This window comes from Perca fluviatilis, chromosome 17, assembly GCF_010015445.1.
Source record: "Perca fluviatilis chromosome 17, GENO_Pfluv_1.0, whole genome shotgun sequence".
NCBI lineage: Eukaryota > Metazoa > Chordata > Actinopteri > Perciformes > Percidae > Perca > Perca fluviatilis.
The window spans coordinates 8,020,543-8,092,631 of record NC_053128.1 but is presented as its reverse complement, the minus strand read 5'-3'; the positions used below and the strand labels follow the sequence as shown (position 1 = coordinate 8,092,631).

At 41.1% G+C, this 72,089-nt stretch overlaps 1 protein-coding gene across 1 annotated transcript; it reads left to right on the top strand.

Moving 5' to 3' along the window:
• The first annotated feature begins 19,289 nt into the window (after positions 1-19,289).
• Positions 19,290-32,185, top strand: LOC120545849. Its single transcript, XM_039780470.1, has 11 exons — positions 19,290-19,580; positions 20,304-20,449; positions 23,482-23,546; positions 23,977-24,144; positions 24,219-24,323; positions 27,498-27,709; positions 28,583-28,728; positions 31,165-31,229; positions 31,660-31,827; positions 31,902-32,006; positions 32,102-32,185. The coding sequence occupies exons 1-11, from the start codon at positions 19,461-19,463 to the stop codon at positions 32,113-32,115; spliced, it is 1,314 nt and encodes a 437-aa protein (XP_039636404.1). The 5' UTR covers positions 19,290-19,460; the 3' UTR covers positions 32,116-32,185.
• The last annotated feature ends 39,904 nt before the right edge of the window (positions 32,186-72,089 follow it).

Below are 72,089 nucleotides of genomic sequence, written 5' to 3'. Positions count from 1 at the left end.
TTTTCCGGAGTTACGACCCGGAAGTTGGAAAAAGAACGCCACCGAGGTCGTATTTACGACTCGTCAAGTCGTCTGAACTCAGAGGACCCCGAGCTCACTTTCAAAGATGGCTACGTCGTGCATCACACGTAGTAAACATTGTGGTTATCTACAATTTTAAGCACTTTTGTCTTTGTTGTAACCAAATGAAGAAGTCGTACACATAGCGCTGTATACTGCTACCTATAGGCATGTCGCTACAGTCTTATTAGGAGTTAAATACCGCAATTTGTTATTTTGTAGCTTGTGTAACGCTGATAAATTGGCTAGAGACGCTCGGTTGCTATATGACAACAATGGCTTTAAGCAGAGTCTTGAGCAGAAAGCAGAGCAGTAGCCTAACGTTAACGTTAATCAAAACGTAATTTTCATGTATCCAACTGTGAAATATATGTGTGTAATATGTCAATAACTGGGTGAATAGAATCCTAAATGTTACTAAAAATGTTACAAAAATCCATCTTTTCTCCGACTCGTAGTATTGTGTGACAAAAAGAACGCAACAACCCGCGGTTATTCGTTTTTCGACACGGATGTGACGTCACGCTCGAGCTACTAGTCGCGATTACAAGACAAAAAGAACGCACCATAACCCGATAATCGGCCATTGGACAGTCTGGCAAGGTCTGTGACTCGAGTCTGTTCGGTGTGTTCCGTGCCGTCGTCCGTCGGAGGGGCCGTCGGCCTTGAGTTTGGTCGATGTGACATGTTGAATCGGAAGGCGGGCACTGCCGGCAGACGGACTCAAATGACCCATCTGATTGGTAGAGTGCTAACCCGGAGACGTGGAGCGGGACGAGCATGACTAGAGTCTCTCAAAATCGGACGTAAATCTTTTAAACTGACCTTTGTTGATCTGAAATGAAGACAGATTCAGCAACTGCACGGCCTATTTCTCGCTTAAAAGTTTTCAGAAACACGTTTCGGCTAACTATTTTAGTACAATATGGAGATCGTATTCTGAACAAGCCGCCAACGTGACGCGTTCGTCCAATCAGCTGCTGGTTTTCATTTTGGGGCGACAATACCGATGAGCGCCGCCTGCTGTTATGGAGATGTATTAAGTCTCGTTGCTTTGGTGTGTTCCGAGGCACTTTTTGGACCAACCCCGGGAAACTGATCAGTCCAACTGCCTTTTCTGCCGAGGGTCAGCCGTCTGGTTGGTGTGTCAGGGGCTTTACGCTCACAACTACTCAACACAAAATGATACAATAATGGTCAAAATGGATGCAACAGTGGCTCACATTTCCTGTTTGTTTATTTTTTTCCTTGATGGGGGCCAGGCTCCAAAACACTGGGTCCTGCATTTCCCACAATACATCTGGAAATCATCTTTGTGTCAAACTCAAACTGTTTTAGGGCTTTATGTTGACAAAACTGTAAGTGAGGTGACTTTAAGACATGCAGTAATAGAGTCAAAGATATTTGACTTTTTTTTTTAAGTAAAAGCATGTCAATAAACTCTATCTGACCCTTGATGTGATTATCATGTTCCAGTGTGGCCTTTAAGCCTGCACTAAACCCTTCCCCACCGGAATTTGTTTTTATTCTTTTAAACTTTAAGCTCTATATTATCATCATTAAACTTTATTTGTAGAGCACTTTAGAACAACCACAGTGGACCAAAGTGCTATACAGAAGAATAAATGAAAAACATAAAATACCCAGCTCACACGAAAGTACTAAAAACATGAGGAAAAAAATAACAACCATACAATAAAAACTATCACAAATAAAATCAAGTAAATGTCAACGTCGTACAAGGTGTCAAAGTTTTTGGCACTGTCAGGAGCACTTGATCAGCTGACCTGAGAGAACTGGTGGGTGTATAAGGGTGCATCAGCTCAGAGGCTACATTTACATTGCTACGTTTTGGTCTAAAAACGTATATCTTTTGCTACGTTTACACCTCGCATTCCCCCTGCTCTGGCGTTTCAGAGCTTTTAAACCGGAGATGTTTGAAATCACTTCTGAGCCCGTTTCGGTTTGGAATCTGCGGAGTTGCGTTGCAGTCTCAACGGCCGCAAACGGAGACCTTTGGCAAAACCGACACTTACGCCAAATGTTTCGCTGCTTGATTGGGTCATGACGTCTCGGTCTCTGAGACTAAGCTACTAACATTTCCACGTCAACTACCAGCAACAGGCAAAATATGCATGCTGCCTCCTGTTAATGCCCATTATACAAGAATGTTGATGAGATCTATACGGTTTGGGCGTGTTAGTTTAAACAGAGATTAGGTCTTCTACTGGAGCTAAAAACACACTCCACTGCAAAGTAACCTAAACGTAGCAATGTCACTGTAGCCAGAGATGTAGGGTGATGCCAGTAGTGGAATGTAACTAAGTAAATATACTCAAGTACCATACTTAAGTACTTGAGTCACTTTCTAATTCTACTCCGCTACATTTCAGAGGTGCGCAGTCACGGAAGGCTTGTATCGCGTGGATGCGTTGACAGTGTTGTTGTCATTACTTAGAATTCCTCAGGGGGGCGGCAGAAACTACACACTAAAGCTTTAAGGAAAGGGTCTGAATACTTCTTCCACATCTGGGGTGGGACAAGACCAGTGAAGGAATTTTAAAGTGAAGCCTAAAATGTACAGGCAGCCATTGGAGTGAGGGTAAATGGGTTTACATGTGCCAGCGTTTTGTACCATCTGGAGACGGGCGACAGAGGACCCACACACAGTGCATTACAGTAATCCAGCCTTGTGGTAACAAAGGCGTGGATTACTGTCTCAAAGTGCTGTCTCAGAAGAATTGACTTTATTTTGGCCAGCTTCCTTAATTGGGAAAAGCCTGATTTAATGACCTGGTCTGACTGTCGAGCTTAAGATCAGAGTCCATTTTAAACCATAGGTTTGTGATGGTTGGGCCAAGGAACCCAAGTCTACAGGGAGGTCCAAGTGGGGCCACCAAAAAACACTTTCTTTCTTTCTATCTTTCTTTCTTTCTTTCTTTCTTTCTTTCATTAAAACTTAAAAAGTTAAAGAGCCCCTATTATGCTTCCCTCCCCCCTCCCCCGGTCTTTTAGTGTGTTATATCGTTTTGTTGTGTAGTAATCGATTTATAACGTACAAAAAAAAACACATTTCATTCCAAATGGAGCTTTCTCTTGCCCATGTTCCTGTTTAAAATTCCTCAATTAATGATGTCACTGATTGACAAAGCTGCCCATTGGTGCTGCCTGAGCAAGAACAGCCCGCCTAGTGGCTTGTTTGGAATTTGTGTGACCAATCACAACATAGTGGGCCAGCTGACCAATCAGAGCAGACGGGCCTTTATAAGGAAGGCGGGCCAAAAGCTCAGACAGAGTGTTTCAGGTGGAGGCACTGCAGCAATGGGCAGTATGAGAAACATAAAATATGTTTTATGAATATCAAAACCTGTAAACCTATTCTAGGAGAGCCAAAAGGTATGCTGAAAATAGAGCTTAATAGGGGCTCTTTAAGAGCCATCCAGGCCTTCATGTCATCAAGACACTTGAGTTTGTTTCCCAGTAGCCTCCAAGTCGAGATTACGCTGATGACATCACTATCACATCATGAGGGTTATGTTGGGACTCCTTTCAGAGCTACAGAAGACATCATACAACTGTTTTCACAGGCTGAGTAACTCCTTAGTGAGTAAGCTCATCTTTAGGTGTAAAATGACTCAAGTTTCCCTTTTAATTAAAGCAATATAATATTGTAAAAAAAAACAACCCAATTTTAAGTAGAAGTTCTGCATTGGAAATGTTACTCAAGTAAAAGGAAATAAGTATAAGTATACAATTGGACTCAAGTATCAAAAGTGAAAGAACTGATAGTAAAGAAGAGTTGTTGGGTGAAAAGTAATATAAAATGAAGATGGGCAGAAAGAAAAACAAAAAATAGGAAACACTAGAGAAAAATACTTTAAAATACCAAAACCTCAGAACTGTACTCCAGTCACAGTAGTTGAGTAAAGGTATTTGAGATATTTTCCACCTCTGCAGCTCTGAGGTTGATGATCCTGCCTTATGTCTCCACCTCCACCCCCCTACCCACCTCAGTGACGACTCTCTCCATCCACGAGAGGGACGTCAACAGACTCTTTAGGAGACAGAATCCCAGGAAAGCTGCTGGACCAGATGCTGTCTCCCCATCAAGCTTGAAGCACTGCACTGACCAGCTGTCTCCAGTGTTCACAGACATTTTCAACACCTCACTGGAGACATGTCACGTGCCAGCCTGCTTCAAGACCTCAACCATCATCCCTGTCCCCAAGAAGCCAAGGACCACAGGACTTAATGACTTCGGACCCGTCGCCCTGACCTCTGTGGTTATGAAGTCCTTTGAGCGCCTTGTGCTTTCACACCTCAAAGCCATCACCGACACCCTCCTGGACCCCCTGCAGTTTGCCTACAGAGCCAATAGGTCTGTAGATGATGCAGTCAACCTGACCCTCCACTACATCCTCCGGCACCTGAACTCTGCAGGAAACTACGCCAGGATCCTGTTTTTGGACTTCAGCTCTGCCTTCAACACCATCATCCCGGCTCTGCTCCAGGAGAAGCTCTCCCAGCTTGGTGTGCCTGACTCCACCTGCAGGTGGATCACTGACTTTCTGTCTGACAGGAAGCAGCATGTCAAGCTGGGGAAACACGTCTCCAACTCACAGACCATCAGCACTGGATCCCCTCAGGGCTGTGTTCTTTCGCCTCTGCTCATCTCCCTCTACACCAACAACTGCACCTCCAGTCATCAGTCCGTTAAGCTTCTGAAGTTCGCGGACGACACCTCCCTCATCGGACTCATCTCTGATGGAGACGAGACCAGGTCGGAGGCTGACCACCTGGTGAAGTGGTGCAACCAAAACAATTTAGATCTCAACACTCTAAAGACAGTGGAGATGGTTGTGGACTTCAGGAAGAACCCAGCCCCACCAGCTCCCATCACCCTCTGTGGCTCCACAATTGACACTGTGGAGTCTTTCCGCTTCCTGGGAACTACAATCTCCCATGACCTTAAGTGGGAGCTGAACATCAGCTCCCTCGTCAAGAAAGCACAACAGAGGATGTACTTCCTGCGGCAGCTGAAGAAATTCAACCTGCCAAAGACAATGATGGTGCACTTCTACACAGCCATCATTGAGTCCATCCTCACATCCTCCATCACCATCTGGTACGCTGCTGCCACTGCCAAGGACAAGGGCAGAATGCAGCGTGTCATTCGGTCAGCTGAGAAGGTGATTGGCTGCAATCTCCCACCGCTCCAGGACCTTTATGCCACCAGGACTCTGAAGCGTGCTGGAAAGATTGTGGCCGATCCCTCCCACCCCGGACACAAACTCTTTGAGCCACTCCCCTCTGGCAGGAGGCTGAGGTCCATCAGGACCAAAACCTCACGCCACATGAACAGCTTTTTCCCCTCCGCCACTAGCCTTATCAACAAGGCCCGGAAACCACCCTGACTCTTCACCTGGCTCTTCATGCCACTGTTCTCTCTGCTGTAATGCTCTTTGCTCTTTATTTATTTATTTTATTTTATTTTATTTCTATCTTTATTTTTAATTTAATACATACTGTGTACATATACTTATATTGTTTATACCTATACTTATATTGTTTAATATTACATTTAAAGAATGTGTGATGTGCACCAACAACACCAAAACAAATTCCTTGTATGTGTCAAAAAACGTACTTGGCAATAAAACCCTTTCTGATTCTGATTCTGATTCATGTCTCAGCTCCGCCAGGAACATGGCACAAAGTGTAATTTCCCGCTGTGAAAAGCATCCACCGCTTGTAAACAGACGCTGCTGGTGGGCTGGTGCTTGCTGGTGACACCCAAGTCCACCACCACCCGCCATATTGGTCCTGATGAGGCCATGTCGACTATCAGATGGCTCTGTAGTCAGGTGCTAACTGAAGAACCAACCCTCTGCAGTTCTCTCTGAGCAGTGGTGGAAGAAGTATTCAGATCCTTTACTTACGTAAAAGTACTAATACCACACTTTAAAAAACACTACGTTACAAGTAAAAGTCCTGCATTGAAAATGTTACTGGAGTAAAAGTATGCAAGAAACGCAATGCAGAAAAATCCTCACGTTTTAGGAACTGGAAACGATCCAAACAGTTCTGTCAATAAACTAAGTGTTAAATCTGTGTTTAATTAATTTCAGCTTTATTGTATGTATATTGTTGTGTAGTTTAATTTATAACAACACATTGTATTTTATAAACGACATGTGTTTTGTGTGCAAAAATCTTGATCTGCAAAGTAACTAAAACTGTCAGATTAGCGGGTAGCTCACCTTGATAGAGCATGCGCCCATTAATAGAGGTTTACGCCTCGACGCACCGGCCGCGGGTTTGACTCGAAGCTGACTTTGCTGCATGTCATTCCCCCTCTCTCCCCCCTTTCATGTTGTCAGCTGTCCTATAAATAAAGACCTGAAAATGGCCAAAAAATATCTTAAAATAAATTGTCAGATTAAAGGTGCAGTAGGTAAGACTTATAAAACTAACTTTCTGTCACATTTGCTGAAACTGACCCTATGTTCCAGTAGAACTACATGAAGCAGGTCATTTAATTGGCACCACCTACAGCCTGCAGTGCGATTTGCAAAAATCCACCGCTCCCTGTTTGGATGCACCAATCGGGTGTCTGACTGCATGTCAATCACTGCTCAGGCACATGCATTCATTCTCCCTCGTGGGGGGAAGGGCTTAGGAGACCGTTTGGGCTTTAACAGAAAAGGGGGACTGAGAAGTTGTTGATGTTCAAATGTTTTGGTTAAGTCCTGGATCTTCAAAATCCTACCTACAGCACCTTTAAAGTAGTGAATTAGAAAGTACAATATTTCTCTTTGAAATGTAGTGGAGTAGAGGCAGAAAGTGGCCTATAAAAGAAGACACAAGTAAAGTACAAGTAACTCAAATTTGTACATAAGTACAGTGCTTGAGCAAATGTACGTAGTTACTGTACATTCCACCACTGACTCTCAGTCCGTGGAGTGCCAACAGTGGTTAAAGGAGGAAGAGAGGCCTTAGTGATTAGAGAGACTTTACTGCAAGCACAAGGGCCCACTTCGTGCTCTTTATGAACCCCAAGTGTCCACCCGGCTGAAGTGTCCTCAAGCAATGTAATCGAGTCATAAAATCCTGCCTAGTGTCTTGTTTCAGGACACTGACACTCATTTCTAGCATTATCATCTTGAAACAACTCAATTTGCTTTGGAAACAGGCGGAAATCCTCAAACTGCACTGGCAGATTTTGTTAACTTGTTTTAAGGAGCATTTTAGGACCGCGGCAACAGCTGCAACTGAGGACAGAGATCAGTTTACATTCTGTATACACAAAACTCACATGGTGCATTTTATTGGCAGACACTGATATAGTTCATTAACTGTTTTGCCTAGAAATCACATTATATACCACTACATTGCAACAGCAAATACATACAATACAGACAATTTCCCAGGGACCTCAAGAATGTGATTAAAATATTTAACCAAAACCAATCTTTTCTAACCACACTCAGGGACTCAGGATGCCAACCCCAGTCCCTGGTGTCAAAGTCCTGCTCTTTGTATGTGTGAATTTCACATTTTAGTCTGATATCAACAGAAGTACCTTTCTGGGATATTTGCCTGACATCCGGACATTCCGCTTTCTGTGTGTTGCCATTCTAAAAATCCCTTCGCTTCGAAACAACAACAAACTTTGCAAACTACACGCTGGAAAATGGTTTGGAAGAAAATGTGGATCGTGCAACAAAGCAGGACTGCTTGGTTCTTTCAGGATCATGGATCATGTAAAGATTAAGACTAAATATAAATACATTAATTAATTTGTATCAACAAAAGAGGGGCCCTGCAGAAATAGTTTGGAAACCACGGCATTAATGCATGCGTATAGGTCCTGTTTGTGCATGTGTATACCTTTCTTCTTCTTCTTCTTCTTCTTCTTCTTCTTCTTAGAAAGAATGCACAAAGTGCAGAACTTTGACATCAGAGTTTGGGGCTCTCAGCCTGAGTACCATGTAAATGGACTGTATTTATTAATGGGCTGTATTTACCGGCGCATTTCTAGTTTTAATGACTACTCAAAGCGCTTTTACACAGTACGGATACCATTCACACATTCATACACTGGTGGCCGAGGATGCCATACAAGGTGCCGCCTCATCGGATAAATATCCACGCACATTCTCAACAGCGATGGCGCAGCATCGGGAGAAAATGGCCACAGCAGAACTGTGTGTGTGGAAACAGGAGTACTTTGGTTAAGGTTAGGGTCGGTTAAATGTTAATAGACACGTCTTGTCTGGTGCTTTAAACCACTAAAGACTTCTTCTTTAGTCAACCAAGACAAAGATCTTTCAGCAACCTTAACTAGGGCCAGTGCCTAAACATAGCCATTAAAAAGTTCAATGATACTGTAGTCAATACAAAAATGGATGATGTATTGAAAACCAATAGACATGTGTTGTCAATGAAATTTTAACATTTTCACAACTCGCCCAGATACGATAACTAACAATATTTCCTCATTAGGTTAAAATATTTCCTGGCCGGCATTACATGTGCTTCCAAATGTATTTGAGGCAGGGTTACCATGGAGGGCAAGGCATTGCCAGACCTTCCTCCACAGCACTGCGAAGGGTCTGGCTAGTCCGGGATGGGAGAAAAACATGCTCTGGTTTATTGGTGTTTCAATCAATTACAATCGTCTTGCCGGACGGAGGAACGTTGCCTCTGCAAAATAGCCTTAGGAAGGAACTTGTTTTGGTGGAACATGTGTACGTTCAAAAGATGTTTTAGTCATGCGAGAGAAAACTCAGGTTGGACAGATAGTCTAGCTAGCTGTCTGAATTTACCCTGAAGAGATCTGAGGAGCAGTTGACCACAGTCCTCAGAAATCCACCGCCGAAAATGAGTCACATCCGGCAGAATTTACCGGCGGCAATTGAACAATACCGAAAATGAAACGTCGTTGACATAGACTAAAAGCAATCGAACCATTTACATCATTTCCGTGTCTTACTGTTCTCTTTAACTGTCACTTCACGGGCTGCCCATCACTGCACATGTAAAGAAATGTCGATTTAATGGGTGTTGTCCACATAAATGAAGAAAATTCCAAAAATATAACACTAATGAAAGAACATGAGACAATGGTCCTGTTTAAGACTCAAGGATGAATGACTGTTTTCAATGGTGATGTCTACTATTCACGGGGGGGGGGGTGTAGAAGAAATAATGTGAACACTTCATTCAAAAGCTCTTTACTGTTATCAGCACTGCCAACACTGCAGGTGTTTGGTTTCATACCAATTAGCAGTTAACCACCTCATGTAGCTTTCAAGCTACATTTAACAGATGTTTTTCTGCCCAGAAACAATTAGCTAGGGGTTTTAAAATGTTCTTTTGCAATTTAGAAATGTGCAGAGGGGAACAAAAAGCATATGCAATGACAGAAAGCAAAAAACACACACAGGGGCTTAAAATCCTTCTGTCCTTTAGTTTCATTTTTATGCAAAGCGAAAACAAAACACAACATTCCCTCTGATATTTGAGGTCTTTCAGAATGTTTTGGACTAGTGCAATTCATAGACATATATGCTTTGACTTTGTTGAGCTCTTGTGTCCTGTTGTCATGGAAACACACTTTAAAATCAGGGACTCTGCTCTGCCAATATACTGTACAGAAGGATGCTGCTAGTTGTTTTTCAACATAACCTTTATGGACACCTTTCTAGACGGGTTTGTAACAAGGTTATACTTATTATTTTATTAAATGTTTGGACTTTTGGATTTCATTTTAATTCAGTTTTAGTTAGTTTTCAGACTTGTTTTCAGAAAGGTTTGGCAGTTATAGTAACAATAAAGATAGTAGTATTTCTATGACTAGAAATAATAGTTGTAGCAGTTTGGGGCGTAGCGGGGCGTTGCGGGGCGTAGTAGGGCATAGCGGGGTGTTGCGGGGCGAAGTAGGGCGTAGCAGGGCGTGGAGCAGGACCACGGCGGCAGCTGCTACCATGATTTAGGTGCCACCCTAATTTCGTATTTATTATAAAGATCCCCATTAGCTGACGCGTAGACGACCAGCTAGTCTTCCTGGGGTCCTAGACAATATTAAAACATTTCATGACATCTACAAAAAAGAAAAGAAATACAACAACATCTGCTTACAGAACTAAATTACAAAAATATCTAAGGAAAACTGCGAGAAACCTAAGGACTCCGGTGGAATAAGCTCCCCGGAGATAAGTTAGTAACAAGTATTTCTGGAACATGAATGCACGCAGATGGAAAAAGAGAGGAGATAAGCGTGTCAAAGGAAGTCCCCCGGAAGTCTAAAACTATAGCAGCATAACTTCGAGCTGGTCCAAGGCAAACCTGAGCCAGCCCTACAATGGTTGGTAGATGAATCGGTCGACTGTGAAGAGAAGCAGAGAAAAGGAGGGGTGCCTTGTGGCGTGATGACAAGTTCGTTCAATTTCTGTTGTCCATTGTCACGAAAGTTGATGAAAAAGCATGCTGTCTCCTTTCTATTTTCAGCAGTGGTATATTATAGCTTTTAACCTGGCAATATAGTTTCAGTTCAGTTTGTTTTTCTTGAAGGTTTTAGTTTTTAATTTAGTTTCAGTTCACTAAAAGTACTTCTCACTGCTTATTTTCGTTTTAGTTTACTATTATAACCCTGGTGTGTAAATGGCATGAAGATACGTCTCCATTATTTTGCCTACCTCCCCTACAGCACGTGTTCCATGTTGACAGATGTTGGATTGTGGGAATGTCTGAGACTGGACTTCCCACTGATAACCAGTCTCCTTTTATCTGTGTTTTGGGTCCGAGGGAAACGCATCAGTCAGACGCATTCACTTCCTGTTCTCTCTGCTCCACTCTCACAGATTCAGGGACCTCATCTCTGGTTAGGTGAGCTGTCAGTAAACCTTTAGGAATAGAGTGTAAATATGTAAACACCAATGCTATCCACTTTGCTTCATGGAGGATGTAATCAGTGTTTAAGACTGTGGGTTTCCTCTTATGTTTAAACTCTTACTGTAAGATTATGGAGGATAAATCCAGAAACCTGTTCACAGCAGCGGGATTAGCTACTGACTCCCTCTATCTGCTCTGCTTTCAGATAGATCAACTTAAAGACACTGTAAGCTGCTGATCATCATGAGGGATGTTTTCCTTACAACTCATCCCCATACCTCCATTACGTCAGGTTATTTTTTTCTGAATTAGGATGCTCTAAGCAGTGTGTGTTTTTTTTTAACCTTTGCCTTGTTAAGTTTGGTTGGCTGGTCGAACCTGGTAGCCGTAAACCCCTGTGGTTTTGTTTTTGGTAGGTGTGAACAAAAGAGATGTTCCGATACCGATTCCGCCTAAAATCGCTGGTATCGGTATGTACTGGAGTTTACGCACAATCCGATAACACATCAAAAAGCCCTAAAGAAAATCTACGTTAAAGTATTTTATTTATGTTCTTTTCCCTTATAACTGACTGTCAAACTGGATGAAAAAAGAAAGTTTGTGTTTCACAAAGAGTTTAACCTGAGCCAGGCCGTACAACAAAGATAGAAATCATATCACATCCATACAGGGACAGTAGTACACTGTTGTTAAAACATAATAAAATATATGACACACTGGTATCGGATCAGTACTCTGTATCGGCCAATACGCATGTTCAAGTATCAGAATCGGTATTGGGAAGCACAAAATGGTATCGGACCATCTCTAGTGAACATAGTTTATTTAAGATCCCCATTTGCTTCTGTCTGTCTTAAACAGAAGCTACTCTTTCTGGGATCTCTATCATTTTATAAGAATATTACATAAACTGGATAACGTACATCCATAACATTCATACTCACAGTACATGAAAAGAACAGCAAAAATATACATCAAAACGTACAAAAATTTCCAAATGGAGCTTTAGTTGGATTTGTTGACCCCACTTTGATTTGAATATAAAGGCTCAAGGAATGGCAATTCATTGTGCTTTCAATCCTTTGTTGACCAGAGAGCGCCATCTATAAGGAAAATGCTTCACAAAGGAAGCATTAAATACAGTTAAATAATAGTATGACTTTCAAATGGCTGAAGATAAATATAAATTTTAATTTTAACAGATTTGATACATTACAAATGTGGTGCAAAATAAATGATTTCTGCTATTTAACTGAACTTGTTGAGATATGCAAAGCATTGTGTTTTGCTATGGATCTTAAAATTAATGTGAAACAGCCTATTTGGGCATACATGTCCCGGGACCTCCCTACATAGTTGGAGTCAACTTCCGTGTTTTAGTACAGTTGGTTTTTACACCTGATGCAAACACATGAACTGTAATGACCACATTTGGCCTCGTGGCCTAAAGGTTAAAGAAGCGAGCTTGTGACTGGGAGGTCGTTGATTCAATCCCCAGACCGAGAGATAAAATCTGGGTGGGGAAAGTGAAAGAGCAGCGTTAGACCCTCATTACCACCACTGAGGTGCCCTTGCGCAATGCCCTTAACCTCCAACCGTTCCAGTGGAGCTGCTCAGTGGCCAGCAGATCAGACTGTGTTTGTACTGGGCAGCTTCCAGGTATGAATGGGTAACTGTGTTGAATTTGTTCTCAGTCGACTTTATTTTTTATTTTTTATTCAAGTGGACTTGGGCATGGATGTATTCACGCTTATAAAACGAACAGTCTGGACGGAGTCTAGCAATTTTCACCCATTATGGCATGTATGTTTCTATGATAAATATTTTAATCATAAAAAAAATTAAATAAAAAAAAAAGATTTCTTGGCAGTGTCACAAAGTGTAGTCAGGCAGCTAGTGTTTCCTTATTTTTATTGTACATAGTGTGATGTTTTGGTTGTTTTATTGTATATAGCATCTTCTAATCAGGGGAGATGCTGGATGGGCACGAGGACGCGCTCCAGCACACCCGTAGCGCATCTCATAATGACTGGTTGACACGTGAGATTGAGAAGGGATAAATGTTCTGGTTGGGGAGAGCAGCCAGGGCAGTTGTGAAAACTCAGGGTAAAAACTATAGCACCATTTGTATCTTGTCTAAGAGATTTTTCATTTGGCTGGACATGGGTCCGTGCTTTGTCGAATTCCCTGCTTCGGACAAGGTGGTGACAGACTCTTCGATGCGTGGTGGGGGTAGGCGTCCTTATGGGCGAGAGCATTCAGCTGTCGGTAATCAACAAAAAACCTCCAGGTTCCGTCTTTCTTTTAATTAGAACGCCTGGTGCCGCCCAGGGGCTGCTGCTCTCTCGAACTACTCATTTCTCCAGCATGGTCTGTAGGAGGGACCGTAGTTCTTGGTACATTTAGGGGGCACCGGCCTGTAGCGCTCCCATTAGTGCGCCCAAAGTCTTCATCATCCTGAGCAAAAATAAAATTCCATTTTGAAAAAAGTTACTCCTCCAAGTTGGACAGTAAGGGACCCCACCCGAAGTGTCATCTTCAGCGGTCTCTTGGATGGCTCGTTCAGCCACCTCTAACTCCCCATCTGATCCTTCCTGCAACACAAGGTCATTAGCATCAATTTGTTCAGGGGATATCTGACAGACCACTTGCCACTCATTCTCACTGTCCAGGCCTTCTACCAGAGCTGTGTAGTGCATCTTACCAGTGTTCTCTTGAACATGGGTCTATAGTACCATTTCACTTTCACTATCACAGGCTGATGGGCCCCTCAGCACCTCAGTGGGCCCGGAGGACCCGCTTTACTTCCTAAGTAGTCTATATCGACCACGATTCATTTAGGGAAGTGCTCCGGTTCCGCCGGAAGATCCCCTGGATGTCCCTCATTTTCGGCCGGATGTCCGTCACCTTCCGCTTTCTTTGTGTTGGCGTTCTAAACTCTGGTCCATTTATGAAGACGATGGTTATCTGCTCCTCAGATCTCTGCAGGGTAAATCCGGACAGCTAGCTAGACTATCTGTCCAATCTGATGTTCAACAAGTTCCTTCCCGAGGCTATTTTGCAGAGGCACCATTATTGCGTCCAGCGCCTGGCGCCGCCCAACACACTTGTGATTGGTTTAAAGAAATGCCAATAAACCAGAGCACTGTTTTTTTCCTATCCCAAAATGCTGTGTGGACTAGCCCAACCCTCCTCCGCAGCGCTGTGGAGGAAGGTCTGGCAATGCGAGACTACTTCCTGAACACCAGTCCTCCAATACTATCAGGAGGAATAGTAAAGTTAGTCCCTGGCAACTTCCCGATTACTGTTGTGCAGCACTTAAGTCATGATAAATGGCAACCTATGATTGGTCGGGGTCCAGCTGTCTCAGCCACATCATTCATTTTATTCCTCTGTGATTGCATAATCTGGCACAGTTTTGATCATGGATTCAAAAATGCCATGTAGTCTGTTCAATGAAAAACTGGTGGTGAAAAAAATTTGCTGATAGATGTGGCTTTTCAAGATGTACTTATGTGCTCTAAAATAAAATTGGGGGATAAATTGACTGCCACCGAGGTCAAAATGAGATGCGAGACTGAGCTGAAATCTTTGAACATCCAGCATACTTAACAGACTAGTTTGACACCTAATTTATAACCCTTAATTTTCCTGATTAATTTTCCTGTCGCCTTGGTCTTAAGAACGTCTCATGTGGCTCGTGTTAATTTGATCTCATGGGGAGAGCCCCCCGTAATATCTCCACTTTAATTCTTAACGCTTCCTGTTCAAACTTATATTCCCGTCCTTTTCAATTTAGCTGAAGGCTTGAGCAGATGGAATTGGGCGACGGGCCGCAGTAAATGAATCGTTTTGGGAGTGGGACGTAATATCAGCAGCCAAACAATCGCACCTCCTCTTCAGAAAGGGCGACCTTCGACCGCGCGGCAGCGCAGCCGCAAACCCCGAGGACAAACCCATTTTAGAAATCATCATGGAAAATCATGTTGGCCGTGTGTACGGACAGCTAGGGACAGGCTGTATTACTGAACTCCCCCATATTCCCATAATAGAGACCACACAATGGCACGCCGGCCAATTCTCTGCCCCACTGTTAAAATGAAGCCCTATTCAGTTTTATGTAGGCCATCTGTAAGTCTACTCAATCCTAAAAATAAAGATTGAGTGGAATAGAACATATTCATCGCTCTCTGCTCTCGCTGTAGTTGGCTTCGAGCTGAATGGGATCTCTGAAAGGAGAGAGCTGAGCCAGAGAAAACACAGAGTGCCGCGCTGTGATTGACTCAAGGCCTGTGAAATAGGCTAAATCTATTATTCAGACTTATACAGGACTGTAGGGTGAAGCCCATACCTTAGGGGGAATAAAATCAATATTTGCAAAATGGCCTTTTGTACCGGTGCAGCACAGTAGAGCATTGTGATTGATCATTAGTTATTCCTCGCTACAATAGAGCCACGATATTTTATACTGTCTGTCATTGATCCCATTTTTTCTGTATTATGTCATGTTAGAATAATAACTGTTATACTAAGTAATGCTGTATTTTGGATTATTACACGGCTTTGTTATATACTCAATTATGGTCAATTACGGCATTCTACCGTCTGTTATTTCTGTAAAGTAGGCCGCTGCTATGAATAACAGACCGTTGCTGTGGACGCAGTACTGATCATAGAGTCTGGAGGACCCTTTTGAAATCTATTAAATCATTTTGAAATCAATATTTTGTGACAAGTTATTGATTTCTTTTGTAAGTAGCCATGTAATAAGTAGGATAATGTAGAGCGAGCAGGTTTTAATTGCAAGTGGATCCCCTTCAGGGTGATTCAAGACCTGCATCCCCCTGTTGGGGTTCTAATTTGCAGTAATGACCAGTTCGCTCTACATTATCCCTTACGTAGCATATGATATTAGCTTTTGTAGGGCCAGCCCAAGAACCTTTTGGGCCTACCTAAGCACCACACTGTTAGTGTCAGTTACATCTCAAGCTTTACGGGAGGGGTCTTCAACATTATTTAGGCCAAGGACCCCTTAGCTGAAAGAGAGACGGAGCAGGGACCCCCTACTATATATAGTGTATCAAATGTAGTTGCATATTAAACTGGGCCTACAATAACATTTAGCCTAAAGCCTTTACACGTAGGCCAGTCCCTCCAGAAAAACGTGATAATGCGATTGCATAATTCAATGCATAATCAGCCAAAGTCTGCATATTATGCGGGGTTAGTGACGTAATTACGCTGCTTTTCGAACATCATCGAAAAGCAGGGTGTTAGGGGAATCACTTTTTTTTCCTCTTTTTCATCAAACCGCAGTTTTTGTAAGTTCCCGCAAGTTCCCGCAATTTCATCGCATAAAATTGCTTAAATATCCCGCATATTCCATCGCATTTTTTAAGAAAATGTGCTGCATAATCAAGGATCTTTGCCTGCAACAATCACTAAAAAACTCTTTTTTCTGGAAGGACTGATAGGCTACCTTTCTATGGTGCATGTAATACTAAGCTTTTAAAATAATAAAATGTTGGCATTCACATATTTATACATCATGTTATTATTATTATTTAAAATGTTGCACGGTAAATCTTTAAGCTTAACTGTATCTGTGGATGGCTACCTTATGGCTACCTTAGCTGTAGACCTATCATCAATGTTGTGTACATTAATTTTTTTTTTATCTTTACAAATAATATCTTGGATTCATGTTAATGTAGCCTATATTTTCAAACATATACATATTTATCTTTTTTAAGAAAATGTGTTAATTTAGCCATCTTGTCCATTTAAATTAATTAACTAATACATTCATCTATAATTAGATACACTTAAATGTGATTTAAAAGGCAGGTCCACCACACCAAACAATGTGAATTTAGCTAGAATCGAGAGGCGATGTGGGAAGTAGCCCAATGCTTCTCAGATAAGCTAGGCTATAGTTATCGTTGAGCATGATTAATTTAGCTGTTTATTTAGCATTTTACTGCCTTATTCATGTGGGATAACAGGCCTAATTATTAAGAATCAAAATTGACGTTTTTCTATGACAAGAATCAGGCAAGGATAAGTAAGCTAGGATTAGGCTAGAATTTAGATTGAGCAAAGGTTAGCTGTGGTTATTACCTGCTAGGTTTTTAACAGCCTAAAACTGCTCAAAAAGGGAAATACATAGCCTTTAACTGACATGCGGCACAAGAACGGGACAGTTAGGTTTAGGAAAAGATCGTGGGTGGGGTTACAAAATGTATGTTTCAGTGATACGCGGGACAAGAACAGGACACGAACCCCGGTCTCCAGGGTGAAAGTCCTATGTTGTTTGACCCATCCACCACCCCAACCAACCTGCTTACACAGATTTTACGTATTTCTTACTACTCATTACTTGTGGCGCTTAGTACTAAATCAAGTTACACCGCCGCGTTCAAACTGCTGCTATGCCCGGTGCGTCCCATACAGATGCAAAAGGGTGATTTTTGCGTCGGTATTTGACGCTGAGAGCCACTGACCAAGCGTCAGTATTTGAGTTGGGAATAAGAATGGGTTGACTATTCTTAGTGAGGTCAAGACATATAGTTGAGTTCTTAAAAGTGGTAAATTAGAACACGCCCGCCGATAGGGGGGGACAAATGGGTCTGTTGTCCCGGGCCCACAGTAGGGGGGGGGGGGGGCCAGAACTGGGCCCTCATTAAATTATGGAAGAATTAAAAAACTTTTTTTAAATAGCATTGTAAAAGTATATATTGTTACATAGCTTGTTTATGTTGGATGGTGGTAAGAAAATTGGTTGACTTTGTTGTTTGTTGGGTTTTGTGGGTGGCTGATTATAACGTAACAGGCCAGCTCTAATGTTAACGTCCATTAGCTTGTATAAAAGCCTGACACAACAGGTTAACTTTGACAGAAACAGTTGAGTTTGGTAGCTCCATCAGTAAGGATGAAACAGAGAGAGATCCAGCTGCAGTCAGGTGACAGAGAGAGTGATGCAGGAGGGGCCCGCTGCCCCGCAACGGAGGGACAGAGTCAGGCTACCCGTGAGAGAGAAGAGAGAGAGAGAGAGAGAGAGAGAGTGATGCGGGGGGGCTCGCTGCCCTGTCGGAGAGTCTGAGCAGGATGGATCAGAGACTGATTACACACTTAATTTCAGTGAGAGATGTGAGGAGAGGAAGAGCAAGGGAAAAGGAGAGATCTGGCCGCGAGGGGGGGGGCCATCTAAGATCTCGTCCCGGGCCCAGGCAAGACTGTCAGCTGGCCTGAATTAGAATGTATTGAAGTCTAAAAATCACCCTTCGATAGAGGCTTTAGTATGATTAGCAAAACAGTAGAAGTATTAGTGGTAATGCATTGTGTTGACTAGTTTCGATACACCTAATGTTTCCATGCAGCCTTGAGCAGCGTGTTAAGGTAACTGTTACACAACAACAATATGAAGCCGAAACACATGGGACAATACGGAGCTGCAGGCGGCACAGAGGCAGGTGTTCTCCCAGCCCGGGGCCTTAAAGGGCCACCTGGCACTCAGGTACACACACAGTTACTGTATGAAGTGTAACTACATGAGCTCCCAAGAGCCAGCTCACAGACAGGGCAGCTCTACAACACACACTATAACACATACATGCACACATACACAACCAGTAGCTGAGGAGTCAACCTCTGCCCAGGTAGAATTAGTACAAAGTGGTACAAAGTAACTGGAACAAGCACTGGAATTCAGGGAATCAAATGGCTTATACATTGATAACTTTGACAAACACAAAATAGATTTTATTTTAAGTCACCAGCTGCCTTCAAGTCACAAGAGTTTATTTATTAAATGTAGACAGTTATAATGCGATCGCTGGTTTTGTCACACCTTGACTATAGTGCAAAACGTCTAGCTCTTCTCTTCACTGTTGATCCAGGGCAGGTTTTGAGGGCATGCATGATGCTTTCTCCAGCTGAAAGTTGGGGACAGATTTTTAAGCAATCTTCTCATCTTCTGTGGTAACATCTGTACTCTGGCCAGGCCCAAAAGCGGTCACAACATGGTCATAGCCTACTACCAGCTTAATAAGCATTTCAGTCTAGGGTAGCCAGTCCAATCTTCTTGTGTTCATCATACCATTGAGAAAGTTTATTTGGGCAAATTTTCATTTTTCTGAATTTATTGTGCATTAAGATGTGAAGCCATGACCCACAGTAAATAATGGAGTTTTTGATATTACAGCAGTATATGGCAAAGGTCACAGGCAACTCAAACAAATTAATAAATGATTAATCCACAAAAACAACTGTGTCGTTATGAAATCCTACACCCACAGCAAACCTTGGAACCCCATTTGAACCTGCAGAGAGGGATGCTGGCAGTGAAATATCGCTTGTACAACAGAAGCTTGTAACTGTGCCACTAGCAGCATCAATAAAGGCTGACCGCCTCTCTGACGCTCAGTCATCGTTACTTTCGTGACAGCTATCATCTGTGCTTGGTGGTGGTTGTTGTTTTTTTGAAGCTGATCAGCAGTAGCGTCATGAATCTGTGGCTCAGCAGTTATTTTCTGGTAGCGGGGCTGTTTCTGAGCAGCTCGGCCCTGACACCTGAAGAATGCCAACCCTTGGTCAAGCCTTTGCTTCTGACTGAACCCTCAGTGGTAAGCTTCATCGTTCTACTGCCTTGGTCTTTGGGTTTGTGTATTAAGCATGCATTAGCATTGAGGCATTAAAGCATTATTCAGCGTTTGGGAAAATTCTTCCACAGTTTGTGCCTCTCAAGGATCAGCATCACATTTGAGTCAGAGCTAAGCATGCATTTCTCTTAAAGATAAATAAATGCATGATAAGAAATACATATGTAAACCCTTGCACAATAAAAAAAATATTTTAACCAATTTCCCAAGATGTAACTCTGTTTTTAATCCAGGTAGCGACTGACTACCATTTTTGTTTGTTTTGAAAGATTTTTAGCATGCAGTGGACAAAACCTTTTTCATCCAGATGGTTGAGTGTTTGAGTATTCTTGAAATAGGCTTTTGTTAAACCAGGTTTTTCAAACATCCCCACATATGTATCCAAGACACAACCATTTTGTTTTCTGATATGTGTTAAATTTGCCTCCAGGTTTTTAAAGATGTGAGGACCTGTCATCTCAGCAGCTAACAGCCCAGCTGCTAAGGTGACTGGCTATGTGTCAGCAGCCCCTTAATGCTGTCTCTGATGTCTCCATTGTACTGACACTACCTTTGCCCCAAACTCTTTAAGTTAGTTCTAGGTACCTTTTGAAATTGTTGGTACTTTTGCCCTTATCCCAAAGTTTCAATAGCTATATAAATATTTATGTCGCTTGTGACTAAATTACTTCATGTTTTTGTATGCAGATATATGGCTGGTGGACCACTGTTGCGGGTTACGTTGATGGTGAAGGATTTGATGCCCTTCAGAAGGCAACAGAGAGCACCTGGATGAATGTCACTCAATCACCATCCAGCCCAAATGTAGTTGTTTTATCTGAGAAGAACAAGATGTGAGTTGATGACTGTACAAATACACAACATAATAATGTATGCAAATTATAATTAAGAAAACATTTGAGGGAAGAAAATACATATTTAACATTGTTAAAAGTGATCACTTTTCCTGCTTACGTCCATTATTCGTCATTTTTTTCTATATGCGGCTCCTGGCTCAATTATTTCCTAATAATAACATCCAGTTACACCACTATGCAGATGATACTCGGTTATTATCACTAAAACCTTTTCAATCAACCTATGTGTAGTATGGATCGATGACTGTTAATTTACCGGATAGTTGCTGCGCCGCTGGAGGTTAAGCTGGGTGTCTCACCTTCCAGTTTCTTTGTGTTTACGTTCTAAACTCTGGTCGCTTCGAGGAACAGCAACCTCCGAGCTAGCAAGCTAACGTTACATGCTGAAAATGGAAAGTTTTGAAGAAGGCCTGCTTGGTTCTTTCGGTTGACCGTACTGGTCCGAACATAAGACGACCCTGATTATAAGGAAAAATACTTTTTGAAGACCAAATCTTGTTTTTATAAAGAAAATAATTTTATTTGAAAATAATTCTAATAAAAACACATTGAATAAAACAAGGTAGGCTATTGTTTTTAACATCTTTTAAATATTTTTTTTAAAATAAAAGTGTCACATTTAAATGCTCTGGTAATGGGGATCCCATCAGTTCATTTTTTAGACACGTAATCACACACTCTCCTGTCAATCTCTTGAAAGCGGCCGCTGGTAAGATTTTCACTGGCTGTTTGTATTTAGATGGCGTATCATTGTACTTCCGTTCTAACTTCCAACTTTTAGGCTTTTTTTGTAGCTGGATTTATAATTTGTTGTGTGTAAATATGAATGTGGATAACGTTAGTGATATTGAGATGCTTGCTACAGTTACATTTCTAGTTATGAATCGGTGAAAACACGTTTTATTTCTTTTACTCCCGACTTTGTTCTAACGCTGCTGTGCGCTCCCTCTCTTCAGTCACTCTCTATCTCACTTGATCATAAAGTTACAGTGCTTTTGGGCGGTCGTTGAGGCTCCATCTAAAACTCTGCCATTTCGACTAGCTGTTTGTAACATTAAAATAAAATGGATTATGGATCATTTCATTTCTATAGTTATAGTTAACTTTACCAGCTGACTTCTCTATTGGCTGTTGAAACAGATGACGACCCTTGCGTTCTAAAAACAGCCTCTGCGACTTGAACAGCTGAAAGTCTATACCCCAAATATAAGAGGACACCACTTTTTCAGACGTATTTCCAGGAAGAAAACAAACGTATATTCGGACCAATATGGTCCTCTCTAACTGGAACATTTTGGGATGTCGACAAAGTACACAGTTGATACACTGGTAAGAGCAAATTACATTCAACCAAGTATCCAGTTCATTTAAATAGCTCAAGTTACTGTATTGTGTGAACAGTTAACTTAGTTTAATATTGTCTGTAGTGTTAATTTTGTCACCTATTTTCAATTTAGTCTTAGTCTTGTGCCAAATGTCCTTGTTAGTTTTAGTCATATTTAGTCATTCACGTATCTTTTTTTGTTAGTCAAGTTTTAGTCGACTAAAAGTCTCGTCATTTTAGTCTAGTTTAAGTCAAAAGAGACCCTTTTTGTAAGTAATTTCTGACATTTTTGATAACCATTTCAGTCAAACAGTTATATGTTATTTAAATATCGAGCCTCTTCCTTCTTTCACCAGTAAATTCCTGTTAAACGACAATAACAACCACTGCACGGGAAATGGATATTTTACAATAACTTTGAATACAGCATGAAGCTGGCGAGGCGTTTTTCAAGTGAACGCAACATATGTGTTTTTCAGACAACGGCAGCTGCAGACTGTCGTACGTCTCAGTATTGGAATCCTACACAGTGAAATACAGAGAGAAACGCAGGCATTTAAGTGGCACCGAAATCCGCTTTGCTATTCAGTCAGGTAGATAACGTTTGTTAAGGCACCTGTCGGTGCAGTAGCACCGGGTCTCGGTACCCAACCCTATAACAGCTGAATATTCTATTTCATGGTGAAAAAGTAGAGGTGATTGTAGACAAAAATGATGAGAGATTTTATCTTAGTTTTCATTTTATGCAAAACATTTTAGTCTCGTCTTGTTTCATCAACAATAATGCATGTTAATTTAGTCTTAGTCAGCGTTTTTGGACATTGGCGCAGTCTCGTCATCGTCTCGTCTTAGTCATGGAAAAAAAGACAAATGGTTCACCAAAACAAGTTCCTCCCCAAGACCATTTTACAGATCCACTGTCTTTGCGACTGGAGATTAGCGCCGGCCAAGACAATTTTGATTGTATTAAAGAAACACAAACAACCCTTGACCATGTGTGGAGGGGCCAGACCTTACTCTACAATTACCAACATCACAACACTGACACTGCTAATGGCCCCAGTTCACAGCCGCACTCCAAAGCTGTCCGATGCATCCTGGACAGTGGTGGTACGCTGCAGATAAAAGAAAGGAAGAAGGTTTTTTGAGGGGGGAGGATCTTCAAAACCTCCTTTAACTCTGTCTTTAATAGATTTATATTACTGATGAAAGGCCCATACAAGCTCTGGTTGGGTTTTTTCTTCAGAACTTGCCATTTTCAGCGTAAGGCTTGCTAGCTCGAAGTTTGTAGTTATTTCCCTTAAGAAAAGTGTTTTTGTGAACGGCAACACAGAGAGCGGAAGCAGAGGGACATCTGGATGTCAGGCAATTATCCTGGAAATGTACTTCCATTAATCCAGACTCATCCAAACCCAACATGAGAGCTCAGGAGTTGTATTTTGAATATCGGTAAATTACACACTCCTTGTCTGCGTTGGCTTAAAGGTCAAATCTTGATCTCGGAAGTAGTTTGATGAAACAATCCTAACTTAAGGTCCACTAACTAGCCTTTTCCAAGCTTTTATATGTCATTCAGTATTCATAAGTGAAGAAATCTAACTTTTTAAGATAACATGGATAAGAAAGTCATAAAACAGCTCTGTCAGAATATGAACTCACCTTTTCCTCTTGTTGTTTTCCTCAGAAATGGAACCTGTGTGGACATAGCTTTGAATTTAACTATTGATGGCAACACTGCATCAGGGTCAGGTAAGATACCCTATCAAACACAATACTGTTTTTACATGCTTGTTAGTCCTATTGGTCAGAGAATCCAGCAGTTCAGATAATTTTGCCTTCAGATACTTACAGTCTTTCACTTAGAGATGCCCAAAAAGGCTTCATGAACCGTTGTATCTGTTGATCTGCATGGGGTTGATCTGCATGTACTGCCAGTGCTGCAGTGACGGAGCAGTTTGAAAATCAGCATCAAGTTTCCCATTAATCTTTCATCCTGCTCTAAGTTGAGGGAAGTTAAATTCTTCCAACTTTTTAGCGGTCCAATCAAATGCAAAATGTGTGATTTACCACTCAAATATTCCGTTTCTCTAGAAAATACATCACAGTACAGACGCCAAAGGTGCTCCAATGTACATTTTACTGGGACTTTAAACTGTTCTGAGTTTGTTTCTGTCCTCAGTGGGCGACATGGTCTTTTCGGAATTCCAATTTCTGCCGAGCTGTGACAGCTGTTTCATCTTGAGCGTCAACACCACCGCCAGAAACCTCGACAAGTTATTACAGCAATTAAACATCAACATGGACGTTACAGGGGAGGAGGTCAACATTCGTGCCATTTATTTGATAGGTAGGAATGAACTAGCCTGAGAGAAAATAACATTTTATAACTAAAATACTAATTTATTTTTGCTATGTTTCCAGGCAGAGAGTCCACCGTGAAGGACTCTGAACTGGAACATTTCAAGCAGCAGGCGAGCTGCCTCGGCTTCTCCAGAGAACCAGACTTCATCTACGACCCCAAGAACGGTACTACACCTTTTAAACCTGTCTGATTAAATAATGAAATTAAGATGCTTGATGTCAGACAGAACTGATTTTTCTCTCTCTCTCTCTCTGCAGGATTCTGTGCTTAAGGCGAGGGCATGTTGACCAACTTTTATAAATATTTTAAACTATAGGCTAACAGACAAAAAGTGACTCAATATCAAACGTCTCGTTCATAGTTTTGGATTCATAGTCTAATAAAATGGTATAACACAAAGGTTCTCAAGCTGTGACTGTGTGAGCTAAAGATACTGTGTGAGGTGAAAGGGACAGGTGCATGCAGGTACTTTAACAACAGGAAGTGTTGGAGCTGCAGCTGTGACGCACATGTCGGGGAGCTGGTTAAGATACCTTATTACACTTTACAGACTGATTGCTTTAACCAAAAATCATACACTTTCTTGGAGTCACAACTCAGTCAAATCAGAACACACATTCATAAAAGAAACATTTTTAGATGTATTGTAGATTACACTATCCGAGGATAAATGAATAAATCTATGTTAGTTAAGGCTTGGATTAGTGTCACCAGTTACTGTTAATGTAACAAAAAAGGGAAGCCCTTAGAACAGTGGTTTGATGGTTGACTTATCTGAGGCGCCCTGCTATGATTTTGACACTTAAAAAAATATATATATAGCAGTTTAGTAATTAGAACCTGACCTTTTTGATCACAAGGAAAAAAGTTGTTTAAAATGCTTTGGAAAATTATTATTTCTAGAAAAATTTACATTTGAGGTAAATGGGCACAAACATGCATACACACTGGTAGTTTCCTTGTACTAATAAAGTGTGCAGTAAATGTGGAAAGTTTCCCTGAAACCATTCTTTCATTTATTGTTTACATGATGATCTTGAGTGTTCTGAATTCTGAATGGCTTCCATGCATACACGCAGACTTATATAGAAAGTCATGGTAGAACTGTCTTACATGTTCCTTCTTCTCTTGTAATAAACAAACTATAGAAAAAAATGGATGGAAAGGACATTGAGCTGATTGCTGTGGTCTTTTTACTAGTACAAAACAAAATTTCAGTAGTAGTTATTTGTCAACACACGTCAGTGGGGGCCGTAAAGGGGTGACTGTCCTACCCTGAAAAACTCTCCCAAACGTTGTTTGTACAAGCAGCAATCACAACCTAAATTTACATTTCAGGGTCGGTTGAGGCGATGGATTGGTCAAACATGCACAGGACTTTCACCCGTAAGACTGGGGTTTAAGGATAAAAGTAAACAGTGAGTTATTTTTTAACTTAAGCCGTATTCGCACAGGACTAGTATTACCAGGGGACCTCTTGTAGTTTAGAAATTACCCCCACACGTCTGTGTTTCGTGTGGCACATTCACACGGGATAACTGAGGTCTGTATTTTACTCAAATTTACAGACATCCCCCGAATATGATGTCAAAACTTTTCATTTATAATTGACAATGCAGCCAATTAGACCCCAAATCACAGAGATGCCGAAATATGGTAGGTCATTTGCGGGGGAATTATTGCTTTACAAATTACAGACATGACCGATTCGCAAGGGATTAAGATCACAGACAACCTCCGCAATTATTACAAATGACTGGAGGTCACCAGGTAATACTTATCCCGTGCGAATAGGGCTTTAAACTTCTCGTTCAGCGTCACGTGTGTAACATTCAGGAAGTGAAGTAACATCTGATTTTAACCCAAACCATGACCTTTTACTAAACTTAACTAAGTAGTGCCTAAACATAACCAAACTGCAACCATTTCACAATGTTAAAGAACTGTTTAAAATTGCGAACTTTACGTTCAAAACTGCAACCAATGTTCTCTGGTTTAGATATGATGTTGTATTAATGCCAATGCTAGGGGCGCTAATTTATGAAAACACTCCTGTGGGTTGTATTTGTGGGTAGGAACAAATAAACCATATTGTCATTGGTTTGGAGAAATTGTTGGTAAATTCTGTTGCAGCTGGCTGAGACTGACTGTATGAAGACTCTTACTTCCCAACAATGCACACTACCGGTCAAAAGTTTGGGGTCACTTAGAAATTTCCATTCCACTCCATTACACACAGAATACCAGCTGAGATCAGTTGCATTTTTTTTTTTATCAGGGCATCAGTTTTCAGATTACATTATGTGCTTACATAATTGCAAAAGGGTTCTCGACTGTTGTACAAAGAAGTGTCTGATCTTTAATGCAATATCTACATTGCCCCATTATCAGCAACCATTCATCCAATGTTCCAAAGGCACATTCTGTTTACTATTCTGATATCATTTTAAAAGGCTAACTGAGAAAAAACTGGAGAACCAATAGCTGAAGAGACAACCTCTGCCCATGTAGAATTAGTACAAAGTGGTACAAGGTAACTGGAACAGGCACTGGAATTCTGGGAATCAAATCGGTGGCAGCTGGTAGCAAATGGTTGATACACTGATAACTTTGACAAAAACAACATTGATTTTATTTTAAAAAGAAGAATTCAGCTGCTTTCAAGTCTAACTCAAGAGATTTTATTTTTTAATGTAGACAGGTATAATACAGTCGCTGTTTTTGTCACACGTTGACTATAGTGCAAAACGTCTAGCTCTTCTCTTCACTGTTGATCCAGGGTATATTTCGAGGGCATGCATGATGTTCTCTCCAGGTGAAAGTTGGAGACAGATTTTGAAGCAATCTTCTCGTCTTCTTTCGTAACATCTGTACTTTGGCCAGGCCCAAAAGTGGACACAACATGGTCATAGCCTACTACCAGCTTAATAAGCATTTCAGTCTAGAGTAGCCAGTCCTTGTGTTCGTCATACCATTAAGAAACTTTATTTCGGCAAATTTTGTTTTTCTGAATTTATTGTGCATTATGATGAGAAGCCATGACCCACAGTAAATAATGGAGTTTTGGATATTACAGAAGTATATGGCAAAAGGTCAATCCTGGTTTTAGCTGGATTTAAGCAGTCCTATGTTGGACTATATTCAATGTATGCATAGGTGGTCACAGGCAACTCAAACAAATCAGTAAATAATTAACCCACAAAACAACTGTGTCGTTATGAAATCCTACACCCACAGAAAACCTTGGAACCCCATTTGAACCTGCAGAGAGGTATACTGGCAGTAAAATATCGCTTGCACAACAGAAACTTGTAACTGTAAAGGCTGACCGCTTCTCTGACGCTCAGTCATCGTTACTTTCGTGACAGCTATCATCTGTGCTTGGGTGATTTTTTTCAGTTATATTTTGAAGATGATCAGCTGTAGCATCATGAATCTGTGGCTCAGCAGTTATTTTCTGGTAGCGGGGCTGTTTCTGAGCAGCTTGGCCCTGACGCCTGAAGAATGCCAACCCTTGGTCAAGCCTTTGCTTCTGATTGAACCCTCAATGGTAAGCCTTAATCGTTCTACTGTCTTGGTCTTTGGGTTTGTGTATTAAGCATTAACATTGAGGCATTAAAGCATTATTCAGAGTTTTGGAAAATTCTTCCACAGTTTGTGCCTCTCAAGGATTAGCATCACGTTTGAGTCAGAGCTAAGCATGCATTTCTCTTAAAGATAAATACATGCATGATAAGAAATACATATGTAAACCGTTCCACAATAAAAAAATATTTTAACCAATTTCCCAAGATGTAACTCAGTTTTTAATCCATGTAGTCACTGGCTACCATTTTTGTTTGGTTGAAAAAAAGATTTTTAGTGTGCAGTGGATGAAGCTGTTTTCATCCAGATGGTTGAGTGTTTGAGGATTCTGGAAATACTGTTACAACAGTAGTAGGCTATTGTTAAACCAGGTTTTTCAAACATCCCCACATATATATCCAACACACAACCATTTTGTTTTCTAATAGATAGATAATCTTTATTGTCCCATAGGGATAATCATTTCCACACATCTTCCTCTTCTTTCCATAGCACAGCACCACATATAGAACACATAAAACATAACACATATACAAAAACATCACATTAAGACACCCATATATAGACATATCAAATGTGCGAACTTTGCAATGCAACGGAGATGGGGGTTATAGTATTATAATTAATGTGTTCAATTCGAAACTGCCTCCCGGTTTTGAAGATGTGAGGACCTATCATCTCAGCAGCTAACAGCCCAGCTGCTAAGGTGTGCCCCAAAACTCTGTTAGTTCTAGGTACCTTTTGACATTTTTGATACTTTTGCCCTTATCCCAAAGTTTCACTAGCTATATAAATATTTATGTCACTTGTGACTAAATAACTTCATGTTTGTGTGCAGATGTATGGCAGGTGGAGCACTCTTGCAGGTTACGTTGACGGTGATGGATTTAATGCTCTTCTGAAGGCAACAGAGAGTGTCTGGGTGAATGTCACTCAATCACCATCCAGCCCAAATGTAGTTGTTTTATCTGAGAAGGACAAGATGTGAGTTGATGACTGTACAAATACACAATATAATAATGTATGCTAATTATAATTTAAGAAAACATTTGAGGGAAGAAAACACATATTTAACACTGTTAAACAAGTGCTAAAGGTGATCACTTTTCCTTCTTACGTCCATCATTCATCTTTTTTTCTATATGCAGCTCCTGGCTCACTTATTTCCTAATAATAACATCCAGTTACACCACTATGCAGATGATACTCCGTTATTATCACTAAAACCTTTTGAATCAACCTAAGTGTAGTCTGGTTCGACAATCGTTCATTTAACGTATAGTTGCTGCGCCGCTGGAGGTTAAGCTGGGTGTCCCTCACCTTCCAGTTTCTCTGTGTTTATGTTCTAAACTCTCGTCGCTTCGAGGAATATCAACCAGGATCCTCCGAGCTAGCAAACTAACGTTATATGCTGAAAATGTAAAGTTTTGAAGAAAAATTTGGATGGTCCAACCAGGCAGGCCTGCTTGGTTCTTTCAGTTGACCGTACTGGTCCGAACATAAGACGACCCTGATTATAAGGAAAAATACTTTTTGAAGACCAAATCTTGTTTTTATAAAGAAAATAATTTTATTTGAAAATAATTCTAATAAAAACACATTGAATAAAACAAGGTAGGCTATTGTTTTTAACATCTTTTAAATATTTTTTTTAAAATAAAAGTGTCACATTTAAATGCTCTGGTAATGGGGATCCCATCAGTTATTTTTTTAGACACGTAATCACACACTCTCCTGTCAATCTCTTGAAAGCGGCCGCTTTGAGGACCATGGTAAGATTTTCACTGGCTGTTTGTATTTAGATGGCGTATCATTGTACTTCCGTTCTAACTTCCGACTTTTAGGCTTTTTTTGTAGCTGGATTTATAATTTGTTGTGTGTAAATATGAATGTGGATAACGTTAGTGATATTGAGATGCTTGCTACAGTTACATTTCTAGTTATGAATCGGTGAAAACACGTTTTATTTCTTTTACTCCCGACTTTGTTCTAACGCCTGCTTGATTCTTTCAGTGAGTGGTTGTAAAGATTTACAACAAATATGTTTAGAGCATTTACCGTATTGGTCCAAATATAAGACGACCCTGATTATAAGATGACCCCCGCTCTTTCAAGACTCATTTTTGGAAAAATACTTTTTGAAGACCAAATCTTATTTTTATAAAGAAAATAATTGTATTTGGAAAAAAAAAATTATATAAAACAAGGTAGGCGGTTGCTTTTAACATCTTTTAAGCTTGGTTGACCATATGACTTTACAGTGCTTTTAAGCGATCGTTGAGGCTCTGTCTAAAACTCTGACCAGCTGTTTATAACATTAAAATAAAATGGATTATGGATCGTTCCATTTCTATAGTTATAGCTGACTTTACCAGCTGACTTCTCTATTGACTGTTGAAACAGGTGACGTCACATAAGCTCTAAAACCAGCCTCTGCAACTTGAACAGCTGAAAGTCTAGACCACAATTATAAGACTACTTTTTCAGACATATTTCCAGGGGAAAAAAAAGACTTATATTTGGAACAATACGGTACTCTCTAACTGGGACATTTTGGAACGGATTGGCAAGGATTTGTTGTCAACAAAGTACACACTTGATACAGTGGTGAGAGCTAATTACATTCAACCAAGTATCCAGCTAATTTAAGTAGCTCACGTTACTGTACTGCTGATTTAAATAGCTCAAGTTACTGTATTGAGTGAACAATTAACTTTATTTAATATTGTATGTGATGTTTTCTTTAGCCGGGTGCAAATGTTCCAACAAAACAAGTTCCTTCCCAGGACAATTTTACAGATCCACTGTCTTTGCGACTGGAGATTAGCGCCGGTCACAACAACCAACATCACAAGACTGACACTGCTAATGGCCCCAGTTCACAGCCGCACTCCAAAGCTGTCCAATGCATCCTGGATAGTGGTGGTATGCTGCAGATAAAAGAAAGAAAGAAAGAAAGAAAGAACGTTTTGGGGGGTAGGCTCTTCACAACCTCCTTTACCTCAGTCTTTAACAGATTTATATTACTGATGAAAGGCCCATACAAGCTCTGTTTGGGCTTTTTCTTTAAAACTTGCCATTTTCAGCATGAAGCTTGCTAGCTCCAAGTTTGTTATTTCCACACACACAGAGCGACATCCGGATGTCAGGCAATTATCCTGGAAATGTACTTCCGTTGATCCAGACTCATCCAAACCCAACATGAGAGCTCAGGAGTGATATTTTGATTATTGGTAAATTACATACTTCTTGGCTGCGTTGGCTTGAAGGTAAAATCTTGATCCTTTTCCAAGCTTTTAAATGTCATTCAGGATTCATAAGTGAAGAAATTTTAACTTTTTAAGACAACATGGATAAGAAAGTAAAAAAACAGCTCTGTCAGAATATGAACTCACCTTTTCCTCTTGTTGTTTTCCTCAGAAATGGAACCTGTGTGGACCTAGCTGTCAATGTAACCATTGATGGCAACACTGCATCAGGGTCAGGTAAGATACCCTATAAAACACGATACTGTTTCTACATGTTTATTAGTCCTGTTGGTCAGAGAATCCAGCAGTTCCGATCATGTTGTCTTCAGATGCTTATAGTCTTTTAATTAGTGATGCCCAAAAAGGCTTCATGAACCCTTGGTTGTATTTGTTGATTTGCATGTACTGCCAGTGCTGCAGTGAGAGAGCAGTTTGAAAATCAGCAAAGTTTCCCATTAATCTTTCATCCTGCTCCTGCTCTAAGTTGAGGGAAGTTTGTGTTGAGCCAATGCCAACAGCCCTCAGAACTGACCTAAACTCTTCCCACTTTTTAGCGGTCCAATCAAATGTGAAGTGTGTGATTTACCGCTCAAATATTCAGTTTCTCTAGAAAATACGTCACAGACGCTAAAGGTGTAAACTGTTCTGACTTTGTTTCTGTCCTCAGTGGGTGACATGGTCTTTTCGGAATTCCATTTGCTGCCGAGCTGTGACGGCTGTTTCATCTTGAGCGTCAACACCACCATCAAAAACCTCACCATGTTATTACAGCAATTAAACTTCAACATGGACGTTACAGGGGAAGAGGTCAACGTTCGTGCCATTTATTTGATAGGTAGGAATGAACGAGCCTGAGAGAAAATAACATTTTATATCTAAAATACTCATTCATTTTTGCTATGTTTCCAGGCAGAGAGTTCACCTTGAAGGACTCTGAACTGGAACATTTCAAGCAGCAGGCGAGCTGCCTCGGCTTCTCCAGAGAACCAGACTTCATCTACGACCCCAAGAACGGTACTACACTTTTTAAACCTGTCTGATTAAATAATGAAATTAAGATGCTTGATGCCAGAAAGAACTGATGTGTCTCTCTCTCTCTCTCTCTGCAGGATTCTGTGCTTAAGGCGAGGTCATGAAGTTTCGACCAACTTTTATATAGGCTAACTGACGAAGTCAAGAGACAAAAAGTGACTCAAAACATCAAATGTCTGGTCTGTAGTTTTGGATTCATAGTCTAATAAAATGGTATAACACAAAGGTTCTCAAGCTTTGACTGTGTGAGCTAAAGATACTGTGTGAAGTGAAAGGGACAGGCAGGGCCGGTGATTGCTATAGGCAGCCTAGGCGATTGCCTAGGGCGTCAAATGTGTTGGGGGCGCCGTGTCGCCCTTAGGTCTACTTCCCATTAAAGGGGTGATAGAATGATTATATAGGGTATTTCACACTGTTCCTTATGGTCTCCTAAGGGGGTCTGTAACATTGGTTGGGCTGAAAATGGCCTGGTTGATATTTTATTGGCCCTTATGCATCCCTGTGTTTTGGCCCTATTTGTAAGAGCTTTTCTTCCAAATATGGTATGTTGATGAATATTTAGATGAGCTGCACGCTGATTGGTTGAGCGAATTGCCATACACACACATTAGAGACTCGTGCTGATTGGTTGAGCGAATCCCCAATACACACACATTAGAGACGCGAAAGAATCTCATATTCCAGACACTGCAATGTTTCGTTACCAAATTCACTTCTGAAACTTTTTTATGCGAGAAATCAACTATATAAAGCTCAAATATGGGCCGTTTTACGAAAATTGATGGCTAATTGCAAATTTGGTAAGACGTGTCGGACTTTAGGAGCTCCACACAGTCTGACGAGAAAGCGGCAGCCTGCTGGGCTCCATTCCCAGCGCAAAGTCACCCTTTGTGGATTATTGCACTACGGGGCTCCGCGGCCAGCTGCTGGCATAACTATAATATATTTACAGTTTGAATTTCTTCACGGCACTGATATCACAGCTACCCCAAGGTCTTACAAAGCTAACGTTGTGTCCGATTTGAATTTAAGGTATTTTTATGAACTCAGGGTCTTGTTACGAGGAGCAGCTAGCTAACTAGCTATATGTCCCATTCAATAAAATGGTGAAATATCGCAGCTAGCTAGCTACACTTTCGGCATAACTATAGTACATTTACAGTTTGAATTTCGTCACGGCATGTATATTACAGGTTCCCCAAGGTCTTACAAAGCTTAGCTAACACTTGTCCGATTTTGGATTTCAATTCAATGCATTTTTGTGCATGTCAGAGTTAGGAGGAGGCTAGCTAGCTCTCATTGATGGACTCCAGCTCACCGCGGCTCTATCAATGAGACTCGCGGACAAGAGGCGTTTATTTCCCCGATTGTTTAAATAACTCAACACACATATCCATTAGAAGATTAACTGGAACCTGCGGGCTGCGGTAAGAGATTGCGGGCGTAACAAGCTCGCTGACCGCGCTCTCAGTCACTCACCAGCCGGCCGGTAGCAGGAAGAAGGGAGGGAGAACAGCGAACTGCAGGCCCTGGAGCTCTGTCAGGGCAGCGGCGTGTGGTAGTTCCAGTCATCCAGAAAAGGGTGAGTTTGCGCGGGTATTGAGCACCGGGCCACCGGCCGAGCTCAATCGAGCTCACAGCAGGCCAGGGTCTGTGACGGAGGACAGGCAGGGTGGTGATGTAGCAACCCAGGCAGCACCGGTCGCTGAACTCCGACACACAGTCGGACAAAATTTGCAATTAGCCATCAATTGCAAATTCGTAAAACGGCCCATATTTGAGCTTTACATTGATTTCTCGAATAAAAAAGTTTCAGAAGTGAATTTTGTAATGGAATAGCAGAGATCTGCGTGACCAGAAGACTACCTGATCTCAGGTCAGTTGTGTAGCCTATGTAAATGTTGGGGCGTGACTGTTTCTTAATACACCCATGGGCATGACAAAGGTACAGGTCCTGGAATGCTTACATAAGCATCTAGCTTTGTTGAGATATGTATGTCCTATTTACCCACCGAACTGTCGTTATTCAACTATGACAGGGTAAAAATCGGTTTTGCATTCTATCACCCCTTTAATAGAATTAGAACGACAAGTGAAATAAAACGTGTTTATTAAACATCATCATTTACTTGTCAACCTTTCATTACGTGAAGTTTCCAGTCTATGGGTCAGACTCAAACACACGGAGTTCTGAAGCAGACCTGTGCGTCGCTTAGTGTCCACTCTTGCTGTAAAAATAGAGACGAGCAGCGGCACAGACACGGAGCTGCTGCAGCGCACCTTCCCTGGTCTGTGCAGCTTCAGGTTTATAATGGACGCGCTCTGCTGTGGGCATTCTGCGGCAGATGTGTCCCTATTTCTGCGTAGTATTGTGTTTCCACCTCTGATATAGAGCACACACTTCAGCCACTTCCCTAAACTGTCTCATTCAGAGACCAGCGTCCCAAACGGGGCTCTGTGTCTGGCAGACTATGGTGCATGGTTTCAGGGGGTGGACCCACAGGCCCCCCCATCATAAGTCACCATGCACACAAATCTGGAAACAAAACACTGGCCTTTGGGTTGCCAGACCAGTTATGATTAGACCAAATGTTGGTGCCATCTAACTTACGTGGAAGCTAGAAACTAAAATGAACATACATTGCTACTCTATCGCTGACACAGCGCTGTGGACATCTGGCAATGCGAGACGGGGGGGGGGGCACAAAACTCAATCTTGCCTAGGGCAACCAAAGGGCTAGAACCGTGGGGACAGGTACATGCAGGTACTTTAACAACAAGAAGTGTTGGAGCTGCATCTGTGACACATATCGGGGAGCTGGTTAAGATACATTTTTACACTTTACAGACTGATTGCTTTAACCAAAAATCATACACTTTCTTGGGGTCACAACTACGTCAAATCAGAACACACATGCATAAAAGAATTTTTTTTAGATGTATTTATCCAAGGATAAATGAATAAATTTAAGTTAGTTAAGGCTTGGATTAGTGTCACCAGTTATTGATAATGTGACAAAAAACGGAAGCCCTTAGAACAGCGGTTTCATGGTTGACTTATCTGAGGCGCCCTGCTATGATTTTGACACTTAAAAAAAAAAAATATATATATATATAGCAGTTTAGTAATTAGCAGCCTGACTTTTTTGATCACAAGGAAAAAAATTGTCTAAAATGCTTTAGAAAATTATTATTCCCAGACTAATTTACATTTGGGGTAAATGGGCACAAACATGCATACACACTGGTAGTGTCCTTGTACTAATAAAGTGTGCAGTAAATGTGGAAAGTTTCCCTGAAACCATTCTTTCATTTATTGTTTACATGATGATCTTGAGTGTAGTACTCTGTTTAAATTCTGAATGGCTTCCATGCATACACACAGCCTTATATAGAAAGTCATGATAGAACTGTCTTACATGTTCCTTCTTCTCTTGTAATGTACAAACTATAGAAATAAAACTGATAGAAAAGGACATTGAGCTGTTTGTCGTGGGGTAAGAACGAGGGATTGTTAGAGCCAGCAGCAGCGGCTTAGCTGGACCGGGAGTGTCCTCTCTATTCATTTTATTTCTATGGAACATTTTCGTGCTGAGTTTTCCAGGCTCAAACTCTGCTGCGATGTCTGTCTAAATGCATCCAATGTTATTGTTGATGGGAACAGTGAAAGTGAGTTATGCTGATGGTCTGTACCAACCTCTCAGAAATTCAGACTGGGTAAAAACTGTTGTAGACTGCTTGTGTTTAAATATTTACAAGGTCTGGTTGTTGTTGAGGGGTCTGCAAATGTCAGGGATACCAAAGAAACGTACCACGGTACTGAAAAGCTACTGAACTGCTTTGGCAGTGTCTCCTTTAGTGGAATACATTTTGTGAATAAATATTAAAGTTTTGCAATACGTAGTCTTGTATTGTCAGACCTGTCTCCATAGCGCTGTGGAGTAAGGTCTAGCTCTAGACCCAGTGACGGTGGATCTGCAAAATAGTCTCAGGAAGGAACTTGTTTTGGTGGAAAATTTGCACCCCGCAAAAGAAAAAGCCACATACAAAATTAAATGAAGTTAACGGTTCACACAATAGGGTAACGTGAGCTATTTAAATTAGCCGAATACACGGTTTCACTCCATTTGCTCTTACCAGAGTTTGGTGTTGTTTCCTGAAGCGAAGAGTTTGAGAACGGCAACACACAGAGAGAGCAGAAGATGAGGGACAGATGTCAGTCTTTATCTTATTTGCTTTTCTTGATCCAGACCAAGCAAACAATCATATTAATCAGACAGTTCTACTTGTTTAAATGTATACAAACTGAGTTGGCTAAATGAGCAGAAATTATCCTGGTTCACTGCAAAAAACATTGTCTATAAAACACATGTCTTTTATAGTGCTTAAAGTCTGTTTTAAAATGTCCCATGGCATGACAATTTCACTTTATGAGAATTTGGCCCACCCATGAGAGCGAGACATCATGGCTTTCAAATGCGCAAAGTGGCAGTTGGTCAAGGCCACACCCCCACTCTCCACCTTGCCCCCCTCTCTCCTCCTCAATAGCTACAGACACAGAAATGGCACATCCTAAGGAAAGCTCATTGTGGGACTGGCTCTAGTGGCTGTAATTCTGCACCAAGGCTGAATTTCAGGAAAGAGACTTCAGATACAGTATTAGGGGACCACTAAGGTCTATATAAAAGAGACTTCAGATACAGTATTAGGGGACCACTAAGGCCTATATAAAAGAGACTTCAGATACAGTATTAGGGGACCACTAAGGCCTATATAAAAGAGACTTCAGATACAGTATTAGGGGACCACTAAGGTCTATATAAAAGAGACTTCAGATACAGTATTAGGGGACCACTAAGGTCTATATAAAAGCATCCAAAGAGCACCATGTCATGGGACCTTTAAAATAAATCTGCAAGTGTGATGACATCACTGTACAGGCACAACAAGTAACACACTGGTATTCGTATTCCATGTGTTTTTTGCTGTATGCACCACATTGACTGCTGCATAAGGATGATGCTCACTTCTTGTCGGCTAAACTCAACTAGCAACCGACAGGCCGCCAATACAACCGACCGCTCATCCAGCTCTGCAGCCGGCGTCACATGACCAGCCGGCGGTCGCCTAATTCGGTAGGATATCATAAATTGGTGCACAGAAATGTTTGTACAAAAATCATATGAATCTGTTCATGAGAATACGTTGCATTGTAACAGGTTTCCAAAATTGGTGTCATTTTTTTCTTATTTCTAGTGAAGCTATCTGCCTAAATTTGGTTAAGGACTATGCATATACAAACATTAGTTGCTAAGAAAGATTATTTCGCAGTAGGGAGTGTAGCTTTAACAGAAAAGAAGACACCACAGCTGTCTGGTGTCTGATCTGTGGAAATAAACAGGCCAATAATGAAGGGATCACACTTAAAGAAGGCATCCTAATATTTACTAAAAGGGCATAAACTCTAAAGATTGACATGCCCATGCTGCTGCTGCTGCTGCAATTACATCACTGCAACCCCAGCTCAGTTTTCTACAGTTGTTTGTTCTTGGTCTTTTTTTTTCGTTAACGGCCTCATCAGGACTAATGTTTGTTTGGGTTTTTAGTTAATTTATTTTCACTATGATAAAAAGACAAAAACGCTAAGATCATTCAGGATCAACTCCACAGGTCCCCTGGGCTGGAGAACACTGGATAAAGTCAACATGAAAATTGGCGTTTGTGTTCAGAGTGAAAAGGTTTTGCTCCAGTTTTTCTGGTTGAACGACATGTTTCCTCTCAACAGTACATCATGTAACATGTTCAAACTTCCCTTTTCAGCGCACCACTTGAAAAAAGTTGAAAGCCATAAAACCTTAAAAAAAAGAAAAGGAAGAAAAAAAAGATATTTTGGATTCAAAAGCAGCCACACTGTGTGGTTTGCAGAGCAGGAACCACACAGGTCCTTTAAAAGGCCCCACCTGCAGGCAAACGACCGCAATCATGACAACTGATCACAGGTGTGTCTGGAGAGTTTAACTGCTCACAGTTCATCAGGAACAAAGGGTTTCTCCTTGTCAGGTTAAATATATAAGTGTAAAGAATGGAGACAAGCCAAACGAAATCTGAAGAGGGAGGAAATGTTCATTTTGGCATAAAGACCAGGAAGAGGACATGAATTATTATTTCCCCTAAAGGTGCCCTGTGTAGAAATCACTATTTAATAGTGTGCAGTTAATGAAAAAGCTTTCTTTTGGTCATGTGACTTTAAATAGACATGCAAATTCTGTTTATACAGGGCATTTTTTATTAATTTTTTTATGAACAGAAATGTTACACAAAAAGAGAGAAGGGAAAGAAGTGACCAATTTTGAAACTAAAATGCTTTGTGAGCTGGTTTCACACCGCCGAGTGGCAACCGTCCTGAAAGCAAAACAGACATTTTTGACTTGTCATAGCAGGACAAGCCCAGCTGAAATTGATAACCTTAACGATGCCTCAGTTCCATCAAGTGTCCCAGTAAGCTATTTCAGTGAGTCAGCATGCACAATACCAGGGCCTCTCCTAAGTGGAATGCAGCCATCATTAAAGGTCCCATGACATGGTGCTCTTTAAAGGTTCTTATATAGGCCTTAGTGGTCCCCTAATACTGTATCTGAAATCTCTTTTATATAGACCTTAGTGGTCCCCTAATACTGTATCTGAAGTCTCTTTTATATAGGCCTTAGTGGTCCCCTAATACTGTATCTGAAGTCTCTTTTATATAGACCTTAGTGGTCCCCTAATACTGTATCTGAAGTCTCTTTTATATAGGCCTTAGTGGCCCCCTAATACTGTATCTGAAGTCTCTTTTATATAGACCTTAGTGGTCCCCTAATACTGTATCTGAAGTCTCTTTTATATAGGCCTTAGTGGTCCCCTAATACTGTATCTGAAGTCTCTTTTATATAGACCTTAGTGGTCCCCTAATACTGTATCTGAAGTCTCTTTCCCGAAATTCAGCCTTGGTGCAGAATTACAGCCACTAGAGCCAGTCCCACAATGAGCTTTCCTTAGGATGTGCCATTTCTGTGTCTGTAGCTATTGAGGAGGAGAGGGGGGGACAAGGTGGAGGGTGGGGGTGTGGCCTTGACCAACTGCCACTTTGCTCGTTTGAAAGCCATGATGTCTCTCTCTCATGGGTGGGCCATATTCTCTGGGCGGGCAAAGCAGAGAAAGGGGAGGTAACCTTGCTCCTTATGACATCATAAGGAGAAGATTCCAGATCGGCCCATCTGAGCTTTCATTTTCTCAAAGGCAGAGCAGGATACCCAGGGCTCGGTTTACACCTATCACCATTTCTAGCCACTGGGGGACCATATGCGGGATGGTGGTGTGCATATTAATGTTAAAAAACCTCAAAGTGAAATTTTCATGCCATGGGACCTTTTAATGGTTTTGAATACACCTGTGCTTTTCCTACTATGACATGTCAACATGTCTGCCGTGAAAAAGGTCTATAAGTACATTCAACCATGATGGTACACACTCAGAACAGCAAGAATCACAAAGAAGTACATCAGCGACAAAGAAGTCAAACTACAAAGTAAAACATGTAAGTGTTTTATTTTTTTTATAACTAGGGGTGCACACACAAAACTCACGGTTCGGAACAGATCATGGTTTTGAGTCATGGATCGGATCAATTTTCGGATCGACACAAAAACGGGGGGACTATATATGTATATTTTAAATGTTTTCCATTCATTACTTAAAGAATTTGTCGCACGACTAAAACAACTTTTGAACGTACACATGTTCCACCAAAACAAGCCCGACCCTCCTCCGCATCGCTGTGGAGGAAGGTCTGACTAGTCCACACAGCATTCCAGGATGGGAGAAGAACTGCTCTGGTTTATTGGCATTTCTTTAAACCAATCACAATCGGCACTAAGCGCCGGACTGAGCCACGGTGCCGCTGCAAAATAGCCTCGTGAAGGAACTTGTTTTGGTGGAACACCTGTACGTTCAAAGGTTGTTTTAGTCGTGCAACAGAAAACTCCTAAGATGGGATAGATAGTCTAGCTAGCTGTCTGGATTTACCCTGCAGAGATCTGAGGAGCAGTTAACCGGAAGTGGAACAACGTGGATGTAGACTAGGTAACTTCTAGCGCTATCAACAGGTCAAAATGTAACATTTTCTATAATGTGGTTGTAAACTGTTTTTCCAAGGTTGATTGTATAGCAGCAAAAGAAACAATGTTCTTGGAAGTCGGGGAGAATAGGATGATGACTGGATTGGTCTGGTTGTCCTTCTTCAAGTTAAACCAATAGGCCGAGAAAAGAAGAGTTCTCCAAAAACAAAACAAAGGTTGGATCAGGGCTTATCTGACAGGTGCTCGGTGGCAGGTTAGTTTAGAAGATTATATAAGCTTCATGCCAGGTTTTATTCTGTTTTTGTTTACCATATTGGGACTGTATTGGGTAATACGTGTTTCAACTTTAATATGCTACCCATTGGATTTAATGTGTCTCGTAGATTAATAAATAAATATTGCAGAAGAAAATGAATAATGAGCCTGACATGGCAGAGGCTGTAATTAGAAAACAGACTCCAGAGACCATGTGGAAGGGCTGGATATTCTCAGACATATGACCTCCGTTCATACACAAACACTATGACTGGCTGACACACACACACACACACACACACACACACAAAAACACAGACAGGAGCATGCTCAGCACACCCTCAGCTGGTGTTTGGTCGCCTACATTCCTTCCTTTTGTGAGCCACAGTTTGACATTCCTTCCTTTTATATGCCTTTTCTTTGTTAATTAGCCCGAGCATTTTTATTGCTTGGCTAATTAGCATAGCTTTACAGTGAGGTGACACCTGGTTCTGTTTCCCATGCTACAGTACAGTGCCATTAACCCGCCTGGGGATAAGGAGTGTATGGTGGCCCGCAGACGCTGGCTCACACGCTTTGATGGATGAGTAACTTTGGTCCATTAGTCATGCAGTGCCATTAAAAGGCACCACTCCCAGGGCTGAACAAGTCGAGACGGCCGATTATCACCAATGAAAAATGGAACGGCACTTGCATTTTTTTTGTAAACTTCAGTTTGGAGCCTTGGCAGGCCCTTGTTCGCTTTCCTTCAGTCAGATATCTTATCTCGAATCATATGTAGTTGTAACTGTACTGTATTAGGATGATTTTGTTTGTAATATTGATTGTTATTATCTCTGACGTCAACTCCTGCACATTTTTTTCAGCCTTTGTGTTTAAAAAAAAAAATAGGTAAAAGGCCACACACATAATATGAAATATGAAATCCACAAACTGAAATAATTACAAAAAATATTTACTAAAAACTGAAAGACTAAAACATGCACTGTGACAAAATTATACTGTCGGCGAGGGCATGAGGGTCCGCCATCAAAGGGTACACGCCCAGGCTCTGTGCGGACGCCCAGGCCCTCCAGAAAGTGTGCCAGGCTTTGAAGCCAATTTGACATAGCTGCCAAACAGGGGAATTAAAACTTCCTGTCTGTCATGTGATGCCATGTGGCCCAAAAAGACTTTTTTCCCCCCATAGTCTCACAGGTCGCAAGAGACGTCTGTAAAATCTGGTGATACATTTTTTTTTCGGGTACGCAACCCTCGCGATCAGAATTCAGAATCAGATTTTAATCCACTGTGAACAGATGCCTACATAAAATCCTAAACCTATGGTGGCCCATCCAGTCCACAAACGAGGAACTGTGGAGAATTACCAAGTGGAAATGGAATGGTCACTCACAGTAATAACATCCCAAGAAAAGTCCTGAACTACAATCCCCAGGGAAAGAGGAAACTGGGTAGGTCAAAAAATACCTTGAGAATTGGAAACTTCAAAGAGTGAGATGGCGAGCTCTGGTGGATGCCCAAGGCCCCTAAATGAGCTAAATGGGGTTGGAGTAAAATAAGTCAGCAAATGTAACTTTGGTCGCAATATAGTCGTAGGGAGATGGTTGGGGTGGCTTGTGGTTGTACAGAGCGTGAGATGTAAATTTAAAGCTATAGTGCGTAGTTTCTGCCGCCCCAATGAGGAATTCTAAGTAATGACCCTCCTCCACGCAGTTGCTTGCAACCAAGGAGGACATGGAGGATTAAAAAACGTGCACTCTTCAGAAGAGCTAATTATCTTTGCTCAATTTTCGGTCGCTGGACGACACCATTTTCTGAACACAGCCATACTGAGAAATACAGAGTGTTGTGTGGAGCTGATAGTCTTTATTAGCTTTGTATCAACTCATGTGGCAATGGCTTGACTGACGTTCCTTAATATCAAAAAGTTACGCGCTTAATATATAACTTTGTATTTGATAAAAGACTCAATTATTTCCCAAAACAGCTTGTCATTGTAGTTTTTAGCAAAGGTTACTCAAAAAGGAGGATATAGTGGGATAGAGTCCAAATAAACTGCAATGTGTGTGGTCATGGTAATGAAGGGACACGTCACACAGTGCAACAGGGTGTTTTGGCATTTCAATGGAGCATCACGGCACATAGGAACAACAGACAGATCAGACAATATTGTTGGATCAATCCATGGTTGATTTTGGTCTATTTACCCTCCTGTTGTCCTCAGGTCAAATATGACCCATTTTCAAAGTTTCTATATATCAGAAATTTGGATTTCTTTCAACCAAATTGTCAAAAAAACAACTTGGGTGGTTCCATACAACACTGTTTACAAGTAAAATAAATGGTCAGTTCAATGTTCTCATTGGATTTGGGTGTTTTATTCAACTTTATACAATTTGAAAATAAAGAACGTTGAAATAAAATTGACAAAAATGTCTAAAAAAAGCTTCAAAAACGTTGAAAAAAAGTTTTTAAAAAAGCGCAAAAACTCAACAAAAACGTCGGTAAAAGTGACAAAAACTTCAAAAGAGTCAGGAAAAGCATAGAAAAACATAGTTGCATGGGCGACGGGAAGACAACACAAGGGTTAATGGGATTTGTAGACAAAATAATTTGGATATCATCTGACTAATCCTCTAGCTGTGTAATTTGTTCAAACCCCAAGAATTTTCAAACGTCCAACTTGTGCACCTTACCTTGGCGTACTCAAAGAAGAGACTGTGGCAGTACAGCACATAGCACAGTCAAAGTGGACCATAACAACTGACTGCAGCTGTCAGGAAATGTAGAAAGAAAACGTTGAATAGCTGTCAGGAGTGGTGGTTTCTGCGCGTCAAACGACTGTCTGAATAAAATGTTCTTTCTGATAACCTGGTACTATTCGGATGTGAGGCTGTTCATCAAAATGGGATTGAATGAGAATGGGTGGACCACAGACTCAAGTCTCTCCGTCTCTCGTACATTTGAGGAGGGAATACTTAAGTTTAATTGAAGGGAAAACGTGATTCATATGAAATTACTCAGGTTCCCACGTCTCTCTCTGCCTCCCTATACATTCTTAAATCACATTCAGTAAATAAGCACATTGCAATGCATTTTGAAAAGCGGCTAAATTCCAGTGCACATTATTTAACTAGGAATAAATTTGGCTCGGTCTGGTGGTCAAAAGTTGAATCAGGAGGGGTGTGGGGCGTACAGATGTTGCTACGCCTTGATTCTCACAGTGCTGGAATGTTTCTGGAAATGTTCATAGCCTGTGTTTACTCTGAATCATGCTCTCCGAAGACACGGACACATCCATGTCGCTCACGTCAAACGAAAGTGTACTCAATGTCCAAAACAATTTGTAATTTTTTTTTTTTTTTAGATGAGTGTCGGCAGTCCGCCGCAGTGGCCAAACGTCCCGCTCTGCCGTTTCCATACTGTGCTGTCAAAACCTTGAGTCTTATAATCCAAAACTCACACAGCAGAGTCAAAGTGAATATTTGTCTTGGCTTCCAACGTGTCAGGGAGAAAATTAGCCATGTGTTAGAATAACAGCATGTGTCAAAGTCCTGGCGTAATGTACAGGCCTGCTCCTCTGGAGGGGGAGAGCCGAGGTGTGTTTGAAGGGAAGTTGGAAACGGTTGGTGTGCTGTCAACCCTCTGGCATTTAGGAAGCATTTAGCCAGGGTCAAAGGTCAACCATTTCCTCAAACCAATACTTCCCCATCGCTGAACACAGACCCTCCCTCTCCATCTTACAACCTCAACCTTTACGTGGAGAAAAAACAAAAGATCTAAAAGGAGAAAGAAGTCTGTACTGTACCTGAGTGCAAAACTACTCTGTTACAGTAAATAGTCAGCATTCAAATTCCAATTCAAAACAAACAGGGTTTCTGCAGTGATCTGTATTCACAACACGGTCTCACGGCAGTTCATAAAATGGTCACGTTATTTTTAATCTATTGATTCGTGTACATGGACACATTTATGTCGTTTTTTTCCGTGGTGGGTCAGGACATCATGGGAATCTGTACAGAGGTTGGGTTTAGGAAAAGTATTCCTTTTGGCTTGAAAACTACATTTGCATTCGCATAAACTGGGGTAGACGCTCCATATTCATGCGCCATCTTGAAATCCGTTAGCCGGTAAGGGACATACAGGACATACTGCTCCGCCTTTCGCGTTTTCGCTGTCGCATGATAAACTCACAGGGTGCTGCTAATGCTGCTAATGGGTAACGGCAAGTTTGAAGAAGGAAACATGGAGGACCACACGTAGTCAAAATCCAAATTTCAGGAACAGGAGTCTTCTTCTTCGCCCAGAAAAAGGATATTGAAAAGACCAAGAGACCGACTTTTTGTAGCGCGAAGGCTACCGTAGCTGTAATACGCACTTTGAACTGCGCGGCGCGAGAGAGTTGATTGTGATATATGATCTCAACGCTAGATGGGAGAAATTCTTACACATTGGACCTTCAAGATTCAAGGAAGTCAAGAAAGAGAAAAGGATGTTTAGGCGGGAAAGACGGAAGGACAGCAAAGTCCTGTAAAGGTTCCAGCCCGGTGTGTGTACAAAGAGTTTTGTCTTTTCAATTCGTAGTCACATGAGGAGAATGTACATGTTTGGTTTCTCATTGTCTGAGTGAGTGACTATCAGTGACCACGGTTCATTTCGATTTTTATTTATTTTTTTGAAAATGTCAAACAAGTCATTTCGAAATATTACTATTAATAAAGCGGAGACACAGAAAGCTTTCCAAAATAAAAGCGGAGGGTAAGTAATACTAAAGTAGTCCATATCGACGATGTTCCACTTCAGGGATTGTTCAGGCGCCGCCGGAAATTCCGCCGCATGTCCTTCTTTTCGGCTGGATGTCCGTTACCTTCCGCTTTCTTTGTGTTGGCGTTCTAAACTCCGGTGGATTTGTGAGGACTATGGTTAACTGCTCCTCACTCCTTACTGCAGGGTAAATTCAGACAGCTAGCTAGACTGTCTGTCCATTCTGAGTTTTCTGTTGCACGACTAAAACAACTTTTGAACGTACACCAAACGTTCCACCAAAACAAGTTCCTTCCCAAGGCTATTTTGCAGAGGCACTGTTGCTCCGTCCGGCGCTTAGAGCCGCCCATGACAATTGTGATTGGTTTAAAGAAATGCCAATAAACCAGAGCACGTTTTTCTCCTATCTCAGAGTGCTGTGTGGACTAGCCAGACCTTCCTCTGCAGCGCTGTGAAGGAAGGTCTGGCAATGCGAGACTAGTACTAAAGTACCTGTACCTTCAAGCTGTACTAAACATCGAGAGTATTTATAGTTACTTAACTGATTTTGATTTCATGACTACATTTAGTTTCCTTTCAAATTTCAAATTTGATGTTGTAGAAAAAAAAAAAATATTCACAGTCTCAAACAACAGCCCCAAGACTGGAGATTTTATTACAGTAGCCCCAGAAACAGTGGATTACTGAAAGAAATCTCTGAGCCAGTCGGATATCCCCAGTCCAACATGTGCTGCTGTAAAGGATCTCACTCTGATGCAGCTGCCGCAGTTCAAGATCAGAACTTACCGGAGAAAAACACAACCATGTGGAAGGCCTTTTGTGTATAGCGAATAAAATCCATTTTTACATTGTAGAGCCCAAAATCTCTGTATTCCCATGCACACACGAGAGACACAAGAGAGAAGTCACTGAAAGGTGAAATGTTTGCAAAGACATAATCAGTGTTGGAGGAAGTGGTGATGAAAATCAAAATAGACATGTTCAGTCATGATGCACAGAAAACTATTCTAGTCTATTTTGCAATCCAGTCTGTATGTTTATTTGAAGAAAGCAGTACGATGTATTTATCATTTTCCACCCTGATTCAAACATGTTGACAACCCAGATGTGACCTCTCCCGTAGCCCTGTATCTTCCTCAGCAAATATATAGGAAGTTGACATGTCAATTTGCAATATGCTCTGTACTCACAGGGATTTGACTTGATGTTAGTTGGCCTTTCATTCTGGTCCAATTTCTGTTAACACTAGTCTCGCTTTGCCAGACCTTCCTCCACATCGCTGCGGAGCAGGTTTCTGGCGAGTCAACACAGCATTCCGGGATGGGAGAAAAAGGTGCTCTGGTTTATTGGCATTTCTTTAAACCAATCACAATCGTCGTGGGCGGCACTAAGCGCCGGACAGAGCCACGGTGCCGCGGCAAAATAGCCACAGGAGGGACCTTGTTTTGGTGGAACGTGTGTACGTTCAAAAGTTGTTTTAGTTGCGTCACAGAAAACTCCGATTGGACAGATAGTCTAGCTAGCTGTCTGGATTTACCCTGCAGAGATCTGAGGAGCAGTTAACCATAGTCCTCAGAAATCCAGTTTAAAATTCCAACACAAAGGAAGCAGAACGTAACAGACATCCGGCCGAAACTAAGGGACATCTGGCGGAAATTACGGCGGCACCTGAACAATCCCAGAAGTGGAACATGGTGGATATAGACTATGTTCTCACTGACTTATCACAAACAAACAAGTCTTCTAAACCATACGACGATATGGATCGTTTATTCCTACCCTCCAATACCCGCAGGAACGCTCTCCGTCCTCATATCTAAACCAGAGAACGTCACGTCGCGGTTTTAAACACGTCGTTACTGTTGTGAAACGGTCACAGTTTGGTCATGTTTAGGCACAAAAACTACTCCGTTAAGTTTAGAAAAAGATTGTGGTTTGGGTTGAAGTCAGACGTAGCGTTACTTTAATCCCGGTTACACATGTGACACTGAATGTGAAATTCGCTCGTTCCTCCTCCTGCTAACGTGGAACTTGGCGCTCTTACACTTTGTCGCCTTCCTTCCTGCTTCACCCCCGTCATAACTACTACGGCCACTAGAGGGCGCCGCCACTATAAAAGCAAATATGAGTCGTAAGTTGCTGCTTTAACAAACAACCTATGGGAAAGTTTTTTTTGGGGGGGGGGGGAGGACAGTCTCCAAAGCAAACCAAACACATGGAAAGACTGGTGATGGAGATGAACCTGCATAAATATATAATGTACATACTTACATAGTGTTTTCCAAAGGCCAACATGACGTCCTCAATTTATTTCGATTCATGTTTATTTTCTCACATTAATATTTCCTTTCTGCTGTCCGGGATTTGCTTTGAAATGAGGACGTCAATATACTGTATCATTATTTGCGACCGTAATAAACGTGGTTATCAATCAATCAAGAATTTATGAAAGTTAGAAAATGGCCAAACTTTCCCTTCAGTTCTCAGCTAACGCTAGCGAATCTAGTTGTAGTCTCACAATTTGTGACCCTGCAAGATCCCCAGTCTTTACATATTATGGCATTCTTTAACGTTAGATGTGAGATGATTGTCTTAAGATGTCAGATGGTGTCAGACTTTAGTCTTTTCAAAGTCGTCTAGTGTATGGTAGGCATTAGTTGAACTGAACCCAATAGGTTAGGTGTGACAGAACCCTAAGTGCACAAAAGTAACATTTTATTAACAGTCAATGGAAGTACAGCACATCCTCCTGAAATAGATGAAAGCTGAAGACACAACTGCTGAGAGAGAGAGAGAGAGAGAGAGAGTTGCAGGAGTCGTTGGGCTGGATTACAGGCCTTCTTTTAGAAAGATCATGGATCTTTTCAGTGAGGTAGGAGGGACTCCCAGCCACCAGCATCAGAGACTCAACACCAGATTTGGTGTCAGTCTCGGGTTGCTTTTATCCGGCCACAAAGAACAGAGGCAGTTTGTATGAAAGCAGGTCTCCCCGGCAGTATCAAAGATGCTGCTGGCCTTTTGTCAAGATAAAGACGTAATGAGATCTTAGCTGTTCTGAGTCGGCCCATGAGAGTTTCCCTCCGCCAAAACGTCCGGGGGCCAGCCGCAGGTCAGGCCTCTCCTTGTGATTTATGTTCGTCTTTATCAGACATAATGAGCGTTCTCGCAATTAGCTGGAGACACGCTATCAAAGTCCGCGTCAGTCTCTGACCCTCGTGGACACAGCTGCCTCGTTACGGCGGCCAGGGCCAACTCGGGGTTTCGGTTTTTTAATGGGCGGAAATGGCAGCTCAGCCCGCTGCGGCGGCGGCGGCGGCGGCTCGTTACGCCGCCTCATGAGAACAGCTCTCACCTCGTCACGGCAGAGCATCGGCCCTGTTTGTTTTCCGCCCGCATCCTGCCGCCACCTTTGAGGTTTTTAGTGGGCTAGTAAATCGCCTTCCTCAGTACGCGCTCACTGCTCATAGGTGCCAATGATGGTGATTAAAAAAAAAAAAAAAAGTGGGAGACATGTCACAGATGTCCAGCGTCAGTCTGAATCATAAAATATCCACAGTTTGCGTGAAAGAGATGTCATGACCTCCATCGGTATCATTATTTTAATTCACTCGACTGGTTAATATGCTTACAGAAGTAGTTATTTTTTCGAATTTTTTCTTTTTATAGCATTTAACATGTACACTGATACAAGCACAAAACACCTACAGTAACTCAGACATATGCTGCAGCCCTACAATAGTGTTGCAATAGTGCATTGGAAATCAGCATGGGGAAATCCAAACAAGTAGTTATGAGCAATGCCAAAGGACATGACAGCTACTGTGTTAAAAGTATGCAGTCATAGTAAGGTCTAGAACAGGGGTGTCAAACATATGGACCGTGGAGAGTTGATTGAGCATCTGAGAGTAGCTGCTGGTTTGTTGTGTTTTGGTGGTACTATTACATATCTGAATGTAAATTAGAGTTTTGCTGACAGTAATAATTTAAATAAAAAAAAAAAACTGTCTTAAACTGGTTGGGAGGTTTGTGTGGTAGACAGAGTATTCTGGACAGTGTTCGTACAGTAAGGCACTGGTATAAAGTGTGCTAACTAAGCTTTTTTTTTATTTGGGCTTTTCCATCTTAAACTGATAGGAAAGCTAGGTGAGAAAGGGGAGAGAGAGGGGGAAGACATGCAGGAAATCGTCACAGGTCGGACTCGAGCCATAAGCCTCTCAGTATATGCGCGCCTGCTCTACCCACTGAGCCGACCCGGCTACACTAACGTTCAAATTTAACATCTCAGTTGTAAATAAATAAATTAAAAACTTTAGCTGGAGAGGCTGGGAATCCTCAGAACCAGCTAGGGGGATCACGACTGAACAAAGAAGTTTGAATTGCTGCCTTCTGGGAGGTAGGGACTATCAAAGCAATACTGGGCCAGAATCACTGATATTAATACAGATATCAATACTCCAGCTGACTCTACTGTGAGACCTCAGCAGTCTGAGTCCGACAATTTAAATAGGTATCGTCTACGGGTGTTAAGATTCGCCGATACGAATCAGTAGCCGCTTGCATTATTACAGATACGACTACATTGATACACAGACCCCTGGATCGATCTAAATGGACCAAGATTCGGCCGATGGCCCGTAGACTGACAATCGGTTGACTGAATCACACTGAATCGTTCCATAATAAAATGCATCGTTCCTGAACCGTATCGTAGCCCATGTGTCGGATGTCTTATAAGGGAGAGATGCACCACATGCTGAGCGGAGGCGGAAGGGCAGTAACAAAAAGATGAAATGGTATACTAAAAAGACAATTGTGGTGGAATTTCCAAAAACACCATGTTGTGGTATGATGGGACAAAGGGAAAGCTTAGACAAAATCAGGTCATTCATAAGTCACAGGTCAGGGGACAAGAATATTGGGCCAGTCTCTAATAACCAAACGTGTTCATGTATAATTATGTTTGTCTCTGTACAGATTCAGGGAATCTAGGCAGCTGTATGATAAAGGGAATGTTTTGTCTCAGGACTGTCTCCTTCTGGAGGTCGGTGCTCTAGCCACACTTTAGCATACTTTCCAGAGAGAAAGATAGGCTGAGCTAGCTTTTAGCATCTGTGTTTAGGCGTCCGCAATATCTCGGTTTACCTTAAAGGTTCAGCTAAACGTAACGCCTCCAGCATGAGTTTAAATGCACCTTCAGGACAACAGGAACTTCAGAGAGTTGGGACGGAACTGCACAATAACACATCGTGGTTAAACCGTACTGCCTGCTTAATTCTCTCCTCAATTGTGTGTTCATTTAATGGTCCTGTGTAATTAATCAAGGTCTCCCGACCCTTCTTCACGTATGTGCAATGAGTTGTGAGGCTCCTGAGTTTTAACTTTGGGAGATGCCTGCTTGACCCGTCTAACTCTGACTGATGAATCCGCATAATTGCATAGGCTGAGGTTTGGGAAGTATTTTTTTGCACTGAAATAGTACTGTGGATTTTATGCCCCATCACTGAAATTGCTTTGAGGAGGGATTTGTTATGGACATGAGGAGAAAGTTCAGTGAGCAACACTGCTTTTTAATATACACAGGGGTGTGTTTTCAGACATATTTGAAAAAATGTGAACTTGTCCTTTAATTTGGAAGGCCATCAGCCCAGAATGTGACATTTACAGCTACATTATTAATGATTTACAGTCAATGTGAGAGCAATGTTTTTCATACTAATCAATAATTACTAAAAGTTGCCATATCCTGTAAGAAGTTTTTACATTTTTGTTGTAATGTATTTCTTAAAGGAGAAATCCGGTGCAAAATTAACCTAGGGGTTAATAATACATGATTACAGAGTCGTCCGTTCTCTGGGATATGTTTTCATGCTAATCGAACGTGACCAGTTTTAGCGCAAACCCCATAGAGTTTATAAAGAAAGTACCGTTCACGTATACAGGCGGGCGCCATCTTGGGAAAACAGTCATGACTGTTTTCCCAAGATGTATACATGAACGGTACAGTCTTTCAAAACTATCTTTTTAATAAACTGTCTGTACACTTACAAAGTTCTCAATGCTTTGGCTTACATGTTGGGACCCTAATTATGCTACCTGTTAGTGATATAGAAATAGGGATATCTTTTTACTTTACCCATGCCCTGACAACTAGCGTTATAAGCTAATTAGCAGTTTGTGCTAAAACTGGTCACATTCGATTAGCATGAAAACATAACCCAGAGAACGGTCGACTCGGTACACATGTGTTATTAACCCCTATGTTCATGATAATAGTATAAAAGTATTATAATATTTTCATGTATGTGATATTTCATTATAAGGATGTTGTTTTAGCTGTTTATGGAGTTCTTAAAAACTAAACTGAATGCACACTGTCACAATAATAATAATAATAATAAATGATTTTCAGTTATTAGATGAGCTCCAGAGTAACAGAAACAAAGAGAATATTTATCTTCTCTTCCCTCAAAAGAAGCAATCGCAAATGGCGTCATGGAGTCACTTTTCATTTTAATAACTTTCATAAATTGTTAATTGATAACCACGTTTAATACAGTCCCAAATAATTGAGAACATGTGTTTCAATCACCCGCGTTTCTTATCTCTTCATAGAAAACATAATTCATTAAAAATCAATCTCATTCAGTAATTATTCGGTATAATAACGTCCTCATTTCAAAGCAAGTCCCCGACAGCAGAAATGAAATATTAATGCGACGAAATAAAGATCAATCTAAATACTGCAGCGGATGAAAACATGACGATGTTTTTTGAATTTCACTGCTTAAAAAGAATTTCAATGAATGTTTACAGCCTGGTCGGGAAACCTGATGTTGGACGTCACCGCCCATTCTTGGAAAATAATTTATTTAGCGATGAAAACACACTGTGGTCCTTTTGCCCTTTTAATACTTTGCAAAACAAGTCGCTTTATTTGTCCAGCGGTCTCTTCACAGAGCGGCATTTCCTGCTTCATCTTCCATCGTAAGTAGATTTTTCATATTGCAGCACCATGAAAAAACGACAGGAGCTGGTTTACTGCTCTTTTTAACCCTCTGAACTCTGCAAATAGAAATGGTCCGTTAGTACCTACGTTGGTCTTTTTGCTTACTGTGATGTCATTTCTTGTCATATCTTCAAATTCCTTATACCCCTAACAACCCGTTCTCACTCCAAACTCATAAAATACGGACGTTTGCACAGTGGCTGTCAGTCATATGACCAGTCCTTCCAGAAAAACGCAGTTTTTTTGTGATCGTTGCGGGCAAAAATCCTTGACGTGAAGTAAACACATTTTTCAACTTTCTGCTAAGATATGTGACTTTGTTGCAACGAAAATGCGGGGATTACGAAATTATGCAAGCCCCACATATTTTGCGCGGAAAAAAAATATGCGGACTTTGGCCAATTATGCATTGAATTATGCGATCGCATTATTGTGTTTTTCTGGAGGGACTGTATGACGCTAAAGGAGACTTTTAGTGTCAATAACAACGACAAAGGCACCTGACCAAGCGTCTGTATTTTACGAGATGGGAGTGAGAACGTGTTGTCCCTAAACACAGGGAAATCTAAAAGGTTATGAAAGTCAATAAACCAAATACAGTATTGAAGTTGTGTCATGTCCAATGTATTTAACCCTCTTGTCCTCGGGTCAAATCTGACCCATTTAAAAAAATAAATAAAATAAAAGTCTATATCAGAAATTTGGGTTTCTTTCAACCAAATTTTCAAAAATGTGGATGGTTCCCTACAACGCTCTTCGCAAGTAAAATAAATGATCAGTTCACTACTCTCTTTGAATTTGGGTGTTTAATTCAATGTTATATAATTTGAGAAAAACAAATTGATTTAAAGAACGTCGAAAAAAGTGACAAAAATGGCGCCGAACAAAACGACAAAGATAAAAATAACTTGGATAAAAGTGACAAAAATGCGGGGGGGGGGCGACAAGTGTCGAATAAAATACCCAAAACATTTAAAAAAGAAAAATTGGACCCAGAAAGTCAAAAAGTTGCATGGTCAACAGGAAGACAACACAAGTTAATTATGTGTTTTCATCAGAAAGATAGTGATGCAAAAGATTTCTAAATGTAGAAACATGAAAGAAACACCCCGTCAGTCATTTGAACTATGTCAATTTTTTTTTAAATGTTTGAGATATGCTAATTTTTGGGAGCAGAGTGTAAAGGCGTTTTGATAGTTTCATCATCTGCTAACAGAATGGTGTCACATGGGGTTTTGTACCGGACGTCCTGTAACGTGATGGCATCATTACGAACGTACAATGCAACGGCCCGAAATACAGATGCCTTAGCTTTCTGCAGCAAAAGAAGAAAAAAAATGAATAAAGAATTCTCTAGCTGTTATGCTTTACATTTTAGATCGATTTAAACAGATGAAGCAAACAACGATCTCCCGCGGCGGCCAGCGGGAGGGCCGTTCTCTAAGGGTTAAACCACGGTATGCATGTCAAGTATTTCATTTAGTTCAAATGGAAATGACCCTGTTTAAAAGTCTCCACTGTGCTCTGCTCTCTGTTAGCCATTCATCTATTGTTTCCTCTGAGCTAATTAATATCTCCGTGCCTCAGGCTCCCAGCATGCATCGCTGCGTGTTGCCCACAGAGCCAGACTTCCTGGCAAAGTGGGACTACACATTCACAAACATAATCACACACACACACAGAGTTGCAAAAAACAGACATTTCCCTGCGAGTCTCTGCAGGTCTGCCAAGAGCGGAGGACATCAAACAGTGAGAGGAGGTTTTAATATTTCACGTTTATGACAGACGTTCAGATGCACCGCTTATCATCACTCCCAGCTGTCTGGTTGTCAACACCGATCCCTCCTAAAAGAAACAATTCTCATGGAAAAAGAGCATAATGAATTGTATGCTGTAACTATATTTGACCTGTTCACAGTCGGGGATCCATCCAGCACACCGGCTTGTCATTAACTTAGCATTAGACGTTCGCGGTTCCCAGAGGATTCCTAATGTGCAGTGGCATCCTGACCTTTCCTCTATAACACCACCATCTCCCCTTAACAAATATTCGAATCCCACCGGCATCTTCTACACACATTCATGCTCCCCAGAGGATGAGCTACAGTATGTCCATTCTGGATATATAATGGACTACTTTTTGCTGGAGTCAGAAAGTTTTATTTTAAAATGTCCTTGTTAATCAATCACTGGTCAAATCAGCATTAAAGTGATGGTTCGGAGTAATTTCACCCTTGGCTGCTTTGCACCTTGACCTCGAGCCAAACAACCCCCCCCAGAAGCTTTTTTCCCTTGTTATAACGTTGGTCGGGTTAGCGTTATCCGCTGGTTAGCTTAGTGCAGATCTACGTTTGTATCTCGTAAATGACCCCACTAATAATGCCCGGAATGATACCAAACTTCTACAGTAGTACAGATAGTTTCTGTACTTATAAATCGAGGCATTAGAAAGTTTGTAACTACACCAGAAGTATATTTAAATTTAGAATGTGAATACATTGAATGGCAATTGCTGAAAAATAACGTTGAGTAGTATGAATAATAGGCTTTGATTTTGTGAAAATCTCAAGGATTAGAACTTTTAAAGCTGAAAATCTAGTTAAAGCAGTTAGCGACTTTGTCATGAACCTGTATAAAAAGGAGGGGTTCAAAGGGTTAATATTTTTGTAATAAATGGTGAGTGCTGCACAATGATAAAAAATGCTACCATAAAGAAAACGGCCTTGGGATTTTTTTTTCTCTTATTAATCTCCTGAAAAGCAATACTACTCGGTGTGCTCAGGGTTGGACACGAGCAACATTACATTACACGGATCGATGTAATGTCTGTTCTGGCTTTCATGTCAGGACTTTTCTGTGTCCTCTCCTGTGACTCACTGCCTCCTCTATCTCATATTTCCTCATGTTTCCAGGCCTGCATTACCCACAGTGCAGAAACTGCTCTTTATGGATCGGGCCAAAGCTTAACCAGAGCCATCCATTATAGGACAGTCAGACCCAGACGATATTTGGCCATAACTCAGTGAACCGGCCACGCAGGCAGCGAACTCTTCCTACAGTATTTAGCCAGCTAATAATGATTTACTAGACGGGCTTTCGACAAAGATAAACAGTAACCTCATTCTTGACAAGAGGAGCTACTAATTACATCATGGAGTACAGGCAGAGAAGGCAGTCTGTCTCTACATGAGCAAATAAGCGGGCGCATATGTCTTCCATATGGACGGCCGAGTCCCCGGGCGGCAGCTCTGCCTCTGGAAACAAAACCACGGCAGACCGCAAGAACTAGAACTTCCCAGGGAGAAGCGTTGAAGCTGACTTTGATCATTATGAGCAGGAGGGAAGAAAAAAAAAAAAAAAAAAAAAAAAGGGCCGGCTGATTATCAACAAACTCATCATAATAATCTCCGATTTCATTTGTGATCGTCAAAGGCAGCTCATCGCAGCACGCCCGTTGTGCACTTGACGATGAACTCAAAGTGGCTGCGAAGAGGCACAGACAAAAAAAAGGCCAAGTTTCATTATTATTTGGAATCTCTTCTTCACTTTGTTTGTAATGAAGCATTTCACGTTCATAGCAGGGGTTCAAATGCTTTGGTGGTAAGTGTAGAGTAGATTTCTGATATGTTTTTACTTCTTGAAATGTAATGATTGTTCTTCTCCAATGATGGCTGTATTATGCAGTCGGCATCTCTGTACAAGTCACCTCTTCCCTGGGAGAATTCATTTTAATTTGCACAGATGATGATGATGATGATGATGATGATGATGATGTTTATGATGCAGTTAGTACAGTTCAGTTCGAATCTTGATCAGACAGCCCATCATTCTCTGCCCTTTTCACCCTCCTGTTGTCCTGTTGGAACCGTTTTCAAAAAGTTGCTATACCAGAAAATTTGGGTTTCTTTCAACCACATTGTCAAAAAAAAAAAATTTTATTAAATAAAAAATAATGTGGATAGTTCCGTAACATAAATGATCAGTTCACTACTTTCATTGAATTTGGGTGTTTTATTCAATTTTATAGCATTTTGGAAGAAAACAATGATACAAGAACATTGAAAACATGGACAAAATGTCAAAAAAAAAAGCCCAAAAGCGCGCAAAACCCCCAACAAAAACATTGGAAAAAGTGACAAAAACGTCAGGGAAAGTGAGATAAAGTGTCGACAAATTTTGACCCAGAAAAACAAAAAGTTGCAGGTCGACAGGAAGACGACACAAGGGTTAAAGGGGCTGTACTCAATTTTCAGGACATTAATATAGCAATAAACAACTCTTTGCTATGTAAAGATATCATGAAGTAAAGGCGTCCTGAGCAGAGAATAAAGTCACACTCCCTCTGCGTGTGTTGTAACTTGACTTTCTCTGATCTTTGTTTCGATAGCCCGTCCAGCCTCACGTGCATGTTATAGCGTAGTCACGCTTGGCCCAGTTGCCTTGAACCGTGCGCGGGCATGATTGCCCCCCCTCCCCCACTCTCCCGCTGGCATGCACTCATTTTAACTCGGAAGTCGGATTTTCGAGCTTGGAACTCGGGCCACCAACGAGTACATCGAGCTCAAAATCCAACATGGATGCCCCTTGAATCAAGAGTTGTGAAAGCTGTAGTAACATATAGTTTGTCAGTCGTACAAGCAGTCCAGTCCAACTTCTATGTGTGGACATGATGTTACCCAGTTTGTATGCACAACAAAAACAGCGTAATGCGTTATCAACTGGTATTGCTAACAACTGCTAATCTGGCTAGAGCTAACCCCACAATGAAAAATCTGAGTTGTAAATGGAGCGCATTTAACTCGGGTGTGACGTCATTTCCAGCTCCGGCTTCCGAGTTCCGAGGTAAATGGAACGCACTATAACACTAACAATGAAAGATTTAAGGCCAGAGCATGTTTGCGTCATTACAATGCGCACCTTGCCGACTAGATTTTCCGTTCATCAAGGTAAGAACCGATCGCTGAACGTTCCAACTGAACACGGATCGCACCAGTCAAGAGAACCGGACGTTCAAGTTCAAGTTCAAGTCTTTATTTTTGCCAGAGCGACGCAAATCGCCTGGAATTCATTTTGGTGATTTGGCTCACACAGGACAATACAACACAGTATAGGACAAGAATGACAGCACATCAGACTGGACAAATACAAAAAAAACAGAAGATTTAAAAAAAGAGACCCATGGGTTGCTACCAATGTGTAAATACAATAAATAAACAAATAGATCAGACAAAGTGCTAGTGCATTTAGTGACCCTGAGGAGGAGCTGTGTAAGCAGAGCAGATCAGGATTGTTGGTGTGAATTGAGGGCCCTCACAGCCTGCGGGTAAGTGCTATTTGAAAAACGGGTGGATCTGGATCTGATACTTTCTATCCTTCTGCCTGATGGTAGAGGGGTGAAAAGGGAATTAGCAGGGTTTGATGAATCTTTGAGTATTTTCAGTCCAGTTTTGAGTAGACGGGTGTTGTAAATGTCACAGATCTTTGGGAGGTCCAGCCCAATTATTCTTGACGCTGCCCTAACTACCCTGTTCAGTGCAGACTTATCATCCGCTGAGCAGTTACCCCACCATGTAGTGATGGAGAAAGTAAGAGTGCTCTCTATCACAGCCCTGTAGAAGTGGAGCATCCCAGCCTTGGACACTTTACATTTCGTGAGTTGTCTTAAAAAGAAGAGTCACTGGTGAGCTTTATTAAAAATATGGCTAACAATAGCGTTCCATTTAAAGGTCCCATGGCATGAAAATGTCACTTTATGAGGTTTTTTTAACATTAATATGAGTTCCCCCAGCCTGCCTATGGTCCCCCAGTGGCTAGAAATGGCGATAGGTGTAAACTGAGCCCTGTGTATCCTGCTCTGCCTTTGAGAAAATGAAAGCTCAGATGGGCCAATCTGGAATCTTCTCCTTATGAGGTCATAAGGAGCAAGGTTACCTTCCCTTTCTCTGCTTTGCCCGCCCAGAGAATTTGGCCCACCCATTAGAGAGACATCATGGCTTTCAAACGAGCAAAGTGGCAGTTGGTCAAGGCCACACCCCCCCCCTCCCCCTTGCCCCCCCTCTCTCCTCCTCAATAGCTACAGCCACAGACATGGCACATCCTAAGGAAAGCTCATTGTGGGACTGGCTCTAGTGGCTGTAATTCTGCACCAAGGCTGAATTATGGGAAAGAGACTTCAGATACAGTATTAGGGGACCACTAAGGCCTGTATAAAAGAGACTTCAGATACAGTATTAGGGGACCACTAAGGCCTGTATAAAAGAGACTTCAGATACAGTATTAGGGGACCACTAAGGTCTATATAAAAGAGACTTCAGATACAGTATTAGGGGACCACTAAGGTCTATATAAAAGCATCCAAAGAGCACCATGTCATGGGACCTTTAAGACTGGAGGATATGATGGTCCCAAGGAACCTGAAACTTTCCAACTTTGACTGGGCCAAGTGTGGTTACGCCCTAAGTGCATGTGAGTGTGTTGGTATCTGACGCCAGGGGCTGTGACAAAGCATTGGTATTTGACAAGTTGGGGAACTTTCTGTGAAAGTCATGTGGAGGCAATCCCAGACCACTTTTTTTTCTGAACATCGAGTACATCACCCTTCAATCAAGGGTTCCAAACCATGGGGGTAGGATCACAAGATAAAACAAACAGACATTGAAAAACATTTTTATTTAATTTTTTAAACTTTGGGGATTTTTTTCAGGCTTTTCTCAAATCTTTGCTTTTTCCTTGTGAAACGCTGGCAAGTCGTATTTCTTCAAGAGTTTTAAAGTGTTCATATTATGCTCATTTTCAGGTTCATAATTTTATTTAGAGGTTGTATCAGAATAGGTTTACATGCTTTATTTAAAAAAAACAATAAAAACACCATATTTTTGTTGTACTGCACATTCTTGCAGCTCCTGTTTTCACCCTGTGTGTTGAACTCTCTGTTTTAGCTACAGAGTGAGACATCTCACTTCTGTTCCATCTTTGTTGGGAGTCGCACATGCGCAGTAGCTAGGTAAGGACTACTAGCCAGTCAGAAGCAGAGTATGAGGGCGTGCCATGCTAGCAGCTAGGCGAGCATTAGAACGTGTGTTACAAAGTGACCACGTTTGTCTCTGAAGTAAAGGCTGGACTACAATAGAGCTGTTTGGAGCAGTTTGTGAACAGTGTTTTCTCTTGGAGATGGTAAGTCCCTGTGGGTTGGACTTTGGCCTTTTTCACTTTGTAAACCTATAACATGCACAAAAAGATATATAACACAATAAAGAAAAAGAAAAAAAAAAAAGCCAAAAATAATATGAGCACTTTAAAATGAAACAATCTGAGAAGGAAACATCACTCTGTAGTTAAAAAGGTGCAGCCTGTGATGACGGCTCAGACATTACGTCTTTTAAATAGATATCAAAAACAGGTAAAAAGGTAGCAGTGAATCTAATAGAAAGTTGATGCAGTGCTAAAGTTGTCTTAAAACTAAAAACCATAGTGTTATTGTGGTTAAATCAATTGAGAATATTAATCAACCAACCAAACTTTTTCTCTCTGTGGCCATAAAATGAATAGTCTTGTAAAAAGAAAACTGCACAAATGTTAGAGAAAGTGTTCCCTTTCATTTAATTCCTCTGGTCAGAGATCAGCACTGTGCAGGCCTGAAGCCCACGGTGACGACATTAACCTCAGCGCTGCGGTTTGGAGCTGCACTTGGTCATTTTCTCCTCCTATTTGTCTGGTCTGTAATGTTTTTGACATTCATACCACCCATACTTAAGAGTGTGTGTAGTTGCTGACCAATTATTTGTTGGTATTTTTATGTTTTTTGCACTGACTTGGGAAAAGTGTCTTTTAACACGATTCTTTCTCGGTTTTGGGACTGTTTTTGTGAAATGTGTCGTTTTGTGTGTGTTTTAGTGTGTGAACAAATGAGTCTCCTTTTTATTTAATTGTTGTTGAGTTTAACTTTTTTTCATTTTATTGAATTTACTTAGTTTTGTCTGTTGCATTGCTCCGTGTAATGTTTTTCAAAATGGTTTTCTGATATGTTTTTTTATGATTAACAATAACACAACACACAAAACATACAATTTGCAACATGAACATCCCCCCCAACCCCCTTTTGTCATCACCACCCACCCCAACAGATTCTCACTCCCATCTCGTAAAATGCCGATGCTTGGTCAGGTGCCTTTGCCGTTGTTATTGACGCTAAAAGGAGACTTTTAGCGTCAATAACATCGTATTTAAACGTGCTCCATGTAATCGCGCTGGGTTGAGACTACTGGTGTCACTTTTGATGCAGTTAAGTTAAGGAAAAGGTTGTGGGTGGGCTTACATTTCCATGACACGCAGGAAGAACGGGACGATTGGGTTTAGGAAAAGAAGAACGGGACGATTGGGTTTAGGAAACGTGACATGCGGGACACGATCCCCGGTCTCCAGGGTGAAAGTCCTGTGTTGTTTGACCCATCCACCCCCCCAACCAACCTCTCTACGCGGACTTTCGTGCTTTCATACTACTCGCTACCATAGTCGCTCCTAATGCTACGTCATCATCAAACCCTTGGTAGCTGCTGCTCTCCCCGGTGCGTTCTACAAACGTGCTGAAGGGCGCATTTTGCCTCACTTCAGACGCTGACAGCCACTGTCCAAACGTCCGTATTTTACGAGTTCGGAGTGAGAATGGGCTGCCCACCCAGCCAAATCTACAAAAAGATGACACAGTAACTACAATATTGAGGACCATTCAACAAAATAACAAGGTTTTCTGATTTCTAATGCTTTATCTTTCTTCTAAAATGTTTGGTTTTTGCTCCTTAAGGCCACCATATATTCTAAAATAATCAGATGTAGCTCAACTTAACTTAAAAGCACTGATTAAATGAACAGCACAGAGAAGTCAGTGGCACACAATATTTTACCCAAGCAGTGTCCCCCTGTCCAAACAGCCCCATAGAGACTCATTCACAAGTGACCAATGCGGTCGATTAATTTCAAGACAAAATACAGTGAGTAGAGGAGCCCAGTGGCTGCTGGCTGCTGTGCCTCCGCTCACATTCCTGGTTAATCCCGTCATGTTGCAGTGTTTGCCTAACTAACATGATTTAGCCCGTGTGCACCGGGCCAGAGCCCTCTCTCCACGCTGCAGGAGCCTGAGTGGCATATTAAGTTATAAACAGACCAACACATAGAATTTGCCATTTTCCATTTTTCTTGCGGTTCCCTGGACGTTGTCCCAGACAGTAATGTCTTTCAGCAGGATTACCAAGGACCAGTGGTGGAATGTAAATAAGTACATACACTCCAGTACTGTACTTAAGTACACATATAAGGTACTTGTACTTTACTTGAGTCTTTTCTTTTCATGCCACTTTCTACTTCGCTACATTTCAGAGAGAAATATTGTACTTTTTAACTCCACATTCATCTGACATCTTAAAGGTGCCCTGCCACACATTTTATGTTATTACATTGTGGTAATGTCTGAAGTTCTACCATGGACTCCAACATTTTTTGTGGAAAAAATGCCTTGTTTCAATTAATAATTATACTGTTCCCCAGTGGGGAAATTACAATTTACACTCTTTGTTAGAAATCACTGCACACAGGCCTGAAATACACACAGACAGGCTCAGGACCTATTCATGTACAAATGGAGAGATGTCAGAGTGAATGGGCTGCCAGTGCTGGACCAGCGCCCTGAGCGGTTGGGGGGTACGGTGCCTTGCTCAAGAGGCACCTGGCAGTGCCCAGGAGGTGAACTGGCATCTCTCAAGCTACCAATCCACACTCTGTACTTTGGTCCGTACTGGGACTTGAACCAGCGACCCTCCAACCCAAGTCCCTACGGACTGAGCTACTGCCACCACTCAAGCCATTCTAGCGCGGTTTAGAAAGCCTGCAGGAAGACTCAGCTCGATTTGTGCCAGTTCTTATTAATATTCAACAAGCTAAGCTGCTTGACTCTGATTGGCTAACAGCTAGCCAATGAGAGCCTGGCTATCAGCATCCTTTACCCAGCGTAACTGGGCGAGCTCATGAATAGTAATGAACTCCACGTCAGACTGACCAGCTTTTGTAATTGGCCTGATTTCTCTGCTTATTTCTTTTCATCGGCTAGAGCTGACAGAGGAGGTAGCAGTTCATTTTCACAACCTAACACAAACACATATGGACTTAACATAGTTCAAAAAATACAAGGAAAAACGGTTTTGTGTGGCACCTTTTAAATCACTAGTTACTTTACAGATTATGATTTTTTTGGGGCATTTTCGGTCTTTATTTTGACAGGAAAGCTGAAGACATGAAAGGGGAGAGAGAGGGGGGGGCCCCAGGCCGGAGTCGAACCCGCGGCCGCTGCGTCGAGGAGCAAACCTCCACACATGGGCACCCGCTCCACCAACTTTGCTATACAGGCGCCCCCAGATTATGATTTTTGACACAAAACATATGTTGTTTATACAATATGATGGTTTATTATAAGTTAAACTACCCAACAATACAAAGTCCTACAGTTTGCTACAGCAGAGATGATTAGCCCATTAAACACTTAGTTGATTAACAGAACTGTTTGGATCGTTTCCACTTTCTTAAATATGAGGATTTTTCTGTATTGAGCACTTTTACTAATACTACTAATTATTACTAATACTTTAAGTACATGCTCCTGATGATACTTACATACTTTTACTTAAGTAACATTTTCAATGCAGGACTTGTAACAGAATATTTTGTACAGTGTGGTATTAGTACTTTTTACTTGAGTAAAGGATCAGAATACTTAATACCACCACTGCCAGGTACTGAAAACAGCCTTAGAAACCAGAGAGGAGGCCTGTGCAGGAGAATCCGACTTGCTCTATTAGCGAAGTGCAAAGGATATTTATTACAGCTTTAAGCAGCCGGCAGTGGAAAAAAAAACAAAGAAGAGACTGGGATGTAGGGGGATAACACTTTTTGAAATATTACTCTAAGTGGAATTAATTCCTGCCTTGCTGAGCGCCTGGACATCCCAGGTGTTACTGTGGAAATACCATCTGGCTCATTAATTGGAAGTTATTCCAGACGATTACTGATACCCCCCGAGACCTGCAGTCCACTCTCTCTCTCTCTGCACGCATATTGGATTGCATAAATAAGACACCAGCCCGCCTTGCCCCGGGGAGCCGGGTTTTTATGGGAGAACATTGATTATCAACAGTTCAAGGTAGTTTATGCACATTGAGCAGAATTCACAGGTGGAGGAGAAAAATGAAATCTCTGAGTGAAAAATATGAAAGAGAAACAAATTGAAGCTTTTGGAGTATCCAGACGGAGTAACACTATTATTCTAATTAAGTTTACATTCACAAAGGTTTTCCCCCACACTCACTGGAAATGAGTTTTCCTGCAACGTGAAATCAGGCAGCAGAAAATAAGTTAGTTTTAAAACATGAAATGATTGTTTAGCACAACAGATAATTGAAAAGTTGACATGTATATGCAAGAAGAATATATGAATGGCAATCACTGTCCTGCTTGATAGTTAACCAAGTCATGTTGATCGTTTTATATATATATATATATATACAAAAATCACGTGTTTGTTTTTTTATGGGATTCAGAAATTCAAAAGAATGTTTAAAACATCTCAAAACAAAATAGTGTTATCGATTTGTGCTTGTGTAGATAAATCTCTTTAGCTTGTTTTAATATATTTGTATTCATTTTTGTATTTAAACAGACTGCGGACGTTTGTACAATGGTCAATACTTACTTATTTTTGCACGGCAGCTTGATTCTATATATCACAAGTCACGTAAGAATCGTGGGATCACATCACACAAAAATGTTGCGTTTGGTGTTTTAAGTCCCCGACAGTCTTCCAGGCAGCGCTGCCTGTTCAACTATCAGCAGAAGAGCATTGTGTGTACGTACAAAGAGAAAGAAACATACTTGTATTGAACCGTGGGGTTTTCTTTCTATTAAACGTTGCAAAATGAAGATGGACGTGTTCCTGGCCCTTCATTCTGACGGTGCAACAGGTGTGTCAGGTTAAATACTTAACCTGTGATGAAAAAGAGGATCTTTTGGCCTCTTGGGTTCAGCACAGCAACCTGGAAATCCAACATCAATGTATTGTTACAATATAAAGCTGATATAGAGAACGCTTTCGAAAAAAAGGCAACATTATTGCACATCGAGCACACGGAGAAAAACTAGCATTTATTTGGAGTTGGAATGTGTCAGGCTGATGAAGGCAAATCCAATATCCAGTCTCTTTTAGCTCTGTGTTTGGTCTCTACCAACTCCTGAGGAAAGTATCTGTCTATTTAGCTGCTAAGTGCTTTAACAACTAGCTGCTAACTTTGTCTGTCTGCTGTTTGCTGTTTCTGGAAATAAGGTTGATGAGAGCGCTAAGAGTTAGTCAGAACAGCAAAGTTGTGAGCCCTAAAAACAAAACAATGAGCTGAAAGAGGCTAAAATGCTTCCTAAAGCTGAGAGGAACGGGTTAGGGGTTAGCGCGAGAATTCTGTGTGGGTACACCTTTCACATAGACATGATCCATTGTTAATAGAAACAGATTCAAATAGCTTTAAAAGAAGAAAAAAAAAATTTGACAAATTATAATATTATTGACATAATCTAGAAAGTTTTTGTAATGTCTTCATGAGCCAATGATTTATAGTTGCAATCCCCTTTTTTCCTCTCATGTGTTATTTGTTGCGTTTTGATATTGTTTTATTGTATCATTTGCCATTTACTCACAAGATTTGACTCGGACCAGTCCTGTTAAAGTGATGGGAGTCGCTGAAGGAAGCAGCTAATTCATTTGGAAACAAACACTTGAAAAGCATGAAATTGACTCCACGTGAAGTCAGGGGGGTTATTAGTGTCAGTTTGATTCCCATCTCGGAGGATCTAATGTGTTTGTGGTCCACACACTCATCCTGAAAGCTGGTGCCCATTGATTAGAAGGAGTCGTGCCCTCGGCCCCTGACACTCGGGGCAGTGCATCAGTTCTCGGCACCTCTAACCTCACCACTTAACTGTGACCCCAAGAAACAGACTTGCACTGTTATGTTTTTGCTTAGTTCACAAAATGGATCCATGTTTTTTCGCCTTTTTGCGGACAAAGATGCTGGGAACAATTAGTTTTTTCTTCCCTCTACCACGCTTCACTGTGTCCAACTTTAGTTCAAACTTCTGTGATTCAAAAATCTACATGATGAACCATAGGAGACACTCTAAAGGCGAATGTTGTCAATGTGGTGGCCATTTGACATTTTTTACTAATGAATTGCAGATTTCCAATTGCTGAACTTCCTTTCTCCCCAATTTCACGGCAATTACTTCCAATTAAGTTACAATTTTAAAGAACATCTTTCAAAAAGTATCTGCAGAGGCATCTAGCTGACATGCAGATAAAAGATTGAATACTAGAAAGTAAACTGTAAGTCCTGTATGATTCTTACACCGTTTCAAAATATTCCTATTGTGTTTTATAAGTTTTTCTATAACCACACCACCCATGGTGTCTCAACCACACTTTTTCAGAGACTGTCCTCCCCCAAAAACAACCCTATAGGTCGTTTGTACAAGCAGGTTGTTACGACATCTATTTATGTTTATTGTGGTGGCATCTTCTAGTGGCCTTATTCATTATTGAATATTCATTATAGCAACCAAGTCCGCGTAGGGAGGAGAACGGGCCCAGTGGATGGCTGTGAGACCAAAAGTCAAAGTTGACTAGTTTTAAGTTACGTACCTAAGTTAACTTGTAAGCTAATTTACGTATGCAAATATTTTACGCTACATCAGGCTATGTTGCACAACAAACATTCTTACATAACCAAGTTTTGTTGCCTAAAAACAGTGCTCTTCAACAGGGGGTCCGGGACCCCTAGGGGGTCCTCAAAGTTAGTGCAGGGGCGCCACCAAATTATGTGAAAAATGTATTTTCAAAAGTTAAAATAAGTCTGAAAATATACATTAATATGAATGCAACATTTGAATAGCAAAGATAAATTGGCCTTTTTGTGAAAAGAAAAATGATTTACACATTGAAGATAAGCTTACTATGGTTGCCATAACGTTAAGCTTAAGGAGTCGCTGTGCCTTAATTAAAACATGATGCATGAATAATATCCATTTCTTTTCATCCATTCTGCCCAATTTAATATGCAACTCAATTGTACACAATATATGCGGTAGGGGGTCCCTACTCAGTCTCTCTTTCAGCTATGTGGTCCCTGGCCTAAAAGATGTTGAAGACCCCTGGCCTAATGCATGGTTCTGCTGCACTGCCAGCAAAGCATCGACAAGCGTCAGACATTTACATTTCCAAAGCAAGTGTGAAATATAAACAGAGCTGTGTAACATTGTAATGCAATTAGTAAAAATATATATTAATGAAAATAGGTTAAGTAGGCTTTATCTAACACAGAATATTTGTGTCTACAAAAGAGGGGCCCAGCCAAAAAAGTTTTAGAACCACTGGCCTGAACAGATAGACCTTTTTCACATGTCATAGTAGGAAAAGGACAGGTGTATTCAAAACCATTACTGATGGCTGCATTCCACTTAGGAGAGGCCCTGGTATTGTGCATGCTGACTCACTGAAATAGCTTACTGGGACACTTGATGGTACTGGGCCATCGTTAAGGTTATCAGTTTCAGCTGGGCTTTTCCTACTATGACAAGTCAAAATGTCTGCTGTGAAAAAGGTCCATTCAAACTGCGACCGTTATGTTTAGGTATGGGGACGTGTTGATCTCCTGCCACAGCGCTAAATTAGGATACGCTCCCGTGGGTCGTATGAGACTGTAGGAACAAACAGCCTATGTGGTCGTATAGGTTGAAGGACTTGTTGCCTTTTCCCCTGCCCCCTCTATGCAGGTGCCCCGTCCAACCAGTAGGATTTGCTAGTGTAGCATCCAGGAATAACATAACCGGCCAACGGTTTACATTACGCAAATAGCCAATTCTGTTGGTTGGATCCCACTACCCAAGTATTTTTATTGATGGGGCCAGTTGATCAGCATTTCCTTAAAATCTCTTTCAAATTTGGAATGCTGCTATAAACTCTGTCTGTATGTTCTTTTTTGCACATTTTGGCTTCTACGGCTCTGCAAATGTAGATTCCGCCTCAACAATCATGACACCAGGTGATCAAGAAGCTAAAATATTGGGAAATTCCTGTTTCAAGGTCCTCATTAAAAAAAAAAAAACGAAAAAAAAAAACTCCCAATATATTTACTTTTGGCAAAAATGACAACATCTGTTTTGACATTGGTTGATGTGTGTGGTTTACAAAACTATGTCGTCTTTTTTTTTTTTTTAAACACACCATGAACCTGAAGACAAATTTCTGGGGTCTACTTTTAGCATCATAGATAAAGTCTCACTTAACAACCCCGAGTTCAGGTTTAGCTGAACTCTGGAGCCTCATTTGGGAGTGAGTGATAGAAACTGTCGGTCGGAATGTTTCACGGATAATCGATGCGATCGCCCCGAAAACAACCAATCAATCGTCCAGATCCGCGCATCATTCGCTCCGTCCACCACCGTGAGCGATGGTGACACCTGTAATTGTATTCACTCTGCGAAACAACGGAACGGTCCGGGAAAAAAATGAGACAATTATACACAACAGTAATGCACTGCGCTGTGGATTTAGACAAACTCATATTTATTCTGAGGGGCAAAGTGAAGCAGAAGGCGCGGCGGGCGCTCTTCAGAGGTCTTTCATTGAATTTGTCAGGCTGTTTCCTTCTCCGCGGCTAAACTCAGCGGCCCAATCCTTTCGTCTATCTCCTCTATCCATCACACACACACACACACACACACACACACACACACAGACACACAAACAAACTCAAAATGATGGGTTTCTCCCTGCACCCCAGGGCTCGGTCGACCCCTGCACCAGATTAAATCTGACACTCATGACCAACTCTGACAGGGGGAGAAAATACTGAGGGTGAGGAGGGGGAAGGGGGGAGGCAATGGTGGGGGAATGTGTGTGTGTGTGTGTGTGTGTGTGTGTGTGTGTGGGGGTTGTTGTTGAACGTTAAGTTTAGAGTGACAGACTAATTAGGGCTTTCCTGCGTGAAGCTTTATTTTCATATTTACTCCAGAGTATCAGAAGGCCAAACAGCTCTCTGACCGGACCCGCTTGAATTAGGATAGTACACGTACACACACACACGCGCACACACACACACACACACAGTGAACACTTTGCCGTAGCTGTTCCACAGAACTGACATAAACTGGCAAAGATCAGATCGACACTTGTGTTTAAACCCAGAGAAGAAACTTGATATGATCAAACTGAAGAATGGCTCCCTCTACTGGTTGAGAGGAAAACAAACATCCTTACTGAGGCGTCACACATTGATCAGATATTAAAAATCGTTGGGTAACACTTCCCAAAACAAAAATACTATTTCACGGAATGAAGGGAAACACCAGTGTGGCCTGACTGTGGGCTGTGTTGTGACAATCAATGCAATACATTGATATTTCAGATAAATTTACACTAAATTATTTATTTATTTATTTATATATATATATACATACATACATACATACATACATATATACATACATACATACATACATATATATATATATATATATATATATATATATATATATATATATATATATACACACACACTTGAGACCTTCCTTTTATGCATGAAGAAAATATTTGGATCTCCCATCTATGTTATTTGATGCTCATGTAATGTCCATTTAAACATATAAACATCAATAATTAAGATTCTTTTTAGTATGAAATATTCAATAAGTCATAACATGACACTATCACTACATTCCTTTAACCTTGCAAAAAGAAAGAAACAGAATATGGTCATCATTTTAAAAACTTCTTAACCCTTGTGTTGTCTGCACAGTCGTCCATAAACCTGTCATTTTGGGTCAAAAATTGAAAAATGCGCATTTATTGGGAACCTTTTCTGACATTTGTGTTGCTTTTTCTATGCTTTTGGCGCTTTTTTAAAATGTTTTTGTCCCTCTTTTTAACGCTTTTTTTTTATTCATGGTAAATACACTACCTACTAAAAAAGAAGCTATTATGAATAATTTTGACTAATAGTTAAGCTCAGAGGACGTTGAGTGAATCACAGACAGGTTTATGTCAAAGTTTAGTCAGTATGCTGTTTTGAAACCATTTAAACATTTTATTTTTTCAAATGCTATGAAATTAAATGAATCAACCAAAATTCAGTGGATGTAATCTTTAATCTTACCTGCGAAGAACATGGATGCATGAATGTATATGTTGTATGGGTTCCATACCACGTACATGCATGCATCCAAGTTATTTTGGGGCATTTTGGTGGTTAAAAAACCCATGTTTCTGATATTAAAAACATTGAAAACGGGTCAAATTTGACCCGAGAACAACACAAGGGCTAATAAAGTGACCCCAGAACAGTAGCTTACAAAGCTTGGTAGGTGTCATGTAGATTACTTTGGATTAATCTCTTTCAGATTAGTAAATCATAACTTCTCTAAATGACTAGTGTGCTAAAATATACTTATTCCAATGCCCTCCGTTTAGTCATTTAATTAAATTATGATGATGATCTCCACCCTCAGATTCCTTAATTAATTCTCCCAAAATCGAGGGTGATCAACATTATTCCATTTGTCCTTGGTGACTCAACTCTCTTGCAGTGGAACATTTTGATTTAATACTGTCATAATTTCATTTGAGATGCATTAATATCCTTCAGGGTTTAGCTGCTAAAACATAAAGTTGCTGTTATGTTTTGTCCCATGAATAGACTAAAACTAACATGGTTAGTCCATCTCTCAACACTTTTTGACTTCCCTACCCAGTCTGTGTGCACTGATCTTTGAAAACAGGTCACAAATATAGCTGTATTTTTAAGAATTTTTTAAACCGCTTTTTTTTATTTTTTATTAATCCACATTTGGAGCTCTAGTGAGTATTTACAGCAGCAGGACGGTGTATGTGGGATTGAGTTAAAATAAACTGCACTGGCTGTGTTCATTGTAATAAAGGAACATGTCACTGAGTGTGGCTCATTGATGGTTTTGCTCTTTTCATGGCAATATAAAATAAGACCAGCCTAGTCCTTTAAGCACAATGTTAGTCTTTGACTATCTTTTTAATGGGTTGAGCAATTGTTTCAGCGTGAAACTTTTGATCCTGCAGATTTCATCAGACCCAAACGGAATCTGCGGATTTCTTTTTGTTAGTGCCGTCAGTTAAACGCGTTATTAACGGCGTCAATTTTTTTTATCGCGAGATTAACGTTCTTTTTGGCCTCTAAAACTTTGTAGTTTTTTTCACATGCTGTTGCAACAACTAGTAACGTTAGAAAAACTACAAACACCACACTGGATCTAGCTAGACCGGAAACAAAACAGGCACACTGCACACACTTGTTTGGGCTTGCGAGCCGGCCAAGGAGTAGTACATACCTGCAAACTAGTCATTTTTCGGCAAAAAGTCATCCAAATGAATCGTCTATCTATCTATCTATCTAGGCACAGTTTTAAAAGTATCGTATCATGTTGATAAGAGCACTAAAATGAGAAAAAAAAAATTATGGGACAAAAAGAAATCAAGGGACATTTAGAATAGACAAAAATGTGTGATTAATTGTGAGTTAACAATGACATTAATGCGATTAATCGCGATTAAATATTTTAATCGTATGACAGCACTACTTTTTGTGGCAGTTTTCAGCAGTGATCCAGAATGAAAATCTGCAGAATTTAACAGACAGTTTTTCTGCTTGGGGTTGGAGATGTGTTAACATTCTGAGTTTTATTTAATTTTTTTCTATTTGTTTAAAAGCTGCGGGAAAATTCAGCATAAAAATCAGCAACAAAATTCTGCGGAAAGTTTTGCGAAATTCTGCATCCGCAGCTTCCGTGTGGCCTTGGATATCTTTTAGTTCATTCAACTTAGCTTCAAGCACAGTCAAGTAAGTATTTTGAAGGTACCAATAATTCATGAAATAGAACAAATTAGGTTATTCTAGCACATGAATTACTAAACTGAATCAACGTGCTGCACAACTTTCAGGGTACAAATGACTAATTTAAGCAACTGTTTATGAAAAACACAAATCCCTCCACCTGCGTAACCAGGCTCTGCAGTAGCTACACACAGTATTTGATAGAATGCTCATGTCACAGCGCTCCCTGCTACAGTTACAGCTGTAAAAACCTGTAGTCACCCGACCCCGGTCTCCCCTACCAGGTTTTTATTTCCAGATTCCTCTGAAACATAAACGCAAAAAAAACACACTGGACAGGATTTTACTGTGCAGGCCAAAGCACATCGAGCAAAATAATCTCACTCGGTGCAAAAGAAAAAACGTACACCGGGCAAGACAATATATCACTCCACAAACACTGTTTACATATAATATTATATATGCATGTGCGTCATGCAGTGAAGCTGCAGCTGCAGAGGAAACAGTGCTGAGTGACCAACAGTGTCTCCTGAGAAGTGGAATGAGATGAAGTCATTTGAATAGTATATCGCTTAAAAAAAAAAATCCCCTGTGGAAAGCACACAAAGGGGCGCGGGCACGGGAAGGTGGTATCACTGTGGCAGATTAAATGTACAACATGTTACTTTACCATGAATCATGATACATCCATTTCCTGTATTGCAGTTTGTGACGGATCTCTCCCTGAGGATAATTACAGCCTCTACAGTTTAGCTTTTCTCCAGTGATTTCCTGCCCCGTGAAATTAGCCCTCGCCGAGTCCATTTATCATCCCATTACCACAGTCCTGTTCTCTAAATATAGATCCAGGTCTGGGAGAAGTGGAGATCGAGAGCCAATCAATGCCAACAACAACAACAACGGCACCCAGCAATCACACAATCGGTCACTGCCGCTTGATTACGGCACTTTAGATAACCCGCATGTTTGAAAACGAGTCCGG

What these genes read in the sequence shown, in the direction of transcription:
- LOC120545849 (XM_039780470.1), top strand. Translation starts at nt 19,461, where the DNA reads ATGAATCTGTGGCTCAGCAGTTATTTTCTGGTAGCGGGGCTGTTTCTG. An exon ending in TTCTGATTGAACCCTCAATG is followed by an intron (nt 27,710 to 28,582) that starts GTAAGCCTTAAT and finishes GTTTGTGTGCAG; the next exon opens with ATGTATGGCAGGTGGAGCAC. An exon ending in TTATCTGAGAAGGACAAGAT is followed by an intron (nt 28,729 to 31,164) that starts GTGAGTTGATGA and finishes TGTTTTCCTCAG; the next exon opens with AAATGGAACCTGTGTGGACC.